Here is a 72,089-nt window from a genome sequence, read left to right on the forward strand (position 1 = left end):
GCCGTCCCCAGGGCATTACCATTGAGCACCCGCGAGATGGAGTGGGGGGACGTGTTGCACCGCGTCCGCCTGCACCAACGATCAACCAGCCGCTTATGGACGAATGAAACACCATATTACAAAAACTTCTCACCAACATTGTGGCCGACATGCGAGCACGTTTCAGAGCATGCATTGCCATCCGCGGTGATCACACACACAATTCATTTTTGGAACACAACCTACGACCAGCTTAGAGACAGAAGTGATGACACTTTCTGCAGGACATTTTGCAGGACTATGCTCAAGCACGTACAGTGCAAGCTGTTACTGATTTGTTTGACTGATAGAGCTGCTAAGTGCTGTACCACCTACTCCACTCCCCTGACGTAAGCCCTCGTGCGTTCAACTCGATTTCTAAACTGAAGGAAACACTTCACGACATTCGCTTCAGTACTGCTACAAATTCGTCGGGCAATAGACCGCGCCGCTCGAACTGACACTGCTAAGAGCATCCTACGACTTCCACATCGCTGGCAACGGGTTATAAATAGAGCTGGTGACTACTTCGAAGGTCATTAAAACTTTCAAACACGTATCCATTTTGTACGAGCTGTGAATAAATAGTTGCCTCTATTAAAGTTCCAAACCTCGAAAATTAAAAACTTAACAAAAACTCATTCATAGAAATTCCCTCAGCATCACCCGACTTCATTCGACTACATTCCATTATCCTTGTGTTGCTTTTGTTGATGTTCATCTTATATCCTCCTTTCAAGACACTGTCCACTGCATTCAACTGCTTTTCCAAGTCCTTTGCTGTCTCTGACAGAATTACAATGTCATCAGCGAAAGTTTATGACGATGATTACCCATACTCTTTGACAGAGCGTATGGGAACGATGCGGGAGACCCACACCGCCGTACTAGGCAAGGTCCTAGTGGAGGTGGTTTGCCATTGCCTTCCTTCGACCGTAAAGGTGATGAATGATGATGATGTAGATGACACAGCAACACCCAGTTATCTCGAGGCAGGTGAGAATCCCTGACCCAGCCGCGAATCGAACCCAGGACCCCGTGCTCGGGAGGCGAGAACGCTACCGTGTGAGCACGAGCTGCGGAGTGAAAGTTTAGGGGACTTTCTTTTTCAGCGAATCAACTGTAACAGCTATGGCCTGTGCCTCAATGGGAAGAAGCTGAACATCACATCTTTATTTGGGAGCAAGATGGTGCGCCGTCTCACTGGAATAACTCAGTATGCGACTGGTTAAACGACTTTGTATCCGACCGGTGGATTGGGGGGCCGGTTGACTCAGCATTTTATGCATGAGCTCCACGTTCACACACGATCTGACGCGATCTAGTGTATGTGCCTCCGATACCAACTGATCTATCCTACTTTAGAAAAAGTGTTACTCCTGACACATTGATCAAGGTTTCGGAACAACTCGCCTACCGACTCGATGTGTGATCGGTGTTCACATTGAATAATCATAAGAAAAACTGAAACTTCCTGGCAGATTAAAACTGTGTGCCTGACCGAGACGCGAACTCGGGACATTTTCCTTTCGCGGGCAGTGCTCTACCGTCTGAGCTACCCAAGCACGACTCACGCCCCGTCCTCACAGCTGTACTTCCACCAGTACCTCGTCTCCTACCTTCCAAACTTTACAGAAGCTCTCCTGCGAACCTTGCAAAGGTCCCGAGTTCGAGTCTCGGTCCGGCACACAGTTTTAATCTGCCAGGAAGTTTCATATCAGCGCACACTCCGCAGCAGAGCAATCTGTAAGAAAAAGTGTTTGTGTTTCTCTTTCATTTATTTATAGTTGTAAGATTCTAACAACCCTACCACAACAAAGGTCAAAAATTAATTATGATTTGTAGAGTTGCTCAAGCTGCTAAATATTGCATTTTCGGGCAACAACAAAGTTATATTATGTGGCAGGTGTCATTAGAGCACAGTTAATAAAGCTGGTCTCGTTGTGAACTCATGGCTCAATCGTCGAAAATCTAAGAGGTGATGATTCCAAGCTCGGATGCAAAGAGGCCTAGGTGTTATTCTGCGATATCCAAATGTTTTATAGATGTGTTTCGTAAACCATTCTTGAAAATTAAACTTTTGCAAGTTAGCACAATGGTGATGGAAAAAAAAAATAATCAGCACTCCGAATTTAAGTTACACTTCTTTTTTATTACTTTTGTTGCAATATCACGTAACTCACAAAACATCACTTTCCAATACAAAACATACTTGAAAATATCTTCCTCACTGTTAAAGTTCACATTTTATAAACTGGCTACAATTTGCTTCTTTTCAACATGACGACCAAGACTTGACTCTCCAATTACTGCTTAGCGCGCCCAAAAATCAGAGTTACAAGTACGTCAAAGATCATAGAGACAAAAAAAAGAATTCACATAAGGATAATATCATTGCAATATAATCATATCGATGTATCAAAGTACCTCTACATTAATGAAATCAAATCTAAATGTTGTCTCAGAAATATGTTAACTACTTTACAGAAACACAGTAGAATATTGGTGGTATCGAGAGGTTGAGGTGAGGTGCCGTAATGGTTACTTAATTCAAGTACCATTTCAAGGTGAATGGAATAAGTGCTACAAAGCCTTAAAACGAGTATATTCGTTTTGAAACACCGTGTATTCTGCGACGTACACCCACAGAGGTGGATTTCCGACGTGCTAACCAAACACTCCAAACCGACCTGGTGGGCCGCGTAAGCAGCTCGAGTTGCAAGCCGAGGAACCTGTAACAAAGACGTTACTGCACTCACGTCGCAGTAAACACCCCCTCTCCGCTGCGTAACTCCTGCCTTACATTACTGTTTCCCCTCGGCAATTTCGCCCCGTTACGGACAAGTGACGCAGTTTTGCGCCGGCGCCGACGCCGGTTAGGCCGCTAAGTGGGAGTGCGCGTTTTTGCGTCGCCTCGCTAATTGGGGCATTTATCAGCGCAGCGCAGCGCTGGCCCGCTCAATGGGCCTGCCGGTGTCTGGTGGCGGGCGGCTGGTTGGCCGCTGCAGTCGGCGGCGGCGGCAGGGGACGATGCACGGCCGTTGCCTCGGCCGAGTGGCCTTGGGGGCAGGGGGCACTCACTCGGCCAGACGGGCCGGCGGCCCGCGCTTCTGGGAACCGCGGCCTCACCTGCTCGAACCTCGGGGGCGGGCTCGACGGCGGTTCACACTGCACGCCACGACACGGCTCCGAACGTCAAATTCCACAGTGCATTTCAATTGGCGGCACTGACACAGACCGCCAACGTAACGGGACGGAACGACATCGTCAAGGTTTCTCGGCAAGTAAGTTGTTGACATTGGCGGCGTGGTTGAGTCATGGACAGTGACCGGGAGAGGGAAGGGGGGGGGGGTAAGAGGGGTGGGGTAAGAGGGTGGGACGGGGGTCGAGGGAAGCGCAATGACGGCGTTTACTACCAACAAAATTTAACCAATACTCGCGGCGCTTACTAACGTCACACTACATCTACATCTACAGGGTTATTACAAATGATTGAAGCGATTTCACAGCTCTACAATAACTTTATTACTTGAGATATTTTCACAATGCTTTGCACACACATACAAAAACTCAAAAAGTTTTTTTAGGCATTCACAAATGTTCGATATGTGCCCCTTTAGTGATTCGGCAGACATCAAGCCGATAATCAAGTTCCTCCCACACTCGGCGCAGCATGTCCCCATCAATTAGTTCGAAAGCATCGTTCATGCGAGCTCGCAGTTCTGGCACGTTTCTTGGTAGAGGAGATTTAAACACTGAATCTTTCACATAACCCCACAGAAAGAAATCGCATGGGGTTAAGTCGGAGGAGCGTGGAGGCCATGACATGAATTGTTGATCATGATTTCCACCACGACCGATCCATCGGTTTTCCAATCTCCTGTTTAAGAAATGCTTCTGCTTTAGCCTTTTCCGTAAGATTTTCCAAACCCTCGGCTGTGGTACGTTTAGCTCCCTGCTTGCTTTATTCGTCGACTTCCGCGGCTACGCGTGAAACTTGCCCGCACGCGTTCAACCGTTTCTTCGCTCACTGCAGGCCGACCCGGCGATTTCCCCTTACAGAGGCATCCAGAAGCTTTAAACTGCGCATACCATCGCCGAATGGAGTTAGCAGTTGGTGGATCTTTGTTGAACTTCGTCCTGAAGTGTCGTTGCACTGTTATGACTGACTGATGTGAGTGCATTTCAAGCACGACATACGCTTTCTCGGCTCCTGTCGCCATTTTGTCTCACTGCGCTCTCGAGCGCTCTGGCGGCAGAAACCTGAAGTGCGGCTTCAGCCGAACAAAACTTTATGAGTTTTTCTACGTATCTGTAGTGTGTCGTGACCATATGTCAATGAATGGAGCTACAGTGAATTTATGAAATCGCTTCAATCATTTGTAATAGCCCTGTACATCTACATCTACATACATACTCCGCAATCCACCAAACGGTCGGTGGCGGAGGGTACCTCGTACCATAACTAGCATCTTCTCTCCCTGTTCCACTCCCAAACAGAACGAGGCAAAAATGACTGCCTGTAATGTCTCTTGCAGCGGTCTCTCCGCGATATTTTCAGAAATTTTATAAATTATATAACTCAGTACATTACTCGAAATATCTCTTCTTATCTTACCGATTCCTAAACTTTAATATACGATGATTATCAATGCAAAGTAGTTTCAAGCCCTATTATTCCTTGGAGCGTCCATTTACTCCATGGAATAGCTTCTCTGCTATCTATGTTTTCTCTTATGAAAAGAATGAAGTATGCTTGCCGATTAGCCGTGAAAGAAGGAGGATGTATATGTATGTATTGTTGAGCTAGTCGCCATCTTGATGAGATTCTGTATGAGAAGGAATTTAATACATGAACTAAACTAAAGTAAGTGTGTTCGCGTATTATTTAACTGATTATTATTGATAGTGTCTGCTTACTACGCTGTGTTGCAAGGGATCAGTGGGGAACGTCTGATTTACACTGGACGAACCTGCCGTTTTGTATGCTCAAGATATCCAGTTACTTCAAATAAATAGGCTAACACGGTCTTACCAGCAGATCTCCGGTCTTCCCCATGTGATCACCGAAAGTTAATAATTATTACAAATGTTTCCAGGAGATCGACTGACAATTTTCGTCGCACCGAGACTTCGAAATTGCTTCACTGCCTTACGGAATTTAAGTTAAGCTCAATTTAATCAGGATAGAACAGTAGTGAACTGTGTGAATGTGATAAGCCTGCTTCGTGAATGAAAATTCCCTTAACATACGCATGTTTTTACAATCCTGATCGGTGAAGCTAAATCAGGCCGGTGTGAGAGAGGTTTTTAAATTTTTTGAATACCACCAAAAAAAATATTAAATGCCTATATGCCTTTTTTTTGTCATAAGTCTACTGACTGGTTTGATGCGGCCCGCCACGAATTCCTTTCCTGTGCTAACCTCTTCATCTCAGAGTAGCACTTGCAACCTACGTCCTCAATTATTTGCTTGACGTATTCCAATCTATGTCTTCCTCTACAGTTTTTGCCCTCTACAGCTCCGTCTAGTACCATGGAAGTCATTCCCTCATGTCTTAGCAGATGTCCTATCATCCTGTCCCTTCTCCTTATCAGTGTTTTCCACATATTCCTTTCCTCTCCGAGTCTGCATAGAACCTCCTCATTCCTTAACTTATCAGTCCACCTAATTTTCAACATTCGTCTATAGCACCACATCTCAAATGCTTAGATTCTCTTCTGTTCCGGTTTTCCCACAGTCCATGTTTCACTACCATACAATGCTGTACTCCAGACGTACGTCCTCAGAAATTTCTTCCTCAAATTAAGGCCGGTATTAGTAGACTTCTCTTGGCCAGAAATGCCTTTTTTTCCATAGCGAGTTTGCTTTTGATGTCCTCCTTGCTCCGTCCGTCATTGGTTATTTTACTGCCTAGGTAGCAGAATTCCTCAACTTCATTGAATTCGTGACCATCAATCCTGATGTTAAGTTTCTCGCTGTTCTCATTCCTACTACTTCTCATTACCTTCGTCTTTCTCCGATTTACTCTCAAACCATACTGTGTACTCATTAGACTGTTCATTCCGTTCAGCAGATCATTTAATTCTTCTTCACTTTCACTCAGGATAGCAGTGTCATCTGCGAATCGTATCATTGATATCCTTTCACCTTGTATTTTAATTCCACTCCTGAACCTTTCTTTTATTTCCATAATTGCTTCCTCGATGTACAGATTGAAGAGTAGGGGCGAAAGGCTACAGCCTTGTCTTACACCCTTCTTAATACGAGCACTTCGTTCTTGATCGTCCACTCTTATTATTCCCTCTTGGTTGTTGTACATGTTGTATATGACCCGTCTCTCCTTATAGCTTACCCCTACTTTTTTCAGAATCTCGAACAGCTTGCACCATTTTATATTGTCGAACGCTTTTTCCAGGTCGACAAATCCTATGAAAGTGTCTTGATTTTTCTTCAGCCTTGCTTCCATTATTAGCCGTAACGTCAGAATTGCCTCTCTCGTGCCTTTACTTTTCCTAAAGCCAAACTGATCGTCACCTAGCGCATTCTCAATTTTCTTTTCCATTCTTCTGTATATTATTCTTGTAAGCAGCTTCGATGCATGAGCTGTTAAGCTGATTGTGCGATAATTCTCGCACTTGTCAGCTCTTGCCGTCTTCGGAATTGTGTAGATGATGCTTTTCCGAAAGTCAGATGGTATGTCGCCAGACTCATATATTCTACACACCAACGTGAATAGTCGTTTTGTTGCCACTTCCCCCAATGATTTTAGAAATTCTGATGGAATGTTATCTATCCCTTCTGCCTTATTTGACAGTAAGTCCTCCAAAGCTCTTTTAAATTCCGATTCTAATACTGGATCCCCTATCTCTTCTAAATCGACTCCTGTTTCTTCTTCTGTCACATCAGACAAATCTTCACTCTCATAGAGGCTTTCAATGTATTATTTCCACCTATCTGCTCTCTCCTCTGCAGTTAACAGTGGAATTCCCGTTGCACTCTTAATGTTACCACCGTTGCTTTTAATGTCACCAAAGGTTGTTTTGACTTTCCTGTATGCTGAGTCTGTCCTTCCGACAATCATATCTTCTTCGATGTCTTCACATTTTTCCTGCAGCCATTTCGTCTTAGCTTCCCTGCACTTCCTATTTATTTCATCCCTCAGCGACTTGTATTTCTGTGTTACTGATTTTCCCGGAACATGTTTGTACTTCCTCCTTTCATCAATCAACTGAAGTATTTCTTCTGTTACCCATGGTTTCTTCGCAGCTACCTTCTTTGTACCTATGTTTTCCTTTCCAACTTCTGTGATGGCCCTTTTTAGAGATGTCCATTCCTCTTCAACTGTACTGCCTACTGCGCTATTCCTTATTGCTGTATCTATAGCGTTAGAGAACTTCAAACGTATCTCGTCATTCCTTAGTACTTCCGTATCCCACTTCTCTCCGTATTGATTCTTCCTGACTAATGTCTTGAACTTCAGCCTACTCTTCATCACTACTATATTGTGATCTGAGTCTATATCTGCTCCTGGGTACGCCTTACAGTCCAGTATCTGATTTCGGAATCTCTGTCTGACCATGATGTAATCTAATTGAAATCTTCCCGGCCTTTTCCAAGTATACCCCCTCCTCTTGTGATTCTTGAAAAGGGTATTCGCTATTACTAGTTGAAACTTGTTGCAGAACTCAATTAGTCTTTCTCCTCTTTCATTCCTTGTCCCAAGCCCATATTCTCCTGTAACCTTTTCTTCTTCCCCTACAGCTGCATTCCAGTCGCCCATGACTATTAGATTTTCGTCCCCCTGTACATACTGCGTTACCCTTTCAATATCCTCATACACTTTCTCTATCTGTTCATCTTCAGCTTGCGGCGTCGACATGTATACCTGAACTACCGTTGTCGGTGTTGGTCTGCTGTCGATTCTGATTAGAACAACCTGGTCACTGAACTGTTCACAGCAACACACCCTCTGCCCTACCTTCCTATTCATAACGAATCGTACACCTGTTATACCATTTTCTGCTGCTGTTGATATTACCTGATACTCATCTGACCAGAAATCCTTGACTTCCTTCCACTTCACTTCACTGACCCCTACTATATCTAGATTGAGCCTTTGCATTTCCTTTTTCAGATTTTCTAGTTTCCCTACTACGTTCAAGCTTCTGACATTCCACGCCCCGACTCGTAGAACGTTATCCTTTCGTTGATTATTCAATCTTTTTCTCATAGTAACCTCCCCCTTGGCAGTCCCCTCCCGGAGATCCGAATGGGGGACTATTCCGGAATCTTTTGCCAATGGAGAGATCATCATGACACTTCTTCAATTACAGGCCACAAGTCCTGTGGATACACGTTACGTGTCTTTAATGCAGTGGTTTCCATTGCCTTCTGCATACTCATGTCGTTGATCATTGCTGATCCTTCCGCCTTTAGGGGCAATTTCCCACCCCTAGGACAAGAGAGTGCCCTGAACCTCTATCCGCTCCTCCGCCCTCTTTGACAAGGCCGTTGGCAGAATGAGGCTGACTTCTTATGCCGGAAGTCTTCGGCCGCCAATGGTGATAATTTATCAGAATTTAGGCAGTGGCGGGGATTGAACCCGGGAACGAAGACGTTTTTTGGTTATGAATCAAAGACGCTACCCCTAGACCACGGGTACATCCCTGCATGCCTCTGTACGAGTCCTAATCTCTCTTATCTTATCTTTGTGGTCTTTCCGCGAATATAAGTTGGCGGCATTAAAATTGTACTGCAGTAAGCCTCAAATGCTGGTTCTCTAAATTTCCTCAGCAGCGATTCACGAAAACAACGCCGCCTTTCTTCCAAGGACACCCACCCGAGTTCCTGAAGCATTTCCGTAACACTCGCGTGATGCTCAAACATACCAGTAGCAAATCTAGCAGCCCGCCTCTGAGTTGCTTCTATGTCCTCCCTCAATCCGACCTGATAGGGATCCCAAAAGCTCGAGCAGTACTCAAGAATACGTCGTATTAGTGTTTGATAAGCGGTCTCCTTTACAGATGAACCACATCTTCCCAAAATTCTACCAATGAACCGAAGACGACTATCCGCCTTCCCCACAACTGCCATTACTTGCTTGTCCCACTTCATATCGCTCTGCAATGTTACGCCCAAATATTTAATCGACGTGACTGTGTCAAGCGCTACACTACTAATGGAATATTCAAACATTACTGGATTCTTTTTCCTATTCATCTGCATTAACTTACATTTATCTATATTTAGAGTTAGCTGCCATTCTTTACACCAATCACAAATCCTGTCCAAGTCATCATGTAACCTCCTACAGTCACTCAACGACGACACCTTCCCGTACACCACAGCATCATCAACAAACAGCAGCACATTGCTATCCACCGTATCCAAAGTTCATTTATGTAGATAGAAAACAACAGTGGACCTACCACACTTCCCTGCGGCACTCCAGATGATACCCCCATTTCCGATGAATACTCACCATCGAGGACAACGTACTGGGATCTATTACTTAAGAAGTCTTCGATCCACTCACATATCTGGGAACCAATCCCATATGCTAGTACGTTAGTTAGGACTATGCAGGGGGGCACCGAGTCAAACACTTTCCTGAAGTCAAGGAATATGGCATCCGTCTGATACCCTTCATCCATGGTTCGCAAGATATCATGTGAAAAAAGGGCGAGTTGCGTTTCGCAGAAGCGATGCTTTCTAAAGCCGTGCCGATGAATGGACAGCAACTCCTCTGTCTCAAGGGAATTAATTATATTCGAACTGAGAATATGTTCGAGAATCCTGCAACAAACCGATGTTAAGGATATTGGTCTGTAATTTTCAGGATCCATCCTTCTACCCTTCTTATATACAGGCGTGACCTACGCTTTTTTCCAGTCGCTCGGGACTTTACGTTGGGCAAGAGATTCGGGATAAATGCAAGCTAAGTAAGGAGCCAATGCAGTAGAGTAATCTGATTTTGTGTCTATCTTGTTGCTGGCTTCATTTTAGTGCCACATTTAGAACGAAAAAAGTTTCCTTAAGGGTTTCAATGTACGGTGGGTGGGGGCAAAGGTGCGCACTTAGCACTTTACTTGTGGTGCCGGTATTACCGACTTCAGACAGTAGCGCACCACAGTCGATAAGTCGAGCTCGAAACACTCGTAGCGCAGCAGCTGTATGGGTTGACAGTGCGAGCTATACCGAGATCCGCTAGTGGAGGCAGCTGCCAACAATGGGCATCATGTGTGTGGATAGCTATTGGTCGATGCCGCGTCAAATACCGGAGCACTGAGATACGGCGGACAGTTCTCTACAGTGCGCCGAGTCGTGTACAGTCTCCAGTTAACGCTGAGTCTACAAGTTGCAGTGTTCGTCTGTCGTCTCCCAGACTTAAGCTCCGTAGATACTGCAGACCAGATCTTGACTCTAGGCAGGCGTCACTTAGAGGCAAAGTGACAAGACTATAATATTTTAGATGACTTGTAATAAATTCAAACTTCTAATTGTGCTGAACATTTCGCAAGAGCCGGCCGATGTGGCCGAGCGGTTCCGGGCGCTTCAGTCTGGAACCACGCGACCGCTACGGTCGCAGGTTCGAATCCTGCCTCGGGCATGGATGTGTGTGATGTCCTTAGGTTAGTTAGGTTTAGGTACTTCTAAGTCCTAGGTGACTGATGACCTCTGATGTTAAGTCCGATAGTGCTCACAAGGGAACCTCCCCATCGCACCCCCCTCAGATTTAGTTATAAGTTGGCACAGTGGATAGGCCTTGAGAAACTGAACACACATTAATAGAGAAAACAGGAAGAAGTTGTGTGGAACTATGAAAAAATGAGCAAAATATATAAACTGAGTAGTCCATGCGGAAGATATGCAACATCAAGGATAATACCCGCACCGCAGCGTCGTGGTCCCCTGGTTAGCGTGGGCAGCTGCGAAACGAGAGGTCCTTGGTTCAAGTCTTCCCTTGAGTGAAAACTTTAATTTTTTATTTTCAGTTTATGTGACAAACTATTATGTTTTCATCAGTTTTTTGGAGTCATTATCACATCCACAAGAAAACCTAAATCGGGAAAGGTAGAAGAATCTTTTTACCCATTCGCCAAGTGTACAAGTTAGGTGGGTCGACAACAAATTCCTGTCATGTGACGCACATGCCGTCACCAGTGTCGTATAGAATATATCAGACATGTTTTTCTGTGGAGGAATCGGTTGATCTATGACCTTGCGATCAAATGTTTTCGGTTCCCATTGGAGAGGCACGTCCTTTCGTCTACTAATCGCACGGTTTTGCGGTGCGGTCGCAAAACACAGACACTAAACTTATTACAGTGAACAGAGACGTCAATGAACGAACGGACAGATCATAACTATGCGAAAATAAAGAAAGTAAACTTTTCACTCGAGAGAAGACTTGAACCAAGGACCTCTCGTTCCGCAGCTGCTCAGGCTAACCCCGGGACCACGGCGACCCTTAGCTCGACTATCCTTTATGTTGCTTATCTTACACATGGACTACTGAGTTTGTATATTTTGCTTTTTTTCATAGTTTCACACAACTTCTTCCTGTTTTCTCGATTGATCTGTGTTCAGTTTTTCAAGGCCTATCCACTGTGCCAACTTATAACTAAATCTGAGGGGGGTGCGATGGGGAGGTTCCCTTGTCAGAGCCATTTGAGCCATTTCACAAGAAGAAGCCTCGCTTCAGTATTTCTTCATATTTAATAAATATAATTTTGTTTCTAATTTTTCGGAATCTTTGTGATTGAAGATAATCGATGCCGTCCTCCTGCCGTCTGCTGCTTTTCCGACTGCATGACAATGAAAATTGTACACAATACACCTACAATCATACATAGCACGACACCGCATAATGACGAGGGTTGTCCAGAAAGTAAGTTCCGATCGGTCGGGAAATGGAAACCACTGGGAAAATCCGGTAAAGCTTTGCTCAGATGTGTTGGGCAGTGTCTCTAGTATGCCATCGATCGTGTCGCGTCGCTCTTTTCAGATTTGAGAGAACAGTAAAGATGCGTAGGGAATAGCGTCTCTCGCCAAGTATGAGGGCCTGGTTAGAGATTTCGCCTGTGTCATGCAGCCCACATAACACAACTTTCGAGCAGTTCCTTCCTTATGCCAATTCTCGACTTGCACACGGCAGGGGCAATGAAGACGCTCTTGCAGTGTTTCCGATGAGAAGAGTTTGATCACCCACGCCGGCCGAAGTGGCCGTGCGGTTAAAGGCGCTGCAGTCTGGAACCGCAAGACCGCTACGGTCGCAGGTTCGAATCCTGCCTCGGGCATGGATGTTTGTGATGTCCTTAGGTTAGTTAGGTTTAACTAGTTCTAAGTTCTAGGGGACTAATGACCTCAGCAGTTGAGTCCCATAGTGCTCAGAGCCATTTTGATCACCCACAATCCAGTCCGTAATTGACTGCCCCTGAAACCCATCTCTGGACACAAGAACCGCTGGCTATGAAGACAAATTTTTCCACATACAACGAGCTACAGACCAGTGCAGATAACTGGCCGAAAGCACAGGCGGCTGCTTTCTATGACGAGGATATTGGAAAGTTGATACAATACTACGACAAAACTCGTTGCTGGAGCGGCGACTATGTAGAGAAGTAGGTGTGTGAAAGGTTTACCTAACTGTTGCAAATAATACATTTCTGCTTTTCACTGTAGTTTCCATTTCGCTACCGATCGGAACTTACTTTCTGGACATCTCTCGTAGATGACAAAAATCTTGCGATAGCGATATCCACATATTCAGATGGCTGCAGTATCGCGTACACAAGCCATAAAAGGGTAGCTCATGGGCGCAGCCGTCATTTGTACACAGGTGACTCTTATGAAAAGATTGTCGATAACGGCCGCGCAAGGACCCATTGAAGTAGGGGGGGGGGGGGGGGGGGGAAGCTTGACATCGCCCCTCTGAGAGCTGAAACGAAATTAAAATAAAATGGTAATTTTTTGTAATCTGCACCAAAGTTAAGAGTCTTGGTCAGTGGATTCAGCATTCCCCAAGCCACCTTACCTTGTGTGCCCGAGAGAATGTACTACCTGTACCAGTCAGTTGTGATTCCCCTCCTGTTCGAATTGTGGGTGCCAGATGTCGGCAGTGCTTCCCGAACTGCCACAGCAGCATGCTTTACAATTATAATTTTCAAAACATAACTATATATATATATATATATATATATATATATATATATATATATATATATAAACTGGCAAAAACATAACTGTCGACAAATTAAGAACTACAGTTTTAAAAGTATTTAATTCTAGTTTCAGTTTATTTACTTTTAATTTGCTTATCAGGCTTACGAGCTTGCTGCTGTCTGTGAACAATTGTATTAAAGCGCTACGCAGAAAAAGGTTGTGATGCTACAATATTCAAAAATTCAAAACTTTGTTGTCTAAATTAAAACATAATTTTGAAATTGTTTGATGTTTCTAAGTATCAAAACAGCTTAAAACACTAGTTTTTGAAGGCTTTTTTCCTCAAATTTCAAGGAGAGGACCCCTTGGTCTTCTTTATCTTCTAGGCAACCGCCCCCCCTCGCACCCCACCCACAAAAGTTCATTAATCCGCCCCTGGCGGGAATTAACAGATTTTGAATGCGGAATAGTAGTTGGAGCTAGACACGTGGAGCATTCCATTTTGGAAATCGTTACAAAAGTCAATATTCCGACAACCACAGCGGCAAGATTGTACCGAGAGTACCAGATTTTAGGCATTACCTCTCTCACCACGGAGAACGCAGTGGCCGACGGTCTTAACGGCTGAGAGCAGCGGCTTTTGCGTACAGAAGTCAGTGCTAACAGAATAGGAACCCCGCGCGAAATCAGTGTGGGACGTTCAACGAACGTGTCCTTTAGGACTGTGTGGCGAAATCTGGCGTTGCTTGGCTATCGCAGCATTGATTTCCATGGCATACGAAATAATAATCATAAACTACAATATATTAGTTCTTGACTTCTCTTCAATTAACGCAACAGAATATTATAAGTCAGATATAATAGTTTTTCAGCTGGTTTTTTTCTGATATTACATCAGAAATCATTCAAATGACCTTCCTGTCGCCAGAAATTACTGATAACCTTCTTAATTTATTCTCATATTACCGTGTCTCACTTCTCTATTCTGCCCCGTGTTATAACAAATAATTCTTCATAAGCCGCTAGACACATCGGATTTCAGTGACCAAATTATCATGGAGTATCTCGTTTCCTTTCCTCATCCATTCACGTAACTATTTTTTAATTGCTTTTTGATAGCCATCGTCAACAAAATACTAACAAATGCTTAATCGCTCTTCGACATCTCGACTGCTGGAAATCTCGTTTTCAAATGAAAATACTGGCATAACGATTTCTTCAGTACAAAATTATTAAGGCTTTCGTGGCCACAAGCTGACATATTACATGTTGGTTTCTGTTTCGCGTTGTCTGCCCAATGTTTGTTTGATAATTTTTCTGACGTTTCGGCAGCACGAGTGGCTGGCATTGTCAGACCTTCATCCTCCATTGTTTATGGTGGATAGGAGTCGAGGTCGCTGCCGCGGATTATATGTAACTGGCGCTTTAACGTCCAGGGGCTTTTCGTGGTCATTACCGGTGCGGTTATCCCCTTGCTACTTGCGACGGTCGTTCGCTGTAGCACGGGAATCCAAGATCCGTTCACCTCGAGGCAATTACAAAATGGATTCGAGAATTGGTGTAAATAGAGAACGATATACTCCTTGTTAGTTTAGTCACTGAAATCCGATGTCTGTTGCGGCTGATGAAAAATTATGAATTATGCCACAAAACAGAACAGAACAGAGAAACATGTCACTATACGAAGAAATCATAGCTGAAAAAAGGTTAGCAGTAATTTCTGGTGACAGGAGAACATTTGATTGATTAGTGATGTAGTATCATCAAAAACAGGCTGAAAAATAATTGTCTATTTTTAAGTTAATTAAAGAGAAGTAAAGAAATAACATTTCATTGTTAATCATGATTATTTCGTATGGCACGAAGATCAATGTTATTATAGAGTAACGTGTTCGCTATCCATCCTCAGCAACCGTAGGTGTATTTGCTAAAAAAATCGGTAATCAGCTTCACAAAAGAAATTTTATTTCTTGATCGCTTTCAGGCACCTAGTGGCCTTTTTCAGGAGATTAGAACTATCGCATTGTTAGCGAGCTTCAAAAATAAGCAGGTGTATGCGGAATATTACTGCAACATGTGATTATAAAATTTCTATTCCGGAAGTGGTTGCTGATTTGAAAATAAAATGCCAATATAAGCAAAAATGGATGAAAGTCTTAAATACGTATCGACTTTAATTTTAATATTCCTACAGCTGGTGCGCCAAATCCCTTAATCATTACAGACAATTTCGTGAGACTCGTACAATTTGAGGATTACTACTAGTCATTTGATAAATGTTCTAAATGACAGCAGTTTTCCGTAGCTGTGATGTGAAATACCACTGTCATTTAGTTCGAAATTCTAAAACCCTATTTTAATACTTAAAATAAAACAAAATCTCAGAGATTCGTGTACGTAACACGATTTGACAGATTACTCATGTTACGTATAAAAATGCTAACGCTCTTCCCTTGTGCTCCCTTTGCATTTGGTTTCCTGTAGACGGAAATACTTCCGTAATGCGTCATGCGTACTTTTTTTCAGTAAAGTAATTCTTCACCTGCTATATAACTTTTTATGCAACCTAGTCAGCTTGGTTACACATCTATGCACATTTAGCGCATTAGTCGCTAGCTTCCTACGTTACTGCATCTCACACCTTTGTTAGATAGCGAAAGTTTTTATCGATGCACATGTACATTTGATCTGACAGTGTCTGATTTCCCTTCTCTCTGTCTTATCACAGGTGGTGTGACTGAGGAATGCTCGTGTCACTGTGACGTGTGAGATTCGTTGAGGAGACGCGCTCCAGTGCGTCCACACGCACCAAAGATCATCCGGAAGATCTCAGCGACTCTGGAATATGACTGGGACGATCTACCACAGGAACTACTTGCCGACTTCGTGACCAGCGTGAGAACACGTTGCACAGCCTAGACTGCCCTCCACGGTGATCACCCTTCCATTTGTACTGTCCAGACGCCACCATAAACCAAGGCGACTTCGATGTAATTATTGTCTTTGAATAAAAGTGTATTTCTGTTCGTTTCATTGAATATATCTTTCAGTCACCTTCTGTACTATGCTGTTATTTGTAGTAATTTACAGAAGCGACATTCCATAAGTAATGCAGCACGTGTGTTGGGGTTGAAAAATTCAGAATTTGTTGTGGGACATCACGGAGTATTCGCGCTTCCTCACCAATAGTTTCACGAAGTTTTTATACGTGGCGGTGCTGTACGTAACCTTGTTGCCTGTAAAGGAGGTTCGTTCGAAGCAGAGAGCAGTTATTTTCTTTTGGCGGAAAACCAGAGGACCGCAGATATCCATAAGTGCCTTAGAATGTTTGCGGAGTCCTGGCAGTGAATAAAAGAACGGAGAGTCATTGGCTAGGCGTCTGTCGTCATCGCTAACAATGTCGTACAAACCTATCCAATGTCTGGCGTGACAGGTGGTCGCACACAGCTGTGACTCCTGCAATGTTGCAACGTGCGGACACTCTCATTCGAGATCATCGACAGATCATAGCCGAACACTTCACTGATCAACTGGACGTCTCTGTAGGTAGTACTGAGACACTCGTCCACTAGTGCGGTGCTCAAAAGATGGGTTCGGTTCGTCGCTGCCTTGTAGGAGAGCGCAAACAGCACTGAAGGACCGTCTGTCCGGAGTTGCTTACAAGGCTGATCGTGACAATTTTTTTGTCGAGCATTGTCACAGGCGACGAAACATGCGTTCATCACTTCGAACTGGAGACAAAGTCCATGGAGTGGAGCTACACCACCTCCGTAGAGAGAGTTCAAAGCCGCACCCTCAGACGGTAGTCATAGCGACGACCTTCTGGGACTATGAAGGGTTTATTGAGTTTGATGTCCTGCCTCATGGTGCAACGACCAATTCTGAAGCGTATTGTGCTACCCTCAGGAAACTGAATAACGAGCTCAGTGTGTTGGTTTCCACAAAAATGCAAAGGAACTTCTCTTCCTCGATGACAAGACCTCAGACAGGTCTGCACCGAGAGAGATGGCGTAGTGGTTAGTACACTGGACTCGTATTCGAGAACGATGGTTCAAACCCACCTCCGGCCATCCTGATTTAGATTCCCGTGATTTCCCTAAATCGCTTCAGGCAAATACTGGATTCTGGGATGGCGCCTTTGACAGGGCACGGCCTACTTCCTTCCCCATCCTTCCCTAATCCAATGGGACCGATGACCTCGCAGTTTTTTCCCCCTCCCCCCAAAAAAATCAACCAACCAACATGTCTCTGCACATGAGTGGACCTCAACGTCATTGGAATCTTCTTCCTCCACCACCCTGCAGCCCGGATCTCGCTTCTTCCGACCTCCATCTCTTTGGTCGAATGAAGAATGCACTCCGCGGAAGCCGTACACTGATGACCGGGACGTTGCTGATGCAGCTAGACTTTGGTTCCGATGTCGAACAGTGCAGTGGTAACACAATGGCGTAAAGGCCCTCCCAGTAAGGTGATATAAGGCCTTAGCACTGAACGCATATTACAATGAAAAATGCTTTTTTTGAGATTGGGTGGAGAGGGGGCGGGGGAGAGGGGGAAGGGGGGGGAATAATATGGTGTAGTGGAAACCTGAATAAAACCAACATGCTTTCAGGAAAAACAAGTGCTGCATTACTTATTGAACGCCCCTCATATATATTGTCTAAGCTTCATGGAGCTATGTTAGAAGGCAGTGACATACAATGCACACCAGTGTGTTACAGTTAGCAGTGCACATGAAGCGAAAGAAAACTGGCGCTAGGTGTGTGGGAGGGACGGAGGGGGAGGAGGGGAGGTGTGGGGGGGGGGGAATGGTGGGAGGCAGACTGCGCTAAGAGAATAAAAGGGGGAACGGCAGTGCCATTGACTTGGCGTTCGTCCTTGTCGCCACGCTGAGCGCAATAAAAAACTTGCAGCGCCAGGACCGCAGTCGCTCGGCTAAAGTAGCGAAAAAGGACAACTCTGTGTGAATCTGCGTGGAAAGTTTCCCCTCTGCCGAGCTCCCCGTTTGCGCGACCTTTGCGCCGAACTAACGCACCTGCGGTAAACTGCGCCGGCGGTCTGGTTTCCGCCGCTGCTGTAAGAAGTGATTTCTAAAGGAGCGTGTAACAGCGGCCGCTGGAATCACGTGTAATGACACAGAGGCGTACGGAGAAAAACAAGTACCGCACGAGCTGAATGGACCCCATAGACACCGCCGCGTAACGTTAAGACCCGCGCGTGAGCAAAGGTGTCGGTTGCCTCGCGCGCACGGCGTCCTGTGCTTCTGCCAGTGTTTGCTGGCGGGTGCGGTTGTTTGCGAGCGACGCATTTGCGACGACGTACATATTTCCGCTAAGTCGCCACTGTAAACTACGCTAAAAAAGCTCTGTTAATTTACGGTAATGTGGAGAAAAACGATTCTTTGTGCGTTGCCAGCTGTTGCAGGCGCGAGACCTGCAGTGTGCGAAGTAAATGCTTTTCAGCTGACCTGTTCTGTTCTCACGTTTTACGTTACAGAGCTGTTTCAAGCAGGGCATACCATCATGCACTTGGTCTGTATAAATAGTGATGAGACAGTAAAAATAGGCTACACTATGTGGGGGATGATTCAGCTGCCCCTACATATGAGTTATGCAATCCGCAACACATTCAAAACCCATACTGCAAGATTTTCAATATCTCTCCACCTCACCACGCGCGAACTAATCGTATGATTTATTTATTTCTTTACTTAGCCTGACTAGGCCCTCTCTTACATCTGACAAGGAACAACACATACAGATATATTACCAAAACATTCATGAAAGTGATAACAATCTTAGAGATAATAGCAAGCTAACAACAATAATAATAATAGTTCAGGATAATGAAAGTAAGGATATTTGGCAATAATAACAGTAATAATAAAACAAAGTGCATTAAAATAATATAGACTAGCTTAGAACAACTTAAATCATGTTTAGTGCTGTCAGAAAAAGAAAGGATGAAGAACAAGAAAATTTTAATGACAGTAATAGTGGCTGTTAGGAGAGGACTTGATTTAAGTAAATAACTCTGTAAGCGAGGAGAAGGGAAAAGTTGTAGGGGGAGGGGGGGATGGAAGAGTGTGCGCTGCAGACCAGTATGTGGGAGAGATAGCTACTGCGAGAGAATGTGAGCCATTAGCTGCTTTTTGAAGCCAGGAAGTGATTTAATTTCTCTGATATTTTGAGGAAGATAAGTCATACAGAAAAACTCAACAGGACCTTTTTGTATGAAATTAGTTGTAGTTAAATTTTGTACTGCGATATGTTTTCGCTGGAGGCCATGGTTTTCGAGTTATTCAAGAAGAACATGTTCGAAGGTCATGTTTTTACGTTTTTCTTGAATAATTCTAAAACCACAGCCTGTAGTAAATCGCACCTAGAACAAAATTAAACTACATTAAATTTGCTACAAAAAGCAACAGTTAATTTTTTCTGTTGGAGTAATAGTTTGACATAATGAGCGAGAGATTATGAAAATCTTGTGCATGATATTTGAATGCATTGCAGGTTGCATAAAACCCGCACTTAGAAGCGGCTGTATCACTCTGCATACAGGGTGTTTCAAAATTCTTTGAATCAGATTTCTGACGGTGACAGATTACAGGTAACAACGTTTGTTGGAGACAAGATGTTCAATGTCGGTTAAGGTCACGCCAGGCATCCTTTAGTATTGGATGTGCTCCTGGGCGGTGGCAGTACACAGACACTCTGCAATGTACCGGGTGACCAAAAAGTCAGTATAAATTTGAAAACTTAATAAACCACGGAATAACGTAGATAGAGAGGTAAAAATTGACACTTTCGTCATGCTTGGTGTCCCAGGTACCCAGACCTAAATCCGTGCGATTATTGGCTTTGGGGTTACCTGAAGTCGCAAGTGTATCGTGATCGACCGACATCTCTAGGGATGCTGAAAGACAACATCCGACGCCAATGCCTCACCATAACTCCGGACATGCTTTACAGTGCTGTACACAACATTATTCCTCGACTACAGCTATTGTTGAGGAATGATGGTGGACATATTGAGCATTTCCTGTAAAGAACATCATCTTTGCTTTGTCTTACTTTGTTATGCTAATTATTGCTATTCTGATCAGATGAAGCGTCATCTGTCGGACATTTTGTGAACTTTTGTATTTTTTTTTTGTTCTAATAAAACCCCGTGTCATTCCAAGCATGTGTGTCAATTTGTACCTCTCTATCTACATTATTCCGTGAATTATTCAGTTTTCAAATTTATACTAACTTTTTGATCACCCAGTATATATGCCATGTGTGTTGCATACAATCAAGTATCTGCTGGATATGAAAGGGGGAAAGCCTAGCAGAATTAAAGTTCCTGTTTCAATTCTAAAATATCTTCTTTTTTGTTGTTTTGTAGAAGCTCGCTCCATCAATTTACTTGCATACGTAGTACGCAGCACATCTGGTTAGTAGACCCCCCATTAGTGAAACATATCCATGTAAGCTGTTCCTTTGGTTTTGTTGACCTGACTTCGGTTTTCTGATATTTCTTATTACGTTAATCGTCGGTGCATTAGTCCTTTGTATTGGGGCAAAAAATGAACAGTAGCGTGCTTCATTCGAAAGCCACAGCGACATTTCAGTATTCAGCTCTTGCAATTTTTTAAATTCTATTTTATGTGTCACCCACCTACCTGTATGTTTTCATTTGCGCCTGTAGCTTTTGGGACAAGTGTGGCTGCATTTCCAAAACGGTTAAATTTGTACTCTGTTCGAGTGCGGCCACGGTTAAAGTACACCGTGCGTGGCAAAATGGTGCTATACAAAACCGGCGCCGAGGCAACTGTGTGCACCATGAGCTGTAGATGACAGGGGCGAATGACGGCTGCGGAGATGTGTACGGGCGAACTGACGTGCAAGTGTTGAGAAATTGGTCACCTATATGAACCAATGGGCTACCAACAGTATCTTGTCAACGACCGTTCAGTTAACGCTGCTGCATATGGGCCTCCACAGTGAAGGCTGGGCCATGCACCCAAGCTGATTGTTGTTTATCGGCAATGGAGGCAGGAATTTGTACTCCATTACCGCATCCCGACGACTACTGTGTGGCGGCAGGTGGTCCTTTCTAATGCAACAGGTTTTATGCTCCATCGGACAGATATACGGCGTGAAACATCTGAGAGCAAACGCCCTGCAACAATCGCCGAAAGGTTCGTGGAGGGAGGGTGATGACCTGGAGAATGTCATCGTGGCATTTCCTTGGTGATCTAGTCATTCTGGAAGGCATAGTGGATCAACACAAGTATCCATCAGTTACTGTGTTAAATATTTGACGTTAAGGCTGTAGCTGGTTGAGGATGCAAACCCCCAATTATATTGATTTTATTAGTTTCTGATTCTTCGCACATAGACCGATGAAAAAGCTTAGGAAAGGTTATCAGTTATGTTTAAAGTTTGTTGGAAGTCGCTGTGATTCTCAAACGCTGCTTTATTATGGTCTGGATTTCTTGACCGTGGGTTACGGTGCCTCAAAATACACTACTGGCCTTTAAAATTGCTACCAAGAAGAGATGCAGATGATAAACGGGTATCGATTGGACAAATATACAGGGTGTTTCAAAAATGACCGGTATATTTGAAACAGCAATAAAAACGAAACGAGCAGCGATAGAAATACACCGTTTGTTGCAATATGCTTGGGACAACAGTACATTTTCAGGCGGACAAACTTTCGAAATTACAGTAGTTACAATTTTCAACAACAGATGTCGCTGCGGTCTGGGAAACTCTATAGTACGATATTTTCCACATATCCACCATGCGTAGCAATAATATGGCGTAGTGTCTGAATGAAATTACCCGAAACCTTTGACAACGTGTCTGGCGGAATGGCTTCACATGCAGATGAGATGTACTGCTTCAGCTGTTCAATTGTTTCTGGATTCTGGCGGTACACCTGGTCTTTCAAGTGTCCCCACAGAAAGAAGTCACAGGGGTTCATGTCTGGCGAATAGGGAGGTCAATCCACGCCGCCTCCTGTATGTTTCGGATAGCCCAAAGCAATCACACGATTATCGAAATATTCATTCAGGAAATTAAAGACGACGGCCGTGCGATGTGGCCGGGCACCATCTTGCATAAACCACGAGGTGTTCGCAGTGTCGTCTAAGGCAGTTTGTACCGCCACAAATTCACGAAGAATGTCCAGATAGCGTGATGCAGTAATCGTTTCGGATCTGAAAAATGGGCCAATGATTCCTTTGGAAGAAATGGCGGCCCAGACCAGTACTTTTTGAGGGTGCAGGGACGATGGGACTGCAACATGGGGCTTTTCGGTTCCCCATATGCGCCAGTTCTGTTTATTGACGAAGCCGTCCAGGTAAAAATAAGCTTCGTCAGTAAACCAAATGCTGCCCACGTGCATATCGCCGTCATCAATCCTGTGTACTATATCAAAAAAAAAAAAAAAAAAAAAAAAAATGGTTCAAATGGTTCTGAGCACTATGGGACTCAACTGCTGGGGTCATTAGTCCCCTAGAACTTAGAACTAGTTAAACCTAACTAACCTAATGACATCACAAATATCCATGCCCGAGGCAGGATTCGAACCTGCGACCGTAGCGGTCTCGCGGTTCCAGGCTGCAGCGCCTTTAACCGCACGGCCACTTCGGCCGGCTGTACTATATCGTTAGCGAATGTCTCACGTGCAGCAATGGTAGCGGCGCTGAGGGGTTGCCGCGTTTGAATTTTGTATGGATAGAGGTGTAAACTCTGGCGCATGAGACGATACGTGGACGTTGGCGTCATTTGGACCGCAGCTGCAACACGGCGAACGGAAACCCGAGTCCGCTGTTGGATCACCTGCTGCACTAGCTGCGCGTTGCCACCTGTGGTTGCCGTACGCGGTCGCCCTACCTTTCCAGCACGTTCATCCGTCACGTTCCCAGTCCGTTGAAATTTTTCAAACAGATCCTTTATTGTATCGCTTTTCGGTCCTTTGGTTACATTAAACCTCCGTTGAAAACTTCGTTTTGTTGCAACAACACTGTGTTCTAGACGGTGGAATTCCAACACCAGAAAAATCCTCTGTTCTAAGGAATAAACCATGTTGTCTACAGCACACGTGCACGTTGTGAACAGCACACGCTTACAGCAGAAAGACGACGTACAGAATGGCGCACCCACAGACTGCGTTGTCTTCTATATCTTTCACATCACTTGCAGCGCCATCTGTTGTTGAAAATTGTAACTACTGTAATTTCGAAAGTTTGTCCGCCTGAAAATGTACTGTTGCCCCAAGCATATTGCAACAAACGGTGTATTTCTATCGCTGCTCGTTTCGTTTTTATTGCCGTTTCAAATATACCGGTCATTTTTGAAACACCCTGTATTATACTAGAACTGACATGTGATTACATTTTCACGCAATTTGGGTGCATAGATCCTGAGAAATCAGTACCCAGAATAACCACCTCTGGCGTAATAACGAATTTGATACGCCTGGGCATTGAGTCAAACAGAGCTGGGATGGCGTCTACAGGTACAGCTGCGCATGCAGCTTCAACACGATACCACTGTTCATCAAGAGTACTGACTGGCGTATTGTGACGAGCCAGTTGCTCGGCTACCATTGACCAGACGTTTTTAATTGGTGAGAGATCTGGAGAATGTGCTGGCCAGGGTAGCAGTCGAACATTTTTTGTATCCAGAAAGGCCCGTACAGAACCTGCAACATGTGGTCGTACAGTATCCTGCTGAAATATAGGGTTTCGCGGGGATCGAATAAAGGGTAGAGTCACGGGTCGTAACACATGTGAAATGTAACGTCCACTGTTTAAAGTGCCGTCAATGCGAACAACAGGTGACCGAGACGTGTAACCAATGGCACTACGCCGACCGCGGTGGTCTAGCGGTTCTAGGCTCTCAGTCCGGAACCGCGCGACTGCTACGGTCGCAGGTTCGAATCCTGCCTCGGGCATGGATGTGTGTGATGTCCTTAGGTTAGTTAGGTTTAAGTAGTTCTAAGTTCTAGGGGACTGCTGACCACAGATGTTAAGTGCCATAGTGCTCAGAGCCAATGGCACTCCGTAACATCACGCCGGGTATGGCGATGACGAATACACGGTTCCAATGTGCGTTCACCGCGATGTCGCCAAACACGGATGCGACCATCATGATGCTGTAAACAGAACATGGTTTCATCCGAAAAAATTACGTTTTGCCATTCGTGCACCCAGATTCCTCGATGAGTACACCATCGCATGCATTCCTGTCTGTGAGCAGCGTCAAGGGTAACCGCAGCCATTGTCTCCGAGCTGATAGTCCATGCTGCTGCAAACGTCGTACAACCGTTCGTGCAGATGGTTGTTGTCCTGTAAACGTCCCCATCTGTTGACTCATGGATCGAGACGTGGCTGCACGATCCGTTACAGCCATGCAGATAAGATGCCTGTCATCTCGACTGCTAGTGATACGAGGCCGTTGGGATCCAGCACGGCGTTCCGTATTACCCTCTTGAACCCACCGATTCCATATTCTGCTAACAGTCATTGGATCTCGACCAACGCGAGCAGCAATGTCGCGATACGATAAACCGCAATCGCGATAGGCTACAATCCGACTATCAAAGTCGGAAAGGTGATGGTACTGATTTCTCCTCCTTACACGAGGCATCACAACAACGTTTCACCAGGCAACGCCGGTCAACTGCTGTTTGTGTATGAGAAATCGGTTGGAAACTTTCCTCATATCAGCACGATGTAGGTGTCGCCACCGGCGCCAACCTTGTGTGAAGCTCTGAAAAGCTAATCATTTGCATATCACAGCATCTTCTTCCTGTCGCGTCTGAAGCATGTCATCTTCTTGGTGTAGCAATTTTAATGGCCAGTAGTGTATATATAAAGTTCATAACTTTAATACTTGACAAATTCTGTTAATTATTTAACGCAAGATTATACTTTTTAATGGGCAGATTGTGACAGCGCTTTAAATTTTTAAATTCGGTCAGTTTTTCTTTCCCCTGGAAATCGTTAGATAACCAGCAACTGGGGCTGTGCCCCATGGTAGTCGGTTAGTAATAAAGATGGCACACGGGCAGGACACCTATCCAGAGTCCACGTATGTGCTCGAATCTCTTTAATTTTAATTTAATAACCTTTCGCAGCCGGCCGAAGTGGCCGTGCGGTTTTAGGCGCTGCAGTCTGGAACCGCGAGACCGCTACGGTTGCAGGTTCGATTCCTGCCTCGGGCATGGATGTGTGTGATGTCCTTAGGTTAGTTAGGTTTAACTAGTTCTAAGTTCTAGGGGACTAATGACTTCAGAAGTTGAGTCCCATAGTGCTCAGAACCATTTGAACCATTTTTGAACCTTTCGCAACACAAATATAAAAGCAAGCAATATAATGGTCGACTATTCCAGAAAGTAATAGTAAGCACACGATCATGTAGAATGCCTGAGTTATATTGTCGGCCACTGGAATTGGATGATGATCACCGTTACACTTTCTTTCTCACTAAACCAACTTGTGACTTACGCGCTGCTCAGCTTTAGATCTTCCCAAATATGCTTTTCGCACCTGCTGTCCTGTATGTACTGCACGTCTGTTCTGTTAAGGATGGGTCTGAATTCTCCACTGAATCACATAGGTTGTAACTCAGCATCCGTTGTCATGTAGTCTGAATCTCTCGTTCACTTTATGTTAAACATTTGACGTAAGATCATACTGCTTAATGAGTTGATTGTTAGGGCATTCTAAATTTTTAAATTCAATAAATAATTACATGAGATATTGAAAATCAAGTTTTTACGGCCTCTGGATGCCTTTACATAGACAATCTCCAACTGAAACCAGGTGAATGGGTGACAATTTTAACCATTTTTTAATATACAGGGTATACATAAATTCCCTTTACAGAATTTGAGTACAGATTCTAGTAAAAAAAGTATAGTAAACATTGGCTCTAGAATATATATCTTCAGAGCTGCCTGTATCCGTTCATCTTCGATATTATGAAACATATCTCTTTTAGTTCAAGATCCTTGCTTTCCCTATATTGGGAGGAGGTACTATCGACTAAAATAAGGAAAAAAAGTCCAAAAAATATGATGTCTGAAACGCATATCTTAAGAACTATGAGCAATTGGTCAGTAGAAGAGATACGTATCTCAGTAGGGAAATGAACAAGTGTTCTCAGCTCTTCAGGTGTGAGATTTAAAGCTCATGCTTACGCGATATTTCCTTCTTATTTTGGTGTAAGCAACCTGTCCTCAGAGTCTACAAAGGGAATTCACTTACACCGTGTAAGTGTGTGGTGCAAGCCTCGGTTACTCAGGATTTAACAATAAAAAAAGAGGGTTTATTATCTCACGTGAAGGCTGTCGTTTCTGTCCTGCTGCTAACGTTCTTGTCATGGCCGCTTCACTGCAGTGGCGGACGGACAATAATAATAAATGTTTTTACACGTTTCCATTATCTGGCGGCCATCACGTATCTTATTTAGGGAAAGACACTTTCCGCAGCCTTTTACAGCCCTACTTGAGCAGCGCCGCGTGCTCGACAATTATCATTCTTTACTCACGGCGGAAATTGCTAATTCCCGAGCGTGAGTGTGTCGGAACAAGTTGCGCCGTTTCTCGGCGTCCTCCGGGGTCGGCACACTCACCCGAAGACGGCGGTTTCGGCTGCAGACCCGCCTCGTTCAGGCACTAAACACCACACTCTGTGCCCATGGGTTCTTGGATTGTCGCTCCCGCTCGTTACAAAGACGTGGTTTTCGCCACTATTACTGCGTCTGACCCACAACGATGACTTGATTCTGTTAGGTCCTACCAAAGAAGATACCATCACTTGCGGAAGCTCACAGGCAAAGAACTCGGCGTCCGACGTTCCAAAACGAATAAAGAAACATTCTGTTTCCCCCAAAATTCTTCAGAAGTAACAACCGCGACACTTGGGCTTATGCAGAGCTGTTACCGATACCCCGCGTTCCATACGGAATGGAAATACGAAGTGGAATTCATGAGATTGGAGCCGTACCGAGATGATACTGCTGTACTCCTGGCAGGGGAACCTAACGCGCGCGCCCTCGCCTCTTCTTTAGACCTACCTATCTTTAAATTTTTATAAACTGGGTTACACGGGTACGAACAAGAAGTTCACATGGACTCCACTGACAGGCACAGTAAAAACGGTTGGCCATTAAAATTTCGTACAAGAAAAATACATAGGTTAAATGTTTAGCGCAGTGGTTAGCAAAGAAACTTTGAAGCTTCCAATGATTTTGCATTTCATTCGCGTCAGAATAGCACTTCGTCTTCAGGCCACAAGTGGCCCATCGGTACCATCCGACTGCCGTGTCATCCTCAGGTGAGGATGCGGATAGGAGGGGCGTGTGGTCAGCACACGCCTCTCCCGGTCGTTAAGATGGTTTTCTTTGACTGGAGCCACTACTATTCGGTCGAGTAGCTCCTCAATTGGCATCACGAGTGAGTGCACCCCGAAAAATGGCAACAGTGCATGGCGGCCTGGATGGTCACCCATCCAAGTTCCGGCCACGCTCGACAGCGCTTAACTTCGGCGATCTCACTGAAACCGGTGTATCCACTGCGGCAAGGCCGTTGCCACGGGCCAGAATATATTTTTTTCTTTATTTGGAAGTAACTGAGTACCTGGAGTGGCTTGGTACTGTATTTATTCCAATCGTGTACTAGCCTGTCTCCTCCTTACCCCTCTCTCGATTCCCACCGCACATTCTCCCTGTCCACATCCTCAACCTCCCAATCTACATCCATCTCCTCCCTCTGTCTGTCCATTTCCTCGTCTTCCGACCTTCTCTCTCAAACTGCTCCTGCCCCCCCCCCCCCCCAACTGCTCCTACCACCCTCTATCCACCTCTTGCTCCTCCCTCTATCTCTTCCTCACACTGTCTGCCAATCTTCCCTCCCTCTCTTTCCGTCTCCTCCTGTGTCCTTTCAGTGTTCATCTCATCCTCTTCCCTCTCTGTCCATGTCCTCTTCATCCCTTTTTCTACCCATTTTCTCCTCTCCCTCTATTGTTCATTTACTTCTCCCCCCTGTCTCTGCTCGTCTCTTGCTCCCCCTGTCTCTGCGCATTTTCTTGTCTTTCCTTTCTCTGTCAAATTCTCACTCTCTATCTCCTTCTCATTCCTCTTCGCTGCCTGTCCATCGCCATGTGCTCCGTTCTCTCTTACTACGCTCACCCACTAGGAGGCTGGTGGTTCTTATCCCCACAGCACTTTTTCAAGATTGTAACTAATATGTGTTCCAAATTTGATGGAAATCGTTCCAGGAGTTTAGGATAAGATTTTTACCCTTGGCTTTTCTTGCTTATGCACATGTCAAATATAAAAGTTTTGGGAATTTGTGGTAAGCTTCTATGGGACCAGTCATCGGTTCCTAGACTTACACACTACTTAATCTAACTTAAACAAACTTATAACACACACACCCATGCCCCAGAGAGGACTGGAACCTCCGACGGGATGGGGGTCTCACGAACTGTGACAAGCCGCCCTGAGACCGCGCGGCTAACCCGCGTGGCTGTCAAATATATTTGACACATATTTAATATATTCCGCTCTTATTCGTACACATATTTCACCCGGATTTCTTGCGAATTTCGCGTTACCGTTTCATTTTCACGCCACTTAATGTTTCTGACGTCGAATATCCTGAATAAGTGCTGTACAATGATATGCGGGTACATCCAGTGGTATATGTGCCTATTGTCTGCGACATGTCTTGTCAATAGTTGTAGTAGTAAAGAAATACTAAATTAAGACGTCATGCATGATGTAGCAATTTTTCACGCATGTCAGTATCTGACGTCACGTCTCCTGTACTATGTGTCATATAATGACATATTTTTGCAAATTCATTCAGCAGCAATTTCGGATACTGTCGGCGAAATGTGTTGCTTATAGAGTCAGTAGGAACAACGTAATAAACTTATACGTCTTGCATGATGCGGCAGTTCTTCACACATTCAGAGCTTATGACGTTGTATCTCCTGAACAACTGTCGTACAATAACGTAATTTTGGTGGTACATTCAGTAATATGTGAGAACACTATCTAATGTGTCACGAAAACAGTTAGCAATTTTGTGCGGGTCGTCAGAAACGAAAAGATTCGTAAAGGTTTGGAATTACGTGTAGAGTTTTTTGCAGGTCTGTAAGCGCTCTCATTATCATATACTGGATAAGTATAGTGAGGGTATTCGCGCGTCATGGGCGACATTCGTTTTCACTCCTGCCTCTCTGACAGGTGAGTGGTTCTTACCAGGCGGTTTCACAACCACCCCTTTCATAGGACGGGGGTTCTCACCCCCTCAGTGATTCTTTCCAGACAGTAAATGATATGTGTACCAAATTTGGTTGAAATCGGTGCAACGGTTTTGAAGGAGAAGTATGTATATCCAGTTTTATAATGTATATGGAATAAGGCACACTTCCAGTGGTCTCACAAAAGAAGATGGTTGATCACTGCAGCCACCGAGCGAGGTGGCGCAGTGGCTAGGTTTTCCGTGATTTCCCTAAATCGCTCCTGGCAAATGCCGGGATGGTTCCTTTGAAAGGGCACGGCCGACTTCTTTCCCCGTCCTTCCCTAATCCGACGAGACCGATGACCTCGCTGTCTGGTCTCCTTCCCCAAACAACCCAACACAACCCAACCAGTGCAGCAAATGGCAGAGCAGATCATACCAACCGAAACTTACATCTTCCTTCCACCTTTCCCGCTTGCTGCCGGTCGCGTCAGCAGAAATGCGAAAAAATTGGAAGCATCGTGTCACCGCCCTCTTAGACCCTACAACACTTTTGCACCGCATGTGTCCACCTTCTTTGCTTTGGAATGCACCAAACATTCGCGATATCCCTAGATGCAAAACAGCAGACACATAAGGTACTTTTTATTATTATGTGAATAATTTCTTGAAAACTGGGCTGCTCGAAGAAGCGAGTGGCGATGAATTTCTCTTGTGTTCTACCCATTTTTTCCGCAGATGGTCAGAAGACATTAAAAGTGTTGCGATATACCTAACACGTGTTTGTGGCACAAAGATGTTGTGACACGCCGGTTAAGAGCCGCTGCTAGAGCGAAGTATTAGTGCGAACTCCATTATTTAACACGAGCAATCCGTGTAGGCTGCAGCTGTGTTAACCAAGCTCACTGCTGCCACATGAACACGTCTGCTGTAGTAGTTTCTTTACGATATTAACTGCACGAAATTACACAGCAGAATTGACACTGTGACAACAGCTTATTCTTCTACTCTAAAGACAGGAACTCTAGGCGCAGGAGAACTCACCCATCTCTCCTAGTCAAGTCTTCAACTTTTTATCCGCTCTGTGTTTGTGGCCGCCTGTGACCTGCGCCCATAGCTGGGTAACGTTAATCAAAAATTTAACTTCGTTAACTCCTAATCCATTACTTAGTTCAAATGGTTCAAATGGCTCTGAGCACTATGGGACTTAACTGCTGAGGTCATCAGTCCCCTAGAACTTAGAACTACTTAAACCTAACTAACCTAAGGACATCACACACATCCATGCCCGAGGCAGGATTCGAACCTGCGACCGTAGCGGTCGCGCGGTTCCAGACTGTAGCGCCTAGAACCGCTCGGTCACTCCGGCCGGTATTACTTAGTTATTCCATTACTTGACCGGATATACACTCCCGGGTTCTCGGGTTCGATTCCCGGCGGGGTCCGGGATTTTCTCTGCCTCATGATGACTGGGTGTTGTGTGATGTTCTTAGGTTGGTTAGGTTTAAGTAGTTCTAAGTTCTAGGGGACTGATGACCATAGCTGTTCAAATGGCTCAGAGCCATTTGAACCATTTACCGGAGATTGATTGGAAGTTAAAAGCAACTGAATCAAACATATTACCGTTGCTTACGTAAAAATGTTTTGGTTGGAAAGTTTAGGTAGGACAGAGAAGAAAAATAAAAATCTGGTTTCATCGTGAGAGAATCAAAATACAGGATAATTAGATAGTATCTGACACAACGTGCTTGTTTCCCTTCATGAAAATTAATATGTTAAAGTTTTCTTCAGAGAGCGAGGCTCGTTTAGGAAACAAAATGTTCCTGCCCACAGAAAAAGTCATTTGACTGCAGCACTAGAGTGTATAAGTGTATTATACTCAGTAAATAAATGTACGAAAACCTATCCTCCGAGAAATATCGCTACTAGGCATGTATTACTACTAGGCTACTCTTTGGATTGAATGACAGACGTAAAAACATCTTCCTCTTCATCTTCGTTGTTGCTGCTTCCTCCACCGCCGCTTAAAGTGTCTTTGATCTCCCGCCGGCTTCATGCCTCAAAGCCTCTCCTTCAACTTTTTGTATTCGTTTTCTCGCTATTTCCTCGACTGTCGCCATAGATTTTAAACAACTAGCACTCGATTGTTTACATCAACCGCGCGGCCCGGCGTAGCCACACACCTAAATGACCTGAACTTGTCATAACATGATTTCCCTGGGCGGTGAGACGTCAATTTTGTCATATACAGTATGTAACTAATTAACGGTTAACGGACTCAAAGGAAGTTAACGTTTAAAAAAATAACTTAATATGTTACTTGAAAAGTCGACTTCGTTAATTAACGATTAACGGATTAACAGACTTGTGCCCAGCTATGGAGCGCCCCTAGCTGGGTTAGGGCCTATCTTGCAATGCCCTTGCTATGGCCCTGGATGAGGTGTGGAACAATATGCTCCCTCTGCCATTCATCGGACGGCGATTTGTGATGTATAGATCTGGATACAGAGCTCCAGTGCCTTCTGGATTTGGGGAATACGCTTAGAATAATCGTCTGACCCCAGCACAGTTTTATATCACTGTGTTCGTTCGATATTGCGGGGAAAATCTAATATCAACATGTTGCGTTTCGTTCCTTCCTCACACTTGTTCTACGCAAGACTGTCTTCCACACGCATGACCTCTTCACGGATCCGAAGAGCTCTGCAAAAAATATCTAAGATTTCCATACACTTGCCTTGGTGCTAGTTTCATGTGCACGTTTTATATCACATCGCTGTTTAGTATTATTCTTAGATATTAGAACGGAATAAAGAACTCGAGAAGTTTATGGCTAGTCCTGTAATCGGTTATTATTGGGTTCTTCCCCTTTTTGTATGGGAGTTACACTGCTTTTGTTCACACTTAAGGAGAAGTGCCATTCATTGTCGCAGATGGAAACTACCTCCGAATCTTTCCGTAATTCCAAACAATATCACATCCCAAAATCATTTTACTACCAGGCCTGAGGTTCTCTCTAGATGTTCTTTTGCACAGATTGAATATTTCAGTTGCAGAGAGGTCCACAGCCGGAATAATTTTTCTGGATATCAACAGAACTGACGCACTGATAATCGTAACTTGGAGTAAAATATCCTTTTACTTTGTCTGTTTAACTACAGCATAGTTTCGACTGTCTAGCCATTTTCAAGGTTATGGTACGTACTTGTGTTGCAGTCAAACGTTACGGTGGTCATTCGTTGTTTAAATATATTGGGGTGGCAATATTTTAAAATAAACCACATGAGACCAAGTGTTTCTCGAATAGCTGTATGTCAACAGTGTGTTACCAACGTCATTTCAGACTTCATACCAAATACTGGACGAGTAAAAAGGTGTCACATTTTGCTACATGAAGCAGTATTGGCGAAAACTAGAAAAAAGTTCCTCTAACAACATGTCCAGAAATCAGCAGCTGTTGAGATACGGGTAAATCTACCCTTTTGGTCCACATGTATGTTGAGTATAAGTAGACACGTTTCATGTGGTTGCCACGCATCCTGACACATCCTACAGCCCTTCTTCGTATTGTGTGATGCACGCATTCAAATAAAACAGGCTGCATTCGGACTGCGTCACATACACGCTCCTGTAACGTCTGCACCTTGTCGAGGGATTGGGCATTCACCAATGCTTTTAAATGTCCCCATAGCCAGAAACTCAACGGATTCTCGTCCGGTGAACGGGGAGTCCATTTTGCCATAGCTCCTCGACCGACCCATTGCCCTTGAAATGAGGTGACGTTCTGTCAGACGATCCGTAGGAAACTGGATGATGCCCCGTCTTGGATAAACCACAATCGTCTTTCTGGAAGGATAACATTGTCCAATAGCGCTGGTAATTCATCGCGCAGACGTCAGTTAAACTGTTTAATAAACTGTATGACCCTATGAGCTTGCCACAGACAATTCCTGCCCACACACTCATAATGGAACGGTCCCGATTCTACACCCGCGCGATTGCTCAGGGTTAGGATCTGCCCACACGTGTGTATTTTGGTAATTTACTGTGATGTCTGTTGTGAACCGTGTCTCATCTGTAAACAAAATGCAGACTGTGCTGTGGCACATGTCTCAACAGGTATTGGGTTCTGCACATATAATTACACGAACATTTCCTCTAGTTTCGAGAAGTACTAACATCTCAGTAACATGTGACACCTATGGTTTTTTGTCGCCCTGTTCGTGTCTTTGAAGGGCTATAAATGACAAGTCCAAACAACGATGGCTACGATGGAAGTTACACAGTGCCAGCACTTCCTTCCATTTTTCGTAGATGTACTAAAAACAAATGGCAACGATAACTGCAGATATCTCTGTTATTTAATAAAGGTTTTCTTTAAGTAATTCTATTTGTTTTATTGTGTCTTTTTGTGTGTAAGCTAAACAGGCGAGATCGTCAGCGAAGGCAAAACAGTTGGTTTCAATGGCTTTGTAGCACTTCCCTCCAATTTGGACTTTCTAAACTCCATGTTTTTGCGTGAGTTCTCTCCATTCTGCTATGACTTTATCCAGAACACAGTTGAAGAGTACCGGGGACAGTGCATCTCCTTGTCTGACGCCGGCTTGCAAATTTCATTTGAAAAGACAGAAATCATTACAAATATCAAAAATCCACCAAAGAAAATAACTACGAAATACGGGAAAATACAGATATCTAAACATTTTAAATATCTTGGTGAACTAATTCAGCCTGTGAGAAAAGGTCATCCAGCCTGCAGGGCTAGAATACAAAAACTAGAGACAGCAACTCACTACTGCAGACAAATGTATTCAAAAAAATGTATATCCAAAAACATTAAACTCAGACACTACCAGACTGTCATTAGACCGGAGATACTATATGCATCAGAAACACTGGCAAATTTTACATACGCGGAACAGATAGAAAATCGTGAAAGAAGAATTGTGAGGACAATTCTTGGACACAGGAAAATAACAGATGATCAAGGCAAGCCTGTATACAGACTAAAAAGCAACAAAGAAGTGTATACGAAGTGCAGCAAAATTACAGACGAAATTAGAAAAAGAAGATGCTCCTTTTATGCTCACATCATGAGGATGAACCCGAATAGGCTTACAAAGCAAATATTTTCGTACATCGCAAATCTAAAAAAAAAAAAAATTATGGTTTATCAACACAGAAAGAGATCTAAAAGAAATGGACATAGATCAGGAAACAATATTTAACAGAAACCTTTTTAGAAAAAAACTGAATTCATTCACGGGTTTCGGTGTGAAAATTAAGAAGACTTGTGGAACTAAATGGTCTGAAGAGAGAAAAGCCGCCTTCAGCGCAAGAATGAAAGAAGTGTGGACTGAGAGAAAGAAGACTTCCCAGAAGCGCAAGAAATAACTGTTTTCACGGTCTTTAACAGCCAAATTTGTATAATAATAATAAAGGTTTTCTGGATTTGTCTTCCAGTTTTAGTTTTTATTAACAAGAAAAAGTGCTTTAAGTATGGTATAAGCTACTCTTCAAATCATTGTGTTGCCACAGCCGTTGTTTCGCTTTCACATTCGTTGGCTGCACTAACTCACACCTCAACTGTCACCGTCCAACCCACCCCCAACCTCAGAGCTACGCTACAGATCAGTCTGCCACCCAGACCAAGATTTAACCCTTTGAGTACCAGTGGTTTCTGCTTGAAAACACAATTTTATTAATTTCAACCTCCAGTCCCTTCCACATCAAACCACCGATGCTATTCCGAGACACTGAGGTACTTCCACGAATGCAGCTCTTTCTAGCAGCCACAGTGTTCGAACCAACAGTCCGTGTCGAGACTATGCTACGTGATTGCAGGACATTGTGACATGTGTTTTTTACAGTGATCTTATTGAGGAGATGATTCTCAGTGAAAGTAAGTATATATAAAGTATTTGTAACGTAAATTTGAGTTTGTATCACTGATTTTATGCGTGGTTTCGAAATGAAATCACTGGAGCAATACTTGTGACACAAATTCATTAAATTTTAGGCCAATTTTTGCTTGTTATTGGGGACTGTAATATGTTTTAGGCATTAGGATTTCGTGGAAGTTCGAAGATGTGGGCTGTATGTAGGTAAATGCGAAATTGCTTCCAAATAAATGTAGTGAAATAATGGACAGTTACAAAGTGAAATGACAACCAGAAAGCCATTGATTGTTTGCCTATTTGCATATTTTGTCTTGTGTTCGTAGCTGACTATGGTAATAAACATTAATGTTTTGAAAAATTTTGAAAATTTTTTTTTCAAAGTGAAACCACGTACTTAAAATAATTGATTGTTTACTTTCTGTCAACTTTTTACTGAATTCGTTGCATACTGGGACTCAGAGGATTAGGAGATGTGGGAGGGGGCGGGGGGGGGGGGCACAATGACACTGTGGTAAAGTGTACGAACTGACACTTTTCACGCAGACTTGAAGCTCGTTCTATTGCTTCCAGAATACTCCTCCAAAAAAAAAGGTTACGACCCGTCAGGACCTACACTATACTGACGGAAAGTGTATAAGAGCAGGAATTACAGCATTGTTCACAGTACGTCAAGGTTTCAGAAAGCGCTGAGTCACCGAGGACGCATGCATAGCTCACCTACTCACATACACTTCGTTGGCACCCGCACGTATTTGCACTTACCTGCACGAAAGGAAACACAGACGGCGTCGCTTCCGGCATGGTCCTCGAAGATAGAAGTGTTCCCTGTGAGTGGTTCAGCGTCACCTGAGCGCACTTTCACACACAGAGCGGTAATCCACCGACGGCGCTGGCAACATAACGTCACTCGACATTGACAGATTCACCTCACACCATCTGACAGAAAACAAAAGGAGGAGAAAGAAAGCTACGAAACCGGAGTCACACTATTTCGACGTCGAACGAAATTTGTTGCGTAGTTTCGTTATGAACTTCAACACTGAATACCATGTCACACGCTGTACTACGAGAGATTTTACCAGTAGGGTGGCGGATAAGAAACACAAATGCGCAAATGTTACAGCACAAAACTAAAGCACTAACTATCGCTTTTAAAAATACCTCCGAATTTAATTGCTGTCTCAGTGTACTGTTGAACAGCACAATTTTACATCTCCACTATCCCTTCCACAGACGGGAGATGAGCTCAGCGATGTGCTTCCGTCACTGTAAACAGCCGATCGCGTTCAGCCGATGATGATATCTGCCCGAGTAAGAGGCAGGCTTGTTACACGCAACGGTGCGAGCAAGTGGTGCCTTCGGGCTGCCTCGTAGTTTTTAAACGCCGCTCCACTGACCAATTACATGGGTCAAGTGTGGTGGTTAACTGGAGTCCAGTAGCGCCCGGCCGACCGCCGCGGGCGAGAAAAGAGAGGAAGCCAGTTATCAGGCGCGCCTGAGCCGCTGTTCGGAGGAGAGCACACGGTAAGCTGCTGCGGTGGTCCGCCAACCAGTTTGCTGAAAGACGGTAACAGCCTTGGGAAGGGAGGGGGCGATCTCTGCATTAATATGTAAGCCGGACTTGCTTCGTAATTAATGATACCGACAGGCTATGAAACACTGTTGAACGTCCATTCACGCATTCCACAAGAGATATAAAACGTTTTACTACCTCTCTTTACGAACGACACGTCACCTAGTAAAGCGTGTTCGTTATTTAATCGTCCGTCCAGGAGCCTGTCACGAGAAGACGGGCAGAGACACGAATGCCTTCGATTCTTCGTTCCAGCCGCACTTTTGCGAAGACAATAGAAGGTAAAACTGTCTCGGCTGTAGCAGTGCAACGTCACTCGTTTCTGACAGCTCTGTCTGCTCACAGGTTCGTCAATAACTCTACGACACACACCCACTGTTGAGAATCGTCACACGCTCAAGAAACGCTACTAAGGTAGTACTATTCTTCCGTAACGAGGCACTGTCGCGAGCGTCACTACGCGAGGTTATCACAGAAAGAGCAAGTGACAAGTCACTCGGCAACACAGCTGAGCGGCCGACAAGGTAATAAGTTCGCGTTTCGCGGCGGCAGACAGCGAGAACAATAGACGCGCGGCAGGTGTCATCGAAGCACGCGGACGAGCAACAAGTGGCAGGCAGTGTCTGGCCGGGTGGCCGCCGCGTGGCAGCACGATCGCGGCTGCGTCTGCGGCTGCACTGGCCTGCAGCGGCCGGCGCTGTTCTCCTCCACCTCTCCCTTTCTTCCTTTTGCTCCCTCTCGCTCTCCCTCTCTCTCTCCCTCGCTCTCTGTCCCTGTCTCTCTCTCCAACCACCTCACTCTCTCTCAGCCCGACCGGTTAGGCGGCACGCTTTATTACCGCACGCGCGTCTATTGGTTTTAACGGACCCGCGCCGCGCCGAACCGCACAAGGAGTTGGGCCGCTCGACGTCGGCTGGCAGAGGCGTCGCGTCTTCAGGCGTGGTAACCGCCCGGCCCACCTGCGGATTAATGGCCGCTCTTTAGCCGGGGTCAATTTCGGTTCCTTCTCGTTCTCTTACGTCCGGTTCGTCTGGTACACCCACCAATAATTTGCGTTATTATGTAAAACACACCGAACGGTCCAATCACGGCCGACGCCGTAAATCAGACGCTGCCGAGGATGACGTTAATGAACGGCCGTCTCGTTCGGCAAGGGGGAAGAAGTGGTCGCTGGAGGTTTCCTCTGTAAGAAAGGATCGAACCCGATCGACTTTAACCTTTGTAACGAATCTTACCTCCTCAGAACATTCGTATGTCAATTGAAATGTGAGATTATGTATAAATTTTGGCCAGACTAGGGTCAATTTTTACACTTAACCACAGCAGTTTACTACTCTGAAACTGTCACACGAACTGTACACCAGGTCACAGTCAGTCTCAATTATTTTGCTGGAGAAATTGTCTGAATATAGAACACTTAAAATGAATTTGGGCTCACGTACACTCAACGAATTTTATTTCGCCTCTATCATATAGGGTAAAACAGGGATACATAGTCATACGGGGTAGATGGTCAATGGCTGTGGTTCTCCAGTTACCTGTATTACAACGCTGCCGATCGGTTGATTGTGAGTCTTGATGTGAGTGAAACGTTGAAGTTTCAATTGGCTCTTTACTGCAAAAAAATGCAAGTATTTTTTATGATTTTAGTTTTTAACACGCGTTAATATTACATAGCTTGTCAATACTTTTCCATTTTTGCGTAAGTCAGACCATGGTATTTACGGAAACTTACATTTAGGGCTGTGTACCGTCATGAAGTTTCTCTTTGTGTTCTCGGCCACGTTGTTTGACGAGGTTGCATGTCTTCTCTTCCTGCCGATGCTCACACTATCTCTGGAATAGTTAGCCCTCCCGTAAAACAAAACAAAAAAAGTTCAAATGTGTGTGAAACCTTATGGGACTTAACTGCTAAGATCATCAGTCCCTAATCCTACGCACTACTTAGCCTAAATTATCCTAAGGACAAACACACACACCCATGCCCGAGGGAGGACTCGAACCTCCGCCGGGACCAGCCGCACAGTCCATAACTGTAGCGCCCTAGACCTCTCGGCTAATCCCGCGCGGCCCCCGTAAAACAAAGTTAATTTTGTAGCTTCGACGGGAATTCATTTATTTTACAGATACAAACTAACCACGTTCCCAAGATCGGTTCTACAAAAGGCAGATGAAGAAAGAAGATTTCAGATTGATATTAATAAAGTAAAAAAGTAAAAAATGATAGTTCTTCCGTTAGAAAAGGTTCTATAGTGTTTAATATTACAAGGGAACCCTAGACCGATATACTGAAAAACTTCAATGGTTCCAGGTTCTGTTTGGGCTTAGCAAATGAGAAACAAGTTGAGAGATTTTCAATAATTTTCTCTTCAGAAATACTGTTACAATTAGTTTAATAAAACACGTTAATATTATTGGAGACTTTTATCCTCTTTGGTTTTTTAAAGTGTTTGGCCAGCTGGCCATCTGTTCCTTGCGTGTCTGGCCGTCTACCCCGACACATGGCTAAGATGGCCAGATGCTACATAACTCAAAAGAGATTCATAGTTACTTTGGAATTTGATAACGAAGTGTTATTTTGTTTTCTATGAACATATAAAGGACTATACGTAAATTTCCCTGTATTTTTTCGGTATTAGGGTTTAATATTGGCATGTGAAAAAATCGTGGCCCTCTACCTCTGTTTTGCCTACTTACCTAATTAACATTAGTATTAATACATCGGAAATTCGAGATTATGCAAAAACTGTCAAAGAAGCTTTTCAATCACCAAACTTGATAGCTATTCGGATCTAAAGACTTAATTAGATGAAATTATATTTATTTAATGAAAAGCACATATTAAAGAAATATTTGTGATGTTCTCAGGTATTCATAAGGGCATACAGTTATTATTTCCACGCTCTTTGAATATGGCCTACGGTGTTACTGGCAACTTGGCGGCCTCTTCTGTTACGGGCAGCTGGGAGCTGTGTTCCAACGACGACCATTCTTACCGTGGACGAATGTATTTTCTTCATTGTTGTCAGAAGATATGCCGTTGCCTATAACTGCTGCAGGAGCATCAGCTTCGGAATCATTTTGATCAGGAAAGTCACTTACGTCGCCTTCACGATTGAGCTTTTTTTCAACAGTGCTTCCCATATAGAACTTTCGTTACGAAAATAACATGTCTCCGTGCCGTTTTCATGTAAATGTACTTTACACTCAGCGACAGACTCCAGGGTCACCGCGGCCCATTAAAAAGTATTTTTGACTGATTAATTGAACAACAATGTCTCAATATTTCGAACGTTCGTCCTCTACTAGGTCTCACCCAATATCGAATTTACATTGGTGGCAGCATCTGTATACGCGCGGTGGAGCATGTGCAGTAACAAACATAAAACTCCAGGGTGTGACTGGGTTACACATTTCTAGGTTTAAATTATATGTTCCATATCTGAAGATTTTCTTGAACATATTTAATTACCAAAATATTATTTCTTTGATAATATTTTTTATTGTTCATATCGATTCATTTCGTACTACCGAACTGAACCATGAAAGCTAGTAACCACAATTCTTAACTAAAATGATCCAAAAACTGCTTTACAGTAAGGATAATATTATTATGCTTGAGATTTCATGCAACAAAAGTTCTGTTTCCATTTATATTTTTTCCTAATTTTACCATATAATTAAACCAATCTTATCAAATTACAGGAAGCTGCTATTTTTCATACCGTAAAGTCTGCAACCTTTGTTATTAGCCATTAAATGTAAAAACATTTCTGTAAACAGTTATGTAACTTGAATCTGAAAAACAATTCTGATTAAGACAGTCACATTAATACTAATTTGGACTAAATACTGTTCTAGAAGGTACTGAACAAGCGTGTTTATTTTATATTACTACAATGTTTTCAGCTTTAGCCATTATCAAGTACAGCTGTCTTGGGTATAATTAGACTTAATTAGAAGTCTTAATTAGACTTAATTAGAAGTCCCCGCCAGGATCTGCTCGTAATAAACTGGGTACCACAGTGTGCAGTTAAGTACAAAATGACAAAAATATATGACAGACAGGTAGCAAATGTGTTTTGCAACCATAGAACAATTGAGCCATAGAAAAAGTGTATCAGTGCAGTTGTTACTTGTGCGGGAAACGTGGTCTGAAATACATACAATGTTTATTGCACATTTAACGATTTTACTGATAATTATTCTGTGGCTCAATTACTCTATTGTTAGAAAACATGTTTTCTAACTATTTGCCATACATTTTGGTCATTTTCTATTTATCTGCATACTATGGCAGACAGTTTAATAGATCTTGACAATGACTTCACTTAACAAAGTCTAATTATACCCATCATGATTGTACTTGATAATGTCTTAAGCCCAAAAGCATGATAATAATATAAAATAAACGACTTTGTACAGTCAAATGAGCAAATATCATTCAAACACTATTACGTGACTGTGGCCGAAAAAAAATTAGAAGATTATTATATATAAAGTTTAATTTGAATCTTTATTTTCCCATTTTGGTTTTAATTACTTCCATTATTTTAAAATAATTGATTTGTTGACGAATATTCATAATTATATGTTAAACAAGCATGTTGTATGTGGCTGTAGCTCAAAAGAAACACTTTCGAAAGTTACAAGACATGCTGAATGAAATAATTATTTATATGTGATGCAGATAATTGAGATATGTCAGAGTCGAGAGCTTTTGAAAACAATATTATCGACTAGTCCAGAAATAGAAATTTACCTTCCCTTTGCGTGGAAACTTACAGAACTTTTTCATATGCGAATATACGCTTCAGAACGGCAAGATATAAATCATCTCCTGCTCGGCTGTTGCCCGTTGCACCAGTCGGTAGACTAAACTCTAAGAAGCAGTCTTCAAAATGGGACTTCCAGAAACCAAAAGTGTCACAAACCATGCGCGGGAGCCATAAATCTATGTCCACATTGCAAGATATTTTCAAGAGACAGACATTCATCTACAAATTTCAAGCTGGAAGACACCGAGATACACCAATAACATTATTTGATTCACTCCACAGTAGCACATGAGATAACAGAAGAAGAAAAGAAGAAACCGTCTGCACCCATTCTTATAACTGATTATCTGTACATAGTGTCAGTCCAGAGCTCTGTCAGTTGTTCATCTCCAGAGATGAATCTCGTAAACCTAAACAGCGTGAAATACGATTGTCTTCTCAGTATAAGACTGTTACATCACATAAAAAAGATAAAAACCATTAAAAGTAAGAAATTTCGTATGTGTATGTTATTCAGGCTGAAAATATGTAAATAAAAAGTTAAATGTAAACATAAAAATGAATATGTAATTTGTAAACATATTAATTAATGATGTTATTGGGGAAAAAGCTAGGCAGCTACAGATAAAAAAAATCAATAAAAAACTTACAGAACTGCCTCTCCATTAATCGTAAATAAAGTAAAAGACACATTTCGTTGTTACTAACGGAAACTTTTAAAGTAAGGCTGTGGCCTAAAGTATCTTTTTTTTTAGGTTAGCAAACTAGAGAATTTCGAATAAACAATAGGAGATTTTCTGATGTCATCACATTTTATGTGACATCTGACATAGACATGAAAGAAACCAGAGGAAGAGACTTAGAACACTACTACACGAAAGTAGGAAAAAAATGTGCTAATTGGTGGAGATGAGTCTCTGTCGCAAACGTGTAGACTTGCTGTAAAAGAAATGGTGACTCTTTCAACTGCGCATGGACCATGTCCTGTAAGAAACGAAGGAGATCATCGATTTGCAAGTGAAGTAACATCGAAGCTTAATATTAAATGGAAAGATCATTTAGTAGGCATACAGAGTTAGGAATTTCAAGAACGCTGGTATTTCTACTGTTCCTACGTGGATTATCGGAGAAGCTGACCGTAGAAAAATTCATTTCAAATGTGGACACCAAGTAGGCTATTGAGGATACTGTGGCTTATAGGAGAAGCTAATGTTTGGATTGTAAGAGAACAAAGAACACGTGAATATTCACAAAATTCTACTACAAAATGTTCGTGTTCTTTGCAAACGTAATTCGGAGTAAAGCAGACAATTTAGAAAATAACTGTCATCTGAGGGAAAATTGAAGGCTAAAGACTGCGAGAAAGATGTCTGAAATATGGTGAGGTGAAAATGTGAAGACAACCAGTCCAAACCATTACTGGAAGAACTGTTTCAAACGCTGAAAGATACGGGGCGTGTTTTTTTAAGTAAGTACCGTTTTGAAATTAAAAAAAGACGTGCTAAGATATCTCAATAATTTTATTTTTACATGAAAGCCTGTACCTTAATCTACGTACTGATGCCATTACAGTCTGATTCTTCCTTCTTTACGTTGTGTACTGAGTGTTTAAAATGCCTCCGATAATCGTGAGTCCCGCCGACTGTGAAGTACGGGCTGTTATAAGATTTCTTAGTGCTAAAGGCGTAAAATCGATAGATATTCATCGTGAGATCTGTGCAGTTTACGGAGAAAACATTATGAGTGATGGATGGTAAGAAAGTGGGTGAGAGCATTTAAAGATGGCCGGACAAATGTGCATGATGAACAACCGAGTGGGCGTCCATCGGTCGTTAATGAAGTTTTGGTGCAGGAAGTGGACAATAAGGTTAGAGAAAACAGACGGTTTACGATGTCCTCCTTGAGGGATGACTTTCTTAATGCTTCTCGTGGTGTTTTCTATGGCATCGTGACCGAGCACTTGCATTACCGAAAATTGTGCGCACGTTGCGTACCGAAAATGTTGACTGATGTGCACAAAACCAAACTTTTGGACAGTGCATTGACTTTCCTTGGGCGGTACCACAACGACGGTGATAATTTCTTAAGCCAAATTGTTACGAGCGATGAAACATGGGTAGCCTACGTCACACCAGAATCAAAGCAAACAGTCCATGGAAGCTGAGCAAGGGCATCGTTTTGCTGCAAGACAATGCCCGTCCGCATGTGGCGAATCAGAGCAAAGATCTCATCACATCTTTTCGATGGGAAACTGTAGATCATCCTCCGTACAGCCCCGATCTTGCTCCCAGTGACTACCATCTGTTCCTGCACTTGAAGAAACACCTGGGTGGTCAGTGTATTCAAGACGATGACAAAGTCTAAACAGTGGTGATGCAGTGGTTAACAAGTCAGTGGGCAGACTTCTACGAGGAGGGTATTCAAAAACTGGTACAACGTTATGACAAGTGCCTCAATATTGACGGAAATTATGTAGAAAAGTAGATTAAGGTACAGGCTTTCATGTAAAATTAAAATTATTGAGATATCTTAGCACGTCTTTTCTTAATTACAAAACGGTACTTACTTAAAAAACACGCCTCGTACTTACAAGTATTAGAGAGAAATTTATAATAAAGTTTCATACTGAGTCAAAACATTCATCAAAGCAAATAAGGAATTAAAAAACCAATTACCACCATGGACCACTTGCCATTTCCGAATAATATTATAGAATGAAGCAGCAGATGTGCAGGATGCCTTGCAAACGTATGTGCGAACCGTACCGTCAAATCAGTGAGTTTAAAAGAGGGCGCATTATTGGCATGAGAGAATGTGATGCTACCGTCCCAGAAATTATTGGTCATGTGGGACGAATCGATTCGGCAGTGCAACGGGTGTGCAGAATGGTTCACGGAAGTCCGTAGAACACAACGAGATGTGTCAGGTCGCACTACCTAGACCACTCCCCGAGAAGATCAACACCTCTTCCGACTGGCATTTTATCACAGATCTGCATCCTCCTCGGCTCTGGCGTAACAGTGGAGCAGTGCAACAGTATCAGGGGTTACAGTACAACGGGTGCTGCACAATTCCAGTTATAGACTTCTAGGGGTTGTAGAACAGACATAGTAGTTAGTGTTTTGATAAGGAAGTAGTATCTGGAAGTGTACCGTTTGGATACAAACAAGTATGGATATCGGATCCGGCTCAAGTACAACCCCAGAAGACGGCGCCGTCGGCATTCGCCGTGTAGATTTTCATCAGACTACAATGACGACTGACGGGAACTGGCAGGTTCGCAACCAGTAGGGTTGACTGTGGTGCTCCACGGACGCGCCACACTACGAAGACGGCGTCCTTCGTCACGCAGAAGAAAACCCGCCGGCGAGCACTCGAAACGTTGTCCGCACTACAGGCTCCTGTAGAGCACACGCGTCTGTCACATTTTCCACGTTGTAAGGCTGCTGCGAAGCGGGAAATTTGAAAATGATCCGATCTTCAGTAGAGGGAAAGGTCCAAATATAGGCTAGCTAAGGTTTTTAGACAGTAACATTTTCCTTTTGATGATTAAATCGTTGAAGAAACCGTTGGATGGTACAATAACATGTGCCATTCATGGTTATGAGGCATCAAACATTTTAAAAACATTCTTCTTAATTTGAATAACTTGTTAAAAAACCAGTACCAAAACGCCGATTTGTTCCTTGGGTCCAAATGTGGGCTACCTTTGACATAAGGGAAAAAATTATTTTAAAACAAGGTTGACGTGCAAGTTTGTTTCCAGTAAGCAGAAACGTAAAATCCATTGTCTAACGTTGGCGTCCACTGAAAATGCCTTTCGCAGAAAATACAGAAAAAGTGTGCGTTCTTCAGAAAGCTCGAAATCACTTTCCTCGTCGTCTAGGGTATGCTCATATTCATTAGATAATTCGTCAGGCGTAAAAGTAAATGTCGTGTGACTGGGGCCTCCCGTCGGGTAGACCGTCCGCCGGGTGCAAGTCTTTCGACTTGACGCCACTTCGGCAACTTGCGCGTCGATGGGGATGAAATGACGATGATTAGGACAACACTACACCAGTCCCTTAGCGGAGAAAAATCTCCGACCCATCCGGGAGTCAAACGCGGGCCCTTCAGGCTGACATTCTGTCGTGCTGACTACTCTGCTACCGGGGGCGGACATTCGTTAGAAGAAGACGGGTCTGCTTTCTTTTTCTTCCGCAGATTGATTTTCTTTGTTTTCTTTATTTGATTTATGAACTGCTTCAATTTTTAATCAGGAATAGTTAGCTGTCTTCTCCTCTTCTGTGAGATGTCCAAGGAACTTGTGAGCTGTTCCATCTACGATGATTTTTTAATCAAGCAAGTTGTTCCAGATTTACGTCCTATATTGCTTATTTTCTTTGTAATTGTGGATGGTGGGGAAATGTCAAAAGGGCTAACAGGAGTCGAAGTTTCCGGGTGTGCATGTGATGAGGAACGAATGAGCAGACGAAGTTCAGAAAACGTTTGTGGCTGAGGAGAGGATAACTTGAATTTGTTGGTAGTTTTAACGTCATAGGTTCTGTGTTATCCGTAAGTGATCGACGGGCGAGATGAATGGCAATTCAGAAAAAGATCTGCCCGACTCCTACCAGCTGCGTTAGTGGTAGAAGGTGCGTTAATGCCGTTCCTCTCTGCTAAAACAAGCGCCATTCGTTTCAAATCACATAAAGTGTAGCCAAAAAACTTTTGCTCCATAGTCTACAACTAAGAAATAAGTTCTCCTTGCAGACGTGGTCCTAAAACAGAAGGTCTACCTAGCTTAGTACTGGTAGCAGTAGTTGGAGTAAGATCTGTTTTCGTACTTAAAGGTTGCAGGGCAGAGCGAGGTACATCAGATACTTTTGCAGCCGTTAGTGCTCCCCCTTTCTTCGTCCTCACAGCAGAGATAGCTTCAGACATCTCTACAGGGACCCACGTATACCCTTTGCCTGGTATTTAGGCTTGTTACGGGGCATCCCGAGAAACAAATCTTGAGTTGGTTTTAACTAAAGTTAAAGGAATAAAAATTTGCCAAAATATGGGCTAGCCCATAATTAGACCGTTCGTGGTAGACCATATTTGGCACACTCTATGGCTCCTGCAAAATGACCCTAACAGTCATTACGAAATACAGACAGAAGAATGAAAACTGGGAAACAGATACTTTCAACATATCAGTAATATGGTTCGTCGAACAAACTTCATGCAGAGCTAACTCAAATACTAAAAAAAAAAAAAAAAACGGTTATGAACATACCTGTCGGTAGAGTGTAGTCCACAGAATCGAGGTTTCCACTCGTAAACTTTCACTGCAGCCAAAAAATATGCATTCGCATAATCACTTTTATACAGTCGTCCTCGGAGGTGGTGGCGGACAGACTTACATGCGCTACGGCCAGGTGGCAGCACTTTCCGCCTATATATAGACCACCGCCTATATTAGGACCTTCTCCTTCCCGGACAAGGCTTCCTTATCAGAACATTATCTATGAAGTCCCGTCTACAACGCTTAGAAGTCTTGATTAGAAACTGTGGAACATCCTTGAAATCTGGTTTCGCAGGATAGAGCGGATTACGTTATCGTTGTGAAGGGGGCTGTAATCAGTTACTGTTAGTTGCACAAAACAGACAAACTTTTATTTTCCTAAGAACCACTTAATTACACATTGCCTTAAAAGGGTCAGATTAAAACATTACAGCTGAAGGCCTTATTAAGAAAACTAGCGATACCATTTGAATAAATCAATAACCTCAATAGCTTCCGTGTTCGAATAGATTTCTACTGCCATGGGTGCCACACTCACCAAGCGACACTTAACGTTATTTGGTGAATGAGTAAATTCTTTACATTTGCTGAGATAACCAAGAGGACAGTTCCATGAGCCAACGGGGGTTTTGTGTGAACAATGCAAGTCGGCAGCCTTATGATAAAATGATCACCGAGGTATTACTAACTCCAAAACATGTCAAATCACCCTTTTTGTGTTGGCTCCAGTTCAGCTTGTTATCAGATTGGACATCAGGGAATTTTACACACAGTGTTTCATTTGGATAAAGACAATTACTGTCTGTTTTTAATATTAGCATTTCATTTTTATTTTTTCAAAGTTGCGTAACGTTGCTCTTTGTGACATTAGGACTTAAGCTGTTTGATGTGAAGCAGTTGGAGGGCTGTTCAGCTATCTTTTAGACTGTAGCTGGTGTGACTTAATGAGGACCCTTGATTAGTCCATTTTTTCCACTAGTATAAAATTTTTAAAAAGCCCTTTGATGTCACTGCAAGTTTATTTGCAAAGGTTAGGAGCAGGACACCGGGTATCAAAACTAGCGGCCGGGTTCGATTCCCCGCAGGGTCAGGGATTTTCTCTGCCTCGTGATGACTGGGTGTTGTGTGATGTCCTTAGGTTAGTTAGGTTTAAGTAGTTTTAAGTTCTAGGGGACTGATGACCTCAGATGTTAAGTCCCATAGTGCTCAGAGCCATTTGAACCAAAACTAGCGGCACTACTTATTTATACGCCCCCGTCATAGGGTTAAAGTACGTTCATCATAAAAAGGGGATAGTGGATTGAAAAAGAGGATTTACTTTATCGATAAAATCATGTGATGTACAACTTGAAAACAACACTTGTAAAACCACCCTTACTAAAACAGTGACTTTCCGTGGTTATTATAAGATTAAATATACAGTACTTTGACCGTTTACGTCATCAGTACGCTCGACTATCTTACTTCTGTCTGTTTCACTTTTATGCCACTAATATTTCTAGGATGGAAAAATGTCTATTGACAGTTATTTGTTTGCCAACAGGCTTTTTGTTGTATTATACTATTATTCCTCTGTTATTTTATCCTTTTCAAACTTTCACCTCTAGCCAGTCCTGTAGCATTAATTCGTAAAGGCTCATGCAGTTCAAGTGTTTGAAATTGTACTGGACACACATAAAAGCTTTTATTTTTGGTATTTTAAAACTGTTCCTGTCTTTGGTCCACTGTTTGTTTACAAGACAGAAGAACCATTCCGTGTTCGCATTATGATTAGGTATAGAAAAAAAGGATTCTACAATTTTCAGCAGCTCAGAATACGAAAACAGAAAACGTAAACAACCAGTCTCCACGTGGCGGGACGCTGGCAGCGGTGTGAGTGGAGGCGGGAGACGGGGTGGTATTACCCAGCCACAGCGACCAAGAGGCTCTTACAGACCCACCATAAGCAATCGGAGGGTGGGTCGTTAAATAAATGGCAGCAAGTGAAAGAAAGTTCAGAATAACGAACAACACATTGATGACTGATGGACAAAATCATCCAGGGGCTGAAGTTTGATGTGCACCACATTTTTTCCTTTGATAGTCTTCCAAATATTTTATAAAATTAATAAGCTTACAAGTGCACTTTGTACCATTAACGCTTACATTTGAAACGTCCTGGCTGATGAAAGGTGTGTTTTAGACCGAGACTCGGACTCGGGACCTTTGCCTTTCGTATGCCACTACTCTACCATCTGAGCTATCCAAGCACGACTTACGCCCTGTCCTCACAGCTTTACTTCCAGTAGTACTTCGTCTCCTACCTTCCAAACTTTACAGAAGCTCTTCTACGAAACTTACAGAACTAGCACTCCTGGAAGAAAGGATACTGCTGTGACAAGGCTTTGCCACAGCCTGGGGGATGTCTCCAGAATGAAATTTTTTCGGTCTGGCACACGGTTTTAATCTGCTAGGAAGTTTCATATCAGCGCACACTCCGCTGCAGAGTGAAAATTTCATTCTGGAAACATCCCCCAAAATGTGGTAAAGCCATGTCTCCACAATTTCCTTTCTTCCAGGTGTGCTAGTTCTGCAAGTTTCGCAGGAGAGCTTCAGTGAAGTTTGGAAGGTAGGAGACGAGGTACTGGCGGAAGAAAAGCAGTGGGGACAACGTGTGAGTCTTGCTTGGTTACTCAGGTGCTGGAGAACGTGCCTTCGAGAGGCAAAGATCCCGAATTCGAGGCTCGGTCTGGCACACTGTTATAATCTGCCAAGAAGTTTCATATCAGCGCACACTCCAGTGCAGAGTGAAAATTTCATTCTGAACGCTTACATTTGTTTGTTTATTGAAATATATGACGCAATTTTCAACATCCTCCCAAACAGCAATCCGTGAAAGCTGCATCCACTTGAATGGTCTGAATTCTTAATACCGAGCCAACCACATTTGTAGTTACTCGATAGCAAAACTATACACAACTGTCATCTGTTTGCCAAAGTTATAAGGCACAGGATTGAATTCTTTCTCCAGGTACAGTATAGTATTACTGAAAGCTGACATAAGTGATTGGTTGAACAGCAACTAGATTCACTTCGTTCATTCTTAAAAATCTTTTAAGTACCAAAGGAATATGAGAAAAAAGTAAGAGTTTAATGCTGGGAACAAATGAATCAACCTTTCAGCACAATGAAATACAGGTAACCTCCTAGTTTTTGTATGGTCTCATTCTGTCAACTCCACTGTATTAATTGAAATGAAGTTAAATGTTTTCAGAACAATTGCATCAGTATATCAAAACCATGTTCGATCCAATTCTGCAGAATATGTGCTGGACAACCCATTCCTACCAATTTTGAATTTAATAACCTTTTTAAATGGCTGAACTCATTGTTCGCTGCATTCTTCCTATTCCACCAAAATTAGCGTTAGCATTATCATAGGCAAAAGTTACAAATTTGTCGTGTATACCAAGAGTTGCTAATGTGTTCTTTATGCGTGTGGCTTTAGTGTCAGGTTTTTTATTAGGTGTCGTTTAATACGATCCAGTTTTAACCCTTACGATACTTCCCTTCATTAACAACTGAAATGGATGTTCCAGCAGCGCAAATCAAACATTCTGTCTCATGTTCCTTCCTTTTCCCCATAAGCACATTATTTAATACTGACTTCCTGTTCGGCACTCGGTATTTAAGTGCGTCACCTAATTTAACGCAAAAGACCATCAGCTACCGGTTGAACACACGCCAAAGAGACAAAAATAAACTTACCAAATCAAAGATACATTTGCTGTCAAAAGTATTACAGTTGCATACATATTCTTCTAATTACAGCAACGACTGAGTTCCTTAGTTCAAAAGTCGCATTTTTTTCTCTCGTAGCCTGAAAAAGAGAATATATTGTACATATTTACAAAATCCTCCCGGACAGGTTTGTTGTCTGAAAAAGAGGACGTGTCTGGGATAAGAGGGTGTATGGTAAACCTACTCAGAAATGTTTTATTCATGTGGTACTTTGTGCCAGTGCTAACCTATGATCTCTCTTTTCATCAGTGCAAAAGGGGAACCTTTACGTTACAACATTTGATCATAATTTGTCGTGACCTTTCCCCACACTTTAAGTTCCCAGTGGCTCATATCTTTGCCTGTGACCTAGAATCAGTATAGCCCCTCATGTATGTCGGGAGAAAGTGGTACTTGATGGTCTGAGTGGCCATACGTTCTTGTGGAGTAATGAAGTTTATGATTGTACTAAAACTCATATTGCGAACCGACAGCTCCCTCTGTTGTCTCTCAACAGTGATCAGAAAAGTTGACTTGCATTATCCCCATAGACTTGTCTATACCTTCTCTCAGTCTCCGCGACAACATTTAGAGGCACTAATAACACACCGTAGGGGCTTTACATCACACTCCACGTTTCAAAATCTATTTTCAGTAATTTTCGAAAATATGCTAATTCACTAATGGTCTCTAGATATTTTATATCTTTCCCATGCAAATAAAACAGCTTCTCCCTCATTCAATTGTTTATAATGACAGTAGCCGTTTCGATGGTTCACACCACCATCTTCAGGAGGAGAACTGCTTATATACGTAGGTAGTGCTGGTGAGGAGTACAGATGTCTTTTCACAGTCACAGACCAACGGCAGTGTAGGGTATTTCGTGTCTTTGGCTAATGATAAAGTTTATTAATTTGGAAAAGGCACTTTAGATGTTAAAAACATGAACTTCTGAAAGTGTATTGTACTTACAGAATCGATAGTGATTTAAAATGTCTGCTTACTGTTGCCTGATGTATGTCATCTCCACTGCATATTACATTTTCACTGCCGTTTCAAAGAAGTTGTACATGTTATACATATGGTTGTTTACATTTGATACAGAGATACAAGATTAAATGCTTTCTACAAAAATATCATTTCTTTTTTAAATATATGAATGTGCTGCTCAAGAATACTGACATGTGCACAACTCAATGCTATACATACACGTTTTTAATGTGATTGTACGGCAGCGTTGGATACAAAAACAATGATTAAATAGTTATGTACATAAATAGTTTTCCTTCTGTTTGAAAAATGTTAATAGAGTGCTCTTGAATACAGATAAGTGTACACTTCAGTTATTATGTTAATTCCTTCATATAAAAGGATTGCAACAGATTATACCTGTGTTTTGTGGGTTGAACTTATTGAGGGATGAATGGGAGTGATTACATTAATTGCTGCACATTGAAATTGTAAATTATGAGAATGCTTTAAATACTTTGTCAAAGCTTAAGAAAAAGCTGGTTGAACCTGTTTCACTATTGTCATTGAGCAGTTGTTCTCCAAGCTTTTATTCTGTGCGTATAAATGTCCATTTCTTCATGCAGAACTATTCTGTCTTCTTTGATCAGCGTATGTAGTACTTCAACGTTGCTTTCTACATTGTCAAATGGATGCCCTGTATCTCTTATTGGGGAAGCTACTGCAGCTTTGTGTGGTGTTTTGTATCAGAAGGTACTGATGTGTTCTTTTAATTTCGTGTGGAAGCTATGGCCTGTTGGATCTATATACTCAGCTGGGCGTTTACTACATGTGGATTTATAGAAGCCAGAGGACGAAAATTCATCTTGATTGCTTTTTAAGTTGTGAGAAAGTCGTCGACATATTTTATTGTTTGTTTGTTTTGTGGCAATTTTTTTGGGAGTTGTTATTGGGAAAGGGAATGCATGCTGCACTCTCTGGGTGATTATTTTTTCATTTTTTAAAAGTAAATTGTCTCTTAGTATTGGTTTATATCCATTAGCTACAGCTATTTGTTTTATGATGTTTATTTCATTGTAGAGGCTCTCTTCACTCAGTGGAAATTTTAGAGCTCTGTGGATCGTTGAGCGCTAGCTGCTAGGTTGTCCATGTTGATGTGGCATAAGGAAGCATGTATGTTTACGTCTATAGTGCTTGATTTTCTACAAATCTGAGGGCATATTTGTTATCTTGTTTGTTTCCTGCTCACAAATTAAATTAATATTCTTGTGCATTTTGTTAAATGTATGGGGGATTTCTTGGACATCATCCTTGCTTTTCTCATCAATGATCAGAAATGTGCCGTCTACATCTGCTACAGAACTGCACATTTCAACGTATGTTGGCTTTTTTGTGAAAAGTTTGTGCTCTAGGGGGTTGAGAAATATGTCAGTTGTAGTTCCTGATATGCTGTTGCCCATAGCTAGCCCATTTTTTTGTTTGAAGATTTTTCCTTTAAAACCGAAGTCATTATATTTGAACAACAGTTCCGGAATGTTGATGAATTCTTTGATTTCTGCTAGGGAGAGCACTTTGTTTTTTATTAAGTGTAGTTTAATAACAGCTAAAGCATCATGAATTTGGATGTTAGTATGCAGATTTGTTTCATCCAGAGAAATAATTTGGTATGTCATTCATATCACTAGCAAATGAGAGGCCATATTTTATCGAGTCGTTGCCTTCAAACACAAAGTTATCCTGTAGACTTGTTCAGTTTCTGTAGAATTTTGTACCCAGGGTAATTTATTGACTTGGAGTTTGGTCTTACAGAGCCACGTTTTCTGTGAGCAGTTAAGATGTTAGGCTTGGTGTTGTTGGATTCATGCATGTACATTAGTGCCTTTCTTTGACAGTAAGCAGAAAGTTAGTATTTTTGAAGAGCGCCTTAGTTCATTTTGAAATTCATTTGTAGGGTCTTTTTCTAGCTCTATGATACTACTTTCTTCAAAAAACTTTGAGGTTTCCTGTAGGTATTCATTTTCATATATCGTAACTGTAGAATTTCCTTTTTCTGCCTTTGTGACAATTGCTTTATGGTTTTTCGGTTTAGTGTTTAATATTTGGAATGCTTTAGTTTCGTTAACGGTGGTGGTGTTCTTGTTTCTCCTGCGGTTTCTTTTCCAAGCAGATTTTTAACTTTTTCTGCTACAACAATTTTACTGGTTCTAACGAACTTACCACCACATACTGTATTCTTACTAGTTACAATTTTTAATATTTCTGGTGTTGTGTGGCTGTTCTCTGTTGAATTCCAGACCTTTATTAACTAGGTCAAGCTCTTCATCATTGATTTCGATTTCTGTAGTGTTTATAACTTTGATGTAGGATTTACGTTGCTTTCCCGAATTGTTATTTATGTGGTTCGATGTCAGCTGCACGTTTCTGGTTTTGGATAACATTCTTTTGTGTCTGTTTATGATAGTAATGTACTCCTTGTTGACACTGACAATGATTTTGTGGTACACGTAGTTGGAGGAAAAATTTTGTATTTTATTCGACAGTACTAGATGGCTATTGTATCATTGTCTATTTAAAACATCTTTCTTTCCCTGGAGTACTCAAATTTCGGTATCTAGACACATTTTCTCGATTTTATAACTTTTTTACCAGATCTCCTGCATTTGTTATTAAAATCAATACTAGAGATGACCTTCATTATCTGGTAATTTCTAACCTCTTTAATTGCCCCGCTAGTCATACAACCGAATATTTCGTCCATAAGTGACGGCGTTATGAGGGCTGCGACTTTAATCAACACAAATAAAACAGTTTCTGCCTCAGTCACTTGATTATTTAGTCACTTCGCATTTCGATCCTTCACACCATAAGCCTCAGGTGGAGAATTGTTTATTTACATGGATGGTGTAGGTGAAGAGTGCAGACGTCTTTTCATAGTTGCAAACCAAGGGCAGTGTAGGGTATTTTGTGTCTTCTGCTAAAGATAAGAATTACTGGTTTAGAAAATGCACTTCAGAAGATAAGAATCCATGAATTTCTGACAGTGAATTGTACTTACAGAGACAGTACGTAGAAATGTTAAAGGTATGCATACTGTTGCCTGGCGTATGTCCGCTCCACTGCACATTACATTTACACTGCCGTTTCAAAGAAGTTTTACATGTTACATATATGTTTCTTTTTACACTGGATAGAGTGATAATGAGTAAAAGGTTTCTACAAAACTATGTTTTGTTTGTGAACCAGAATACTAACATGTGCACAACTAAGTTATATTACGTTAGGTAGCTACATATAAATTTTACTATGAATGTGTGGCAGCATTGGATACGAAAATAATGATTAAATAGTTATATACATAAATATGTTTTCCTTTTGTTTTAAAAATGTTAATGTGCTGCTCTTGAATACTGGTAAATGCATGCATCAATTATAATGTTAATTTCGTATATATAAAAGGATTACAATAGGTTATACCTACGTATTGTAGGTTTAACATATTGAAGGATGAATGGAAGTGGTTACATTAATTGATGTGCATTCAAACTGTAAATTATGAGAATACCTTAAGTACTTTGTTGAGCTTGTTTCATTATTGTCACTTAACAGATGTTCTCCAAGTTTTCTTTTTTTTTTGTGGGTACAGATTTCTAGTTCTTCACATAGAGATATTCTGTGTCCTTTGTTTAGGTTATGTAGTATTTCAAAATTTCTACGTTGTAAAATGGATATCCTGTATTTTTTAAAATAAGCGACTGCAGATGTGTGTGGCGTGTTATATCGAAGGGCGTTGATGTGTTGTTTGGATCTGGTGTGGAAGTTAAGGCCAGTTTGACGTATGTACTGAGTTGGACATTTACTGCATATGATTTCATATATGCAAGAGGATGAAAATTTACCTTGAGTGATTTCGACGTTATGAGGAAGTCCGTGGTATATTTTATTGTGTGTTTGCAGTGCCTTTGTTATTTTGTGTCGCTTGAAGATATTGACAGTATTTTGGGAGATGTTGCCGAGGAAAGGGGTAGCATGGTGTTAGTGTACTTTCTTGGTTCTTGGTGATTGCTTTATTAATTTTCGTTTTTATTTATTTAGCTAAACTGCCTATGAGAGTGGGTTTATATCCATTACTTACAGCTATTTGTTTTATTGTCTATTTTTCATTCCGAAGGCTCTCATCACTCACTGATGATGCTTACTGGAAGGGAAAAGCACCATTGTATGTGCATGAATCCAACAGCACCACGTCTAAGATCTCAATTAGAGGCTCACAGAAAAGATAGATTCATCACGTCATTTTCTGCAGTAGACGACCTATCAGTTTGTAAAACTTCTTACTTGAAATTGTACGCGAGAGTGAGGAAACGATCGGAAAATTAATCTCAGGACAGTCCTGGTCGTAATAAGGAGTAAATAACAAAAGAACACGTAAAGTGTCTGATTTTCGTACCACTGAACAATCTACCAGTAGTCTTTTCAATGTGATCATGGTACGAACAGACAAATACGTGCAGAACTGTATTCATTACACAGAAAACTAGTATGGTTAAAGTGTTTTATAATAAATAGAATCTGCATTAATATTACAACGTAATCTATTTTAGACTGGTAACAGGAGATTGCCACTTACATAATCACAGCTCGACACCAAGAATGAAAAAGGCACAAATATACTGAAGGAAAAAATGAGAATACTTAGGTTCATTTATCAAAAGAATGATAGTATAGCTTCTTGACATTTCCAGAAGTGTTGCTCGATGATTACAGTCCCTGGCCACTGTTTCGTTAAATTATTACGCTAATTGACAGTTCTGGTTATTTCATAAGAGAGAAAGGAAGAAATACAATAACCTACAGTACCGATGGGCTATTTAACAACTGATTCTTATATGATGAAGCCCACTGTTAAATTATGTTAAATGATAAATAACTTGTAGAATTTTTAAGCAGAAAGAGTGGCTACAGTTATGCGACATAAGCTAGAAGACGGCAAATATTGTCATTCAAACCTATCAAAGCTGACAGTAACTTCAATCAACTGCGGCCAGCACCCAATTGAATGTAGCAGGGATACTCAGTTGGGAACTGCAGTGACAGCATGGACTGTAAATCTCAGCGTTCAACAGGCGCACTCTGTGTGAGATGTGCCGTTGTGTTAGAATGATAGGAAACAACAAAAACTTAGACAGCATCAATGGCTGCCATCCGAATTAAATACTGAATTTTCTACTTCTATTGTTGTCGAGTGACCAGCAACGAAAGAAACAGCTGAAAGGGTCGAATGGACCTTTCGGCTGGAGGACTCCCGAGGGGAACGGTCAGTCACATAATCGAAAAGTTCTTACCGCGCGCAAAATGGTCCCTTACATACGACCACCCTTGTGCCTTAGGTGTATCTCCTGAGCATTAATGCATAACATGATGTTATGTTTGTGTCGTACCATGATGAGAGCACTGTGCTGGATTGTAGCCTATTCCTCTCTAATACGTCAAGGAGTCACTGAGTATTACGCCCCCATCCGACAGGTCACTGGCAAGAGTGTCATAGGGGCTATATTCCATGAGGCACTCCAGAGAGCTTTGAGACTTCATCCAGTACATAGGCACAAATTCTGGTGATCAGAAACTTTACGTCTCCATCCCTCCTCTCCTCGATGGTCAGCTTTTGGCGATGACAATGTCACAGGGACTCGAACTGGTAGCTCTGGGTCGAGTGTGCAATGGACCTCAGCCACGAAGGTCATTCGCACGTTTACCAGACTGGCACGCATAAAGACGTTATGTACTGAAACGTGGCCATCAGTTCGTTACATATAGCTTGACTAAATGTATTACCTGCGTATCACGCTTGTTACGACCTATCGAATCTGCCATGCTAAATTCTTACGAGACAAAACTGCGCTATAGCCTCTGACGGGAAGATGGAATAAGCTAGATGTTTTTATTTCATTTGCTCGTACGGATCTTATTCTAAAATCTATTTATCACTTACCCTAAGTGTGTTTGTAGTTGAATGATTACATGTGTGGTTGAGAAATAACGTGGCGCTCTTACTGTTCAATCTGTACCTCGAAGAAATAATAAAGGAAATAAAAGAAAGCTTCAAGACTGGTATTAAAATTCAGTGTGAAAGGATATCAACGTTAAGATTCACTGATGACATTGCTATCCTGATTGAAAGTGAAGAAGAATTACAGGATTTGTTGCATGAAATGAATAGTCTAATGAGTACAGAAAATGTATTCACAGCAAATCGAAGAAAGACGATAGTAACGAGAAGTAGCATAAATGGGAATAGTACAAGAGCCAAGGGGGAATAATACGGGTGGACGACCAAGAACGAAGTGCTTGCATTAAAAAGGGTGTAAGACAAGGATATAGCCTTTCACCACTACTGTTCAATATGTACATCGAGGGTGGTAATTATGGAAATAAAAGAAAAGTTCAGTAGCGGAATTAAAATTCAAGGTGAATGGATATCAGTGATACGATTCGCTGATGACATTGCTATCCTGAGTGAAGGTGAAGATGTTTTATATGTTCTGCTGTACGAAATGAACATTGTGGGGGACTGAGAGTAAATCGAAGAAAGACGAAGGTAATGAGAGGTAGTAGAATTGAGAACAGCGAGAAACTTAACATCAGGATTGATGGTCACGAATAGAACAAGTTAAGGAATCTGTTACCTAGGCAGTAAGATAACCAATGACGAACAAAGCAAGGAGGACATCAAAAGCAGACTAGCAATGGCCAAAAAGGCTTTCCGTGCCAAGAGGTATGCTAATATCAAATATTGGCCTTAATTTGAGGAAGAAATTTCTGAGAATGTACGTGTGGAGTAGAGCATGAAACATGGACTGTGGGAAAACCGGAACAGAAAAGAATAGAAGCATTTGAGATGCGGTGCTAAAGACGAATGTTGAAAATTATGTGGACTCGTAAGATAAGGAAAGAGGAGGTTCTGCGCAGAACCGGAGAGGAAACGAATTTGTCGAAAACACTGATAAGGAGAAGGGACAGGATGATAGGTTATCTATTAAGACGTGAGAGAATAACTTCCATGGTACTAGAGGGAGTTGTAGAGAGCAAAAACTGTAGAAGAAGACAGAGATAGGAATATATCCAGCAAATAATTGAGGACGTAGGTTGCAAGTGCTACTCTGAGACGGAGAGGTTAGCACAGGAGGGGAACTCATGGCGGGCCGCATCAGTCCAGTCGGAAGACTGCTGACAAAAAAAAAATTAAGGTCATGACATGTTTAAACAAAGCTGAACGCTCCTTATCAAAGATTTTACCTAGAAAAGATAATGATTCTAAAAGAGAACCTTCGTGAATCTTCCGGTAAGTCCTGTAAATTTTATCGTGATAAGTTTCACGAGACATTAAAACAGTGGCATTACCTTTATCAGTTGGAAGAACCATCGTCTCGGTCTCCTTGCGAAGCCACTGATATATTACTCAAATGTGAGCGGGTATTCATAACTAGTGGACAAGTTTCGTGTCTTACTTGTTCTGGCGACTTCATGGAAAACTGTCGAACAGCTTCTTAAACGACACTGATGAATGAATGTACTGGCAAAACCTTTGGCCTAGGTACAAACTTCAGTCCTTTACTCAAAACCATGATAGTGGCGGCGTCCAAATCTTTGTCCGTCATATTGATGATGAAACAACGAATAACAGTTTCTTGCTGCGTAGCCATCTCAAGCCGGCTAAACTTTGCCGTCCGTCTCGATGTGGCCAACTCGTGAACCGAGTCTGATGTGGCCCGTTTTAGGCCTTCTATCCAGTTCCATGAATTATACGATAACTCCACAGATCCTGAGAGCTGGACGCTAATACTTCTTTGCAAGGTTGACCAATGGTTCTGATGTGGTGCGTGAGTCTGAGATATTATTATCGCGAGTAGTAGCGAGCGAACAGTTGTTGAAAGGAGTCGGTAGTTGTGGGGTGACGCTGCCTGCGGAAGGGGGGGGGGGGGGGGGCGTGGGAAGCCTCGCAACATGAGAGGACGCAGCATGTGGTGATCGTGCTTTGGTATTAATTAAGGATTTTTGGTAAATGTCCCTTTTGTTGCATGTAGTTGTTGCCTGCTTGCGCAATGAAACGATTTTCTCATAATTGTGTATTCATACATTGAGAGTATTTTTCGTATCTTTGAAGTCACCGCGTCGTGCTTATTTAGTATAGACATCGTGACGTAATTTAATTCTGTGTAATGTTTGTCAGAGTTTAAATACTCTGTTTTGCGAGTATAGTAAATTAAAGAGTTTCTTGGTTTCTTTCGTTCCCCCCCCCCCCCTCCCCCCCCCACACACACCGTTTAAGGTTAGTCGACCAAACCCCCACTGAACACCAAAACTCTCTATACATGGTAGTAGTTATTGCAATTATTATGAACATGCATTGCACTCCGCATGGATTGTAGTATTTCTTTTGAAATAATTTCAACATTTTTCTGATGACTCATTTGCAGTGGTAAGACGATGTAAGTTGTCAGTTGCGTGCAGGAGCATTGCAGAACAGTTGTTAGGGGTAGTTAGAGAATATTATGACTCGCAGTCAGATACTTTAGTATTGATTTCCTTAGGATTTGTAGGAAGAGTAATTAATTTCTTTTTCTTTTTGTTCTCAACAAGCATTCTATTAGTCTCAGAGATGCAACGTCACATATTTTCGCATGTCTTTCAGCGGAAAAAACAATAATTACAAATACAAAACTGTTTAAAAATAATTACGAATAACTTTCACCTGTCGACCTGTCTGCAGGATTTCGTTCCATTGGACCACTGTGGAATTAGAAATGTTCCGTCTTGCTACTGCATTTGCAAAATTTAGTGCAACAGTACTTGGTCAGTAGTTGTTGCATAGCATTTTTGTTGCTTGCGCGCTGCTTCGCATTAATGCAAAACATTTTGTTTCAGCGATTTCCTAGTTCTGAGTTTCTTTTGTAACAGTGAGGTTAACAGTTTTGTGTAAGATAGATGTCTTGCCTTTTGTATTATTTTCTTTACTGCTACAACGACAATGAAACCTAGAGCACAGGCGGGAATGGACAAGACTGTAGAGGTAGGACGGCCGCGGTGGCCGAGCGGTTCTAGGCGCTACAGTCCGGAACCACGCGACCGCTACGGTCGCAGATTCGAATCCTACCACGGGCATGCATGTGTGTAATGTCCTTAGGTTAGTTAGGTTTAAGTAGTTCTAAGTTCTAGGGGACTGATGACCTCAGAAGTTAAGTCCCATAGTGCTCAGAGCCATTTGATTTTTGTAGAGGTAGCTTCAAATCAAGTGTCGGTGAATTTGAGATATAGCTCAGTAAATTCTTCTCAGCAAGTGAAGTCAAGAAACGTTTGGTCAATACTGTGAATAGTCAGAGTGCAGATTGTTAGTTGCCAGGCATGCATGACGAACTGCACGGAACTACACGCAATTCAGGCAATCAAAATAACGTAACAGAATCCGATTTTTTAATGAAAGATTCAGGTATGGCTTCTACTTCTACAGAGCAAATAATTTTGTTTTTTCCTCTTTCAGTAATAATGTTACATATTTAATACTAGCTCGACTTGATGAGATGAGAGAATCCAATAATGAATGATTTAGAAAGTCAAATAATGGTATTAGAGAAGTTAATAATGAGATTAAAAAATGTAGTGACGAACTTCGTGGTGAGATCAAAGAATCTAGTGGCAAACGGGAACAAAATTTCAAACTATAGGAAGAGAATTTCAGATTGATTCGTGACGAGATGAATGACAAGATAAAGGAATTAATAGCAAACGACAAGAGAATTTCGAATTTTTCGGAATGAGATTAATAATAATCTAAATTTTAAATTCTAGGAAATCTCAGAACCGTTGAAGACTCTTGTACGTGAGGATCTGAAGTCTGATACTAATGATCTAGAGTCCAGACTTGATCACTTACAGTCTGTTGATATTGTTGAGTTGAGGTAACAGACGTCACAACAAGAACTGAAAATAGAGGAATTAGCACAAAAGTTTGAGTCATCACAGTTACAGACTAACACTGAAGTTTCAGAGATGCAAAATCTGTTGATTACTGTTGCAAAACGTGTCGAAGAATTATCCGAGTGAGTGACGGAAACGGACAATGATTCAGACAAAAGGTCAGACGATACTCAGCCTGTTACGTTGGTTGACACCGAAGAATTTCAGTCTCTGCAACGTTTAAAAGTAGGGCAGATGACAAATGCGATGTAAGAAAGATACAGAAACAGCTTGTCAATACCGAAGAAAAGATCGGTCGTGATAACGATACCTGTTTGCCTTACAAGAAAGATATCAGTAAGTTCAATAATCATCACGTTGGAAATCACAATGAAAGCACTAACTTTGGAAAGCTGATCACTTCTGACGTGAAATGTACATAATGACTGGAATACGAGTTACGGAATGAGAGAAAACTCATCAGTTCAACAAAACGATGGTTTTCGTTACAACGTTTTTACCATCTACATGGCCAAATGCTCACAAACTTGCATTCATTTGCGGTTATCTCGAAGGAAATCAGCGACAAGAATGAGATCTATTGCACGGGAATTTCTCATGTTTTTTTATCACGCATTCCTGTCCGCTTACGAGTAATGGTCCGTAACAACTCAATATCGTGTGAAACATGATAATATCATGATGCAAAATTGTAAACAACTGAATTTTTCAACTCCTGCGCAGTAATTTGAAAATATGTTGCTTATGAATAGATATTTAACTAACTTAACTAAATTACATATCACATCATGCAACATATTTTTGGCAGGACGTTGTATGGATGACTTGGAGGCTTTTCATGATCTTTTGCAAGAACTTGAATTTGACATTAATGACAAAACGCTAAGAGACAATAATAATCGGTATGGGAAAAATTACCGTCATCAGCGTAACTGAAAACGTAGATGGAATTCGTATGAATGATATGATGAGAGACGAAACGAAAACAGGCATCATAGGAGACATAAACCCCACAGTATTGATCACAGACGCTCCAGAAATGATTCTCAAGACTGTCAAAATTATCGGTACAGGAATAGAGATCGCGGATCGCATGAACACAGACGCTATGGCACTGAATGATAATGACAGAGAATCGAAATTGGTGTGACCGCACAAATTATGATTCCGAACATGGTGCTAGGATTGTGGAAATCAGGGCATCGAGCTCACGGAGCGTTCATGTAATTATAATGACATATCAAATCAAAATTGTAGTGACCGCAGAAATTCAAATTCTTAGCGTGGTGCAACTGTAGAAATCAGACCGCCCAACCCACGCAACAAGACCAGGCTGCCACGCTTCCAAGCGAGCCGTTTGCAGTTGCCGACAGTCTGCACACGAACGATATTAATTTAGTAGTTTTTGATGACATTAGAGACACTTTGTTACAAGGAAATGACGGCTGTGAAAATTCACTTGCACATTATGTTGTAAAGATTTCTAAATGAAACGTTTTACTTTATACTGTACTTGATTCTGGTAGCCCAGTTAATGTCATTAGTGAGACAGTGCTCAGTAAATGTGCTCTGTAATCTGTTTGTCCAACTTTACCTCTATTAAGAACTAAATTGACGGTAATGATTCAAGGAAAGAGTGTAGATGTACGTAATCAAACGTCTTTAGTTTTCATTTTCTGATAGTTATTCTTTTGTCAACAGATGCAATTTTGGTTGTAGAGTTTTTGTGTGAATATAAATCAAAGCTAAATTTACGCGATACTTAAGTAATGTTACAAGTAAATCAGGTACCTGTAACTCTTCAGTTTCAAGGATGTGAACTATCTGCTCGACGCACAACACTCACTGAATTTTCCTGACGATTGCGTGAACAACATTACAACATTTTATTGTAAAGCTGAACAATTTATTACCACAAAACACTTAATTGAAAAGAAAGTACTCAGAGGTGAAGTAGATTCTGATGCAGACACACGTGGATTATTAAAAATTTTGCAGTCACAGTCTGAAGTTTTTCTTACAAGACAGTAACTGTAGGAATTTTCTTTATGAATTCAAGATTAAGAAACTTAATAAATTTTTTGTACCATCTTATGTTATTCCGTTGACATACAGAGAAAACGTTAAGCAGCAAATACAATCGATGCTACATCAGGGAATAATTGGGCATGCTGTGAGTTCACACAACAGCCCGTTACACGTTGTTACACTCCTGGAAACTGAAATAAGAACACCGTGAATTCATTGTCCCAGGAAGGGGAAACTTTATTGACACATTCCTGGGGTCAGATACATCACATGATCACACTGACAGAACCACAGGCACATAGACACAGGCAACAGAGCATTCACAATGTCGGCACTAGTACAGTGTATATCCACCTTTCGCAGCAATGCAGGCTGCTATTCTCCCATGGAGACGATCGTAGAGATGCTGGATGTAGTCCTGTGGAACGGCTTGCCATGCCATTTCCACCTGGCGCCTCAGTTGGACCAGCGTTCGTGCTGGACGTGCAGACCGCGTGAGACGACGCTTCATCTAGTGCCAAACATGCTCAATGGGGGACAGATCCGGAGATCTTGCTGGCCAGGGTAGTTGACTTACACCTTCTAGAGCACGTTGGGTGGCACGGGATTCATGCGGACGTGCATTGTCCTGTTGGAACAGCAAGTTCCCTTGCCGGTCTAGGAATGGTAGAACGATGGGTTCGATGATGGTTTGGATGTAACGTGCACTATTCAGTGTCCCCTCGACGATCACCAGTGGTGTACGGCCAGTGTAGGAGATCGCTCCCCACACCATGATGGCGGGTGTTGGCCCTGTGTGCCTCGGTCGTATGCAGTCCTGATTGTGGTGCTCACCTGCACGGCGCCAAACACGCATACGACCATCATTGGCACCAAGGCAGAAGCGACTCTCATCGCTGAAGACGACACGTCTCCATTCGTCCCTCCATTCACGCCTGTCGCGACACCACTGGAGGCGGGCTGCACGATGTTGGGGCGTGAGCGGAAGACGGCCTAACGGAGTGCGGGACCGTAGCCCAGCTTCATGGAGACGGTTGCGAATGGTCCTCGCCGATACCCCAGGAGCAACAGTGTCCCTAATTTGCTGGGAAGTGGCGGTGCGGTCCCCTACGGCACTGCGTAGGATCCTACGGTCTTGGCGTGCATCCGTGCGTCGCTGCGGTCCGGACCCAGGTCGACGGGCACGTGCACCTTCCGCCGACCACTGGCGACAACATCGATGTACTGTGGAGACCTCACGCCCCACGTGTTGAGCAATTCGGCGGCACGTCCACCCGGCCTCCCGCATGCCCACTATACGCCCTCGCTCAAAGTCCGTCAACTGCACATACGGTTCACGTCCACGCTGTCGTGGCATGCTACCAGAGTTAAAGACTGCGATGGAGCTCCGTATGCCACGGCAAACTGGCTGACACTGACGGCGGCGGTGCACAAATGTTGCGCAGCTAGCGCCATTCGACGGCCAACACCGCGGTTCCTGGTGTGTCCGCTGTGCCGTGCGTGTGATCATTGCTTGTACAGCCCTCTCGCAGTGTCCGGAGCAAGTATGGTGGGTCTGACACACCGGTGTCAATGTGTTCTTTTTTCCATTTCCAGGAGTGTATAAAGAAAGACGATTGTATTAGACTTGTTCTCTAGTCGAGACAGATCAACACTATAAGTCCGCAGATCGTGGTCTAGTGGCTGCCGGACGGTAGCTTAGCGTCTTCGGTCAGAGAGCTGATTGGCCTCTGTAATAAAAAACTGAGTGGAAGGATCAACAATGGAACTTTAACGGATGTCATGTGACGTCCGCAATCCCAACGATCACGGGGTCCCCAGTTCCATTCCCGACCGCGTTGGAGATTTTCTCTGCCTGGAGATTGGGTGTTTGTGTTGTCCTCATCATTTCAGCATCATCATCGTTCGTGAGAGTAAATTAGACTGTGAAAAAATTGTGACTTTGTACGGCCACTGATTACCGCGCTGTTGAGCGTCCCTCAAACCAAACACCATCATCACTATAGAAACAGATCGACCACAAACACTAGACGATTTGTTGCAGAAATTTTATGGTGTAGGTTTTATATCTTCTCTTGCTTTTTGGCAATTCGAATTACATCTTGAAAGTTTGAAATATACAGCCTATCTCTGTTTCTGAAACTGCTACCAGTTTAGAAATTTACCATTTTGTCTCAACGTTTCATCTCCTGCATTTATCCGAGGTCTGAATATTAGCCTACAAAAGCATTTGAAAGACAGAATCACCACCTATATTGAAGACATTTTGACTGCGGAAAAGTGGTGGACAGGACACAACCAGGTACTGAGCGAACTATTACAGACGTTTCTTGAGCAAGGCATTACAGTCAGTTTGGAATGATTAGAACTCGGTAAAAAGCATATTTAATTTCTTGGTCACATTGTCTCTATGGAAGATATAACACCCGAACCAGAAAATCTGAAAGCAATTGAAGAAATTCCTGTCCCTATACATAAACAACAACTTATAGGATTCTTAGAACTTATGAAGTTTTATCGACGTTTCATCAGCTTAGAGAACTTATCTAGACCTAGACCATGTCAACTAACATGTAAGAATAGAGTCTGAGACTGGGATGATGTCGCCCAGACCGAATATGATGATCTGAAAATTGCATTTCCTAATGCACCCATATTATCACATACTGATCTATATCTTGACTTTTGCCTTTCGACGAATAGTTCAGTACCTGTTTTGGTGTATACTTGTTTCAAGAAACTGTATAAAATGGGTGCTTACACAGAGAAGTATAGCTTTTTCCAGTCGAGTCTTAACCAAAACTGAACGTAACTATTCTGTCGCTGAGCCATAGTTTGAGCATTTGATAAATTTCGTTACTTTCTGCAAGGTAGACACACTAATGTGTAGAACCGATCACTGGACATTTCAGTTTCTTGGGACAGGTAAACTAACTCATGATCCGGAATGATATTTCCAGTGTGCGCTGATATGAAACTTCCTGCCAGATTAAAACTGTGTGTCGGACCGAGACTCGAACTCGGGACATTTGCCTTCCGCGGGCAAGTGCTATACCAACTAAGCTACCCAAGCACGACTCTCACTCCGCCGTCACAGCTTTACTTCCGCCAGTGCCTCGTCTCCTATTTTCCAAACTTCACAGAAGCTCTCCTGCGAAAGGCAAAGATCCCGAGTTCGAGTCTTGGTCCGGCACACAGTTTTAATCTGCCAGGAAGTTTTAAATCATGATCGCTTACACGATGGGCTTTATTCCCTCAGCAACTACGTTTCACTGTTATTTACACTCCGGATTCAGAAAACATTATTGCTGATGCACTTTCACGTGCACCTTTTGGTATAATTCAGAGTAATGACGAAGACTGCAAAGAAAATAATTTAGGTTTGTCATATATGCAAAACGTAGCATTTGAAAACTTTATTTTATCTTCATTATGTGATTTTGCTCATGAACAGGAGTAGAATCCAGTCTGGAAGACACGAAAGAAAAGTGGCAAAACAAATCAGACACTGCGGTAAGATAGTTCTACCTTGTAAATAATAACATTTCATTCAGACGTAGATGTCCTGACATCCTATTTGGGTATTGTGCATCGCAGACAAACTCGTCAACAAACTCATTTGGTACACACATTTCAGTTACGCACACACATGCTACTTTGACAATATGGAAACGCGAATTCGTACTGTCTTGGCAAAATGCAAGTTGTGCCAAAAGGCAAAATCACTTACCGTTACGCACAGAACACTATTATTTACTATCGTTCCTGTGAAACTAACAGAATCATCTGCTGCTGACACTTTCGGTCCTGTTACGAGATCTAATCAAGGTCACTAATTTGTTCTTGTAGCTGTTAAGCTTACGTCAAAATTTGTGTCATTCAGACCTTTACTGGGACCTACTACAAAAACTGTTTCTGTAGCATCCGCAAAGAAATTTCTGAAATAATTAGGGCATGCTGACAAAGAAATTTCTGATAATGCCCACGATTTCATCCTAATACATGGCTAAAAACTTTGAGAAGTGGAAGAATTAAACCAATATTTATGTCACGTTTTAAGTCATCTTGTAACACTTCGGTACGCATTGTGAAGGAATTAGGTAACTCTGCAGATTGTATTGCTATGGTCAACACGTAAATAGGTATTTGCACCTATCTGATTTTCAAAATATCATTAACGAACTACAGAATTATTCTACAACCTCGCATCCATTCTTTGTATTAAAGAATAAACCGCCACCAGACCGTATTAAATAATTAGTAGCCTTTCCTAAACAACGACGTTTAAGACACGATGACTTAATTAATATCGTATTGAAAAACATCAAGAAGCCGCAGGAAAAAGGGAGAAGCCATAGAATCCACTAGTGACAACAAGAGTTCACAGGTAGGTCATAAAATGTTGCTCAAATCCCATTGTTCATCTCAAGTCTTTAAGTAGCAAGTTTTTCATGGTGTATGAAGGTCCTTTTCGCATGCAGTGAATCGCACATGCATATTCTGTGGAACTTGAAAACATACCCACCAATCAATCACGAGGTATTTATCATGCATCGAACATCAAAGTGTACAAAGAGGAACCCTAGGGGGTTTACTGAACTTTGGTAAACATATGCAGTGACGAGCAAAGGTGCTGTTGCAATACAATTCCTTATTTTTGCTTTCAGCACTGCTCATACTCTTCAACTAATCTCTATATCTGTTATTGTATCTCTTGCTGTCAATCTACTTAATAGAAAATTTAATGAATAGTGATGATATATGATTCGTATTGTTTAAAGAAAAGTACTTTGAATTTGTTAAGCATAGTCTGACAAGGTGATAATACCGTGGAAATAGACTATTTTTTGCATCTGTATTTGCGCTATGACAATATGGAATGGTAAGCCATCTGTGAACGATTTGTATTCAGCTGGTTTTATTCTGGGTTTACTGCAGAAGTATCTGACTGAAGCGTAATACTGTTATCTCATTTCATAAGTTTGGAACTTTTCTTTTCAGATCTTGGTGTAGCAGCATAGACTTTGTTTTGAGGTTCTAAGATAACCATTTTTTTCTTCAGAAAGATAGTTTGCACATATACTGGGGTTTCTTGTGGCTTGTGGTAACTTGTGATGCGCATTTTGCTTTATTTTTACCAGACGGAATGCAGTATTATTTTTGAGGAAAGTGCATGCGATGATTTTTTCTGTAGGTACATATTTTGTGAAGTAGGTCATGAATTCTAAAGGTATAACTGACGACTTTATTTTTAGTTCTGAATTGAGAAAGGTATTTGTGATGGGCAGCAGTTTAACTAGGAACGTTTCTGACTGATGCTTGTTCTGCTGTTAAGGAAGTGTTTTCAAGAGTGATAATTTCAGAGTTGTATATACTCATTATGCATCTGGGGAATAATGTGCAATATAGACGTGGAACATGATAGGGATTTTGCTTCTGGACTGTCATGTGAGGCTTATGACTTTATTATTGTTTATTATGGTGCTACTATGGAGTATTACGGTACAATTATGGTATAGTATGTGAAGTGGATTGTGATTCATAGGACATTATGATGAGGGTTAATGAAATAAGTTGTTGTGAGGAAGAGAGACGAAGCATTATGTGCGATTTAATGAGGAAACAAAGGATTTCTGAAAGGACAGAACTTCTGAGGTTTTGTTGCTACTGACGAGATATATTACGACGTTAAGAGCTATCGATTATGGAAAGAACACGAATTACAGTTTTGATACCAATCATATCTGCTATATACATCGAAAACTCCAGAATACACGAAACTTTCACCTTTATGAAACAACAGCGCTTGCAGATGACACGTTTTCATTTCACTTACACTCCTGGAAATTGAAATAAGAACACCGTGAATTCATTGTCCCAGGAAGGGGAAACTTTATTGACACATTCCTGGGGTCAGATACATCACATGATCACACTGACAGAACCACAGGCACATAACAACAGGCAACAGAGCATGCACAATGTCGGCACTAGTACAGTGTATATCCACCTTTCGCAGCAATGCAGGCTGCTATTCTCCCATGGAGACGATCGTAGAGATGCTGGATGTAGTCCTGTGGAACGGCTTGCCATGCCATTTCCACCTGGCGCCTCAGTTGGACCAGCGTTCGTGCTAGACGTGCAGACCGCGTGAGACGACGCTTCATCCAGTCCCAAACATGCTCAATGGGGGACAGATCCGGAGATCTTGCTGGCCAGGGTAGTTGACTTACACCTTCTAGAGCACGTTGGGTGGCACGGGATACATGCGGACGTGCATTGTCCTGTTGGAACAGCAAGTTCCCTTGCCGGTCTAGGAATGGTAGAACGATGGGTTCGATGACGGTTTGGATGTACCGTGCACTATTCAGTGTCCCCTCGACGATCACCAGTGGTGTACGGCCAGTGTAGGAGATCTCTCCCCACACCATGATGCCGGGTGTTGGCCCTGTGTGCCTCGGTCGTATGCAGTCCTGATTGTGGCGCTCACCTGCACGGCGCCAAACACGCATACGACCATCATTGGCACCAAGGCAGAAGCGACTCTCATCGCTGAAGATGACACGTCTCCATTCGTCCCTCCATTCACGCCTGTCGCGACACCACTGGAGGCGGGCTGCACGATGTTGGGGCGTGAGCGGAAGACGGCCTAATGGTGTGCGGGACCGTAGCCCAGCTTCATGGAGACGGTTTCGAATGGTCCTCGCCGATACCCCAGGAGCAACAGTGTCCCTAATTTGCTGGGAAGTGGCGGTGCGGTCCCCTACGGCACTGCGTAGGATCCTACGGTCTTGGCGTGCATCCGTGCGTCGCTGCGGTCCGGTCCCAGGTCGACGGGCACGTGCACCTTCCGCCGACCACTGGCGACAACATCGATGTACTGTGGAGACCTCACGCCCCACGTGTTGAGCAATTCGACGGTACGTCCACCCGGCCTCCCGCATGCCCACTATACGCCCTCGCTCAAAGTTCGTCAACTGCACATACGGTTCACGTCCACGCTGTCGCGGCATGCTACCAGTGTTAAAGACTGCGATGGAGCTCCGTATGCCACGGCAAACTGGCTGACACAGACGGCGGCGGTGCACAAATGCTGCGCAGCTAGCGCCATTCGACGGCCAACACCGCGGTTCCTGGTGTGTCCGCTGTGTCGTGCGTGTGATCATTGCTTGTACAGCCCTCTCGCAGTGTCCGGAGCAAGTATGGTGGGTCTGACACACCGGTGTCAATGTATTCTTTTTTCCATTTCCAGGAGTGTATTTTGAGATAAGAGTGCGTATATGGATGTATCTGTCGAGTAATGAACATGTATAGTTCTCTAGAGATTTTTTACCTACTGCCGAATTATGTGAAGAATGTGTGAAATGAATTTTATCGAGTAATGAGCATGTATAGTTTTAGAAAAATTTTTTTTCTCTATCATTGAATTACGTGAGGTACGTATGAAATGAATTTTCTAGCTTTGCGAAGTTCTAAAAGGAAATTCTCTCAGTGGAAAATTTTGTTTTGTACTTATTACTGTTCACACTTACGATACTTTATTTTTATGTGTGACATGATCATAATCGAATTTTTTATGTATTGCAGAAGTAATGAAAAATCGCAGAACTGTACGTATTTGGATCAATTAAAGCATATTTTCGGATTGGAGTATAAAGTATGCAGCGAAAGAGCTACATACTAACATTACGAATGTTGAGTGGCCTGTTACCGGAGACTAGTGACTCCAGAAGTAACCAGTCGAATTAAAAATATTGATCCGTGACTTGCATATAAATTTGTTATGCATTTGGACAACTTTTTCTTTTCAGCTTGTAGTATTTGTACATCTTGATGCAAGTTCATAAGCTATAGTTTTATGCATCTTGTAAATATTTGCGTAAAATAAGTTGCTTCAATACTTTTTGTTTAAAAAAAATTTCAGACTTTCTCTTACGATTCTGCTACAGCAGTGATGCAATGTCAATTATATCACATTCGTTAATGATTGTAAGATGCTGATTTTTTTCTCTTCTCATTAAGCAATATTGTAGATCAAGAGGAGCTGTTTACTTCATTTTCGGTTAATAAATTATTTCTTTCAGACACTTCTCAACAGTATGAGGACAAATCTTTTTTTGGGTTGCATCTTAGAGTAAGTTACGTGATTATTAGTTGCTTTATAAGATATGTCGTTTAAACGTATTTATTTTGTTGTTGTGATTAACTATGTATGGCCATACGATTCTGACTCGATAAGATTACGACTCCAAACGATTCTGGTGCCATAAGATTATGACTCCACACAATTTTGACTCCATTAAAGCATGACTCTATTTGATTCTGACTGCATACATTTCTGATTCCATGAAAGTATGACTCTATTCTATTCTGACTCTATACAGTTCTGACTCCAAAC

This window comes from Schistocerca nitens, chromosome 1 (assembly GCF_023898315.1).
Source record: "Schistocerca nitens isolate TAMUIC-IGC-003100 chromosome 1, iqSchNite1.1, whole genome shotgun sequence".
Lineage (NCBI taxonomy): Eukaryota > Metazoa > Arthropoda > Insecta > Orthoptera > Acrididae > Schistocerca > Schistocerca nitens.